The sequence below is a fragment of the Dromiciops gliroides genome, chromosome 2 (genome assembly GCF_019393635.1).
Source record: "Dromiciops gliroides isolate mDroGli1 chromosome 2, mDroGli1.pri, whole genome shotgun sequence".
NCBI classification, from domain to species: Eukaryota; Metazoa; Chordata; class Mammalia; order Microbiotheria; family Microbiotheriidae; genus Dromiciops; species Dromiciops gliroides.
Window position 1 is genome coordinate 190792904 of NC_057862.1, and position 70070 is coordinate 190862973.

Below are 70070 nucleotides of genomic sequence, written 5' to 3' on the forward strand. Positions count from 1 at the left end.
TTTCTAATTGTTTCTTGGATATCTTTCTTGGGGAACACGGATGAAGGATTGGTCTGGTAATTGGGATAAATAGGGTAGAAAGATAAATTATGAAGGGAAGGGGTATGGAAATACTAGAAAGATTGCACCCATTTTGTTCTTGGACATGTCCCCCTTCTTGGGGGACAGGGAGGAAGGATTGGTTTCACACATGGATAAAACAAGTGACTGCCCACAGCAACCATCATGCTATGATTTGAGGGGTAAAAATAGCCAAGATTCTCACCATTAACATCACCCCTTTATTGGCTGAGACAAGGCATGGACAGGGATTCCTTCCTGTTGTAATACTTGTGGTAAATACTTGGAGAAGGGAAAGAAAATTTGCTTCCCAACCCAGAGAAAGGACACCCTGCCTGGAGGGCAATTGGCAATAGCTGCCCCAGGAAAAGCAGGACTATAGCGAAGAGGTCTCTTCCTGCCCCCTCCCCCAGGGGCTCAGGGTACAGTAAGGAGGTGGCAAGAGCTTATCTTCTGATCAGGAACATTCCAGCCATCTCACAATTGAGTCATCTTTCTACTGGACTCGATCTAGAACAGAGCACTGAGCTTCAGAAGATAATAACAGTCTTTAATGGAGTCAAAAGGAAACAAATAATAAATAATCTGAAATGATACAGGACAGATAGTGACCTCTGCTCTTCCACCCCATCCCTGACCCACCCCTCTTCTAACCACAAATGATTTTGCCCACACAAGCCATTCCTCAGAAGCAGTTTCCTCTGATGGAGATTGGGGGGATGAGATGGGGAGAATACTAATCTCAGGACTGGAGGCCCGTGTGGATGAAGAGGGGTTGGGGGGGGGGGTGGAGTGAATGAGACAATTCAAGATGAGATAATCCTAAAATGTTATAGTTAGTTAACCCCAGGACAATGGGGGAGGGGGAGGGAAGGAAAGATAGTCTGAGTACTATACAATCTCTAGACATTGGGATTCTGTTCCTCTCTCCCCCTTGCTGATACCCCTTGAACTGTTTTCTGGACCCCAAAGAACAAAGGTGCCAGGGAAAGACAGGGTACTCCTTCTGAGCCACCCTATCTCAGTAGGTAGAAGGGTACCTGATCCTCCTATCCTGGGAAGAACCCTTAGTCTGAAACAGTTCCAGGCCAGGAAGAACTCAGGACAGTTTAAGGATGTGGATTCTGGATTCACCAAGCAGGGAAGATTTATCCAGAGCCCAGAGGAACCCTGGAATTATGGGTTCGATCTTCATATCGATAGAGTTGGAAAGAGTAACTCTGGATTTTCCTTGGGAATTGACAACAATAGAGATGAACTCATTTGGATAAGGGGCAAAACCAAATAAATGCACTTAGATCAACGCCAGGATGATTAATAAACCGTCACTAAGGCTGGCTCTTCCCACTCGTCCCAAGATCTGTCCGGGTCAGAAATGTTCTTTTTCCCAGTCCTGACCAGCGCTGTCTGACTCCTAGGGGGTTGCCCTAAAAATGCACCCCACCACCCTGTCCCCTGACCTTTGTCCTGGAGAGCTGAATATTAGAAACCATAAATGGGGCTTAAAGAACAGGTGTCAAAGTATCATAGCCAGGCCCCAGCCCAACCCCACTTCCCTCTAGCTAGTATGCACTGTGGACTCCCTTTATGTTAAAGGAACATGAGTAGGTGTCTAAAGGAGGCCACAGGTTTTGAGGCATATTCCCTAGTTGGAGCCCTGCCTTCATCCCAGAATGGAAGGGGAGATCTTTAGACTTCAGAAACGGCTATCTAGCTGGGAAGAGGCCTGAGTTGGGGGAGTTGCCTCCTCTGAAGGTTCCTCCACTGCACTGGGAGTCTCCAGCTTCTTGTCATGGGCATCTTGGGGGAAACTGAGGCAGTTCTTCACTGCTTCCTTTACTTTAGCCTCGAGGCCCTTCATCTGCTCCTCATATTCAGACAACGCCTCTTGCTGGAACTGGAAGGACAACATAGAGCAGAGAGCAGATCAAAGAGAGGGAGCGGTCAGCTGCTCCTTCTTTGCAGTTGCCTGACTTTCCATCTCCCCCTCCCCTTAGGCTCTAATAATGGAAAAAGGCAAGTTTCAGCCTGTTATGGCCTCCCACAGGACCAAAGGATGCTACATCAACTGGCAGTGGCCTTTGGAAACCGGGGGCCTATGGGAAGAAGGGAATTCTTCCTACTGGCCTCTTGATCTAGAACAGAATCAGTAGATAATAGAAATCTTTAATGGAGTCAAAAATAAAACAAATAATAGAGAAGATTTCAGTGAATAGATGCAGAGGAAAGGAAGTAGAACCAAGAGTAAAATGTACACAATCACCAAAAAAAAAAAAGTATCAGGAAAACCACACCAAAGGAATTATCAGTATAATGATCAGTCTTGACTTCAGAGGACTAATGATGAAATGGGGGGCTACAGGTGCAGAATGAGGGCTATCCTCTCAGATAAAACCACTCTGTTAATTCGGTTTGCTTATCTGTACTCCCTTGTTCTAAGAGAGGGTTACTACTGGGGGAGAGGGAGGGAGGTGGGAGATTATCCCAATGTAAAATAATTGTTTTAAAGTTTACTCATGGCTAAAACAGGTTGGTGTGAAACTGTGAGGCTACCCCACTGTCTCCTGCCTGATCTGATCCCCAAAGCCCAGAGCCCCAGACCCTTGTCCCTGGACGCCCTAAGACAAGGCTATCCCAGGACACCTGAGCTAAGACTGCCCAAGTTAAAGCCTGCAGGGAAGGGGGCAGAGGTAGAGCCTTCACCTTCTTCTCCTTCTCCCGGATCTGCTCCAGGCAGGCTGCCTGCTTTTCTTCCAGCCTCTCCTGGTGTCTCTCCAGGGTCTCTGTCATCTAGGCAGAAAGGACACCCAAGAGGAGATCTAAGGGTGTATCAATAGGATCCACTTGGGTCTCCTTCTCCTCCTAATTCCCTGGTCTCAGGGAAGCTTCTCCTACTTTCCAAACTGCTTTATATGGTGCTCCTCATCCACCCACCCCACCCAGGAGAGCATTCCAGAAAACGGACTGGTTGCCACAACCTCTTCAGCCCAAGCCAATAGAATAACCGGGCCCCCAGAACAAGGGCAAACTCTGAGTATATCTCCCCACCAGATCTCAAAGGGACCTGGAGAAAGGGGAAGGGAGGGGTGGATCTAAAGGACTCCCAGACCTGGTCCCTCTCTCCATCCTTCCAGCTAGGAGAGGAGGGAAGCTTGTGCCCACCTGGGGTGGAGGTGGGACAGGGTTTTACTGGAGACTAGCATACTAACCTGTTTGATGATGTGAACCACTTCCTGTATGTGTGAGTTGTTAATCTCTCTTTTCAGCCTAGGAGAGGGGATAGGTGGGAGAAGTGAACAGAAAGTCCCCATGGGGGAAGGAGGATATACTCAGGTGAGTTTGAGCTTTCTTGGGGGAAAAAAACATCCACAAGACCAACAGGATGGGCAGAGAGAAGACAGAGGGAGCCGGTGTTGGTACCAGAGGAGGGCAGGCCTGTGTGCGGGAGAGAGGAGCCCCGGCATCCCCCCCTCACCTCTCCTGGGCCATCTTGTCACTGGTGATCTTGTTCATGGCCTGAATCCGCTCTAGCCTCTTGGCTTCAAGCTTTTTCTTCATCTCTTTGGTGTTGCTGCCAGAGGAGAGAAGTTGTGGGTGGTAGAGTTAATCTGGGGCCTGATGACCTTGACAGGCAACATGGCCTGGCTGATAAAGTGTTGGACTTGGAGTCGGGATGGCCTTTGTTCAGGTCCCACTCCAGACACTTACTAGCCATGTGACCCTGGGCAAGTCACATCACCACCCTGTTCCTCAGTTTCCTCATTTGTAAAATGAGGGAATCGGACTGGATCTCTAAGGTCTCTAAATCTATGAGCCAAAAGGGGCCTATTTGGCTTCTTAGAGAGAAGGATAGGCCCACAGTGTCTCCACTTTAAGCTTCCCTCCATACCTTTCTGCAGACTCCTTGAGAGCCTTTAGTTCAGCTGCTTGTCTCTCCTGGGCCAGCTCCATCACCTTTGCAATTTGCTAATGTTGGGGAGAAGGAGGAGAGGGAAGAGCTTAGAGTAGAGACATTTTCACTTACCCTTCCTTAACCACCTACTGGGGAAGGATCATCTCAGACAAAGGATTTATTGGAGATCCTCTTATGCCAAGGAAAGAGCACTGGATTTGGAATTAGAGGGTGGGGTTTGAATCCCCACTCTGATACCATCTATATGACCTTGGATAAGTCACTTCATTTCTGTCAGCCTCATTTTCCTCATGAGTAAAATGAGAATTTGAGTTAGAGCAGGGGGTCTTAACCTTCCCTTTGTCAGGAAATCCTTTGACAATCTAGAGAAACCCCTTCTTAGAATAAGATTTCCAAAGGGCAGCTAGGTGGCACAGTGGATAAAGCACCAGTCCTGGATTCAGGAGGACCTGAGTTCAAATCCGACCTCAGACACTTGACACTTACTAGCTGTGTGACCTGGGTGGGGTAAGTCACTTAAACCTAATTGCAAAAGAAGAGAAGATTTATTTATTTTTTTTTAGTGAGGCAATTGGGGTTAAGTGACTTGCCCAGGGTCACACAGCTAGTAAGTGTTAAGTGGCTGAGGCTGGATTTGAACTCAGGTCCTCCCGACTCCAGGGCCGGTGCTCTATCCACTGCGCCACCTAGCTGCCCCAAAAGAAAAGATTTTAAAATATATAAATAAACTACAAAGGAAGTCAATTCTATTGAAATACAGTTGTCAAAATATTAACAAATTTTAAAAGTCCAGGCTAGGAACCAGAGACTAGCCGAGCTCTGAAGTCGCCTCCGTGTCCAAATATATGCTCTTATGTTGGGGGCTGACATCTGTATGTTACTCCCACCTGACTTGGGTGGGCACAGAGGATCTGTACCCTGGCACATTGGCCGGGCGGGTGCTGTGCCTCAAGTAACCTCCTGTGAGAGGACCTTGGGTGCCAGGCTTCGGTTTCCCAGGACTCCCGGGCACGTACCTCGAGGCCATGCTGCTCCTTGCGTTTCATGATGTTTTCATACTGCTCCTCCCCTTGCTGGTACAGTTCTGTCTCCAGCTTCTCCTTCAGCTCTCGAACACGCCCATCCGTGCTTTCTGGCCCCTCCACTGACCCCTGCCCGCCTCCACAGGTCTCGTCCCAAGGCAAGTTTCTACAATGTTCAAAGGAATGCAGGGCAATGAGAACCCCTTTCTGGACTTTCCAAGCTCCCATTCAGGGCCCTAAGACCCTAAGGAAGTTCTGCCTACAACAGGGGAGATAGAGATGTGTGCCACTGAATCCCTCTATCACCCTCTTCCTCCTTACAGTCCCAGCATAGAAACACTCAGTGTCCCCAAACTAAATGATGATCACGTCTGTGCTCGTTTCCCTTCTGGGTCATGGGGGTGATGACACTGCAACCCAAGGGTCCAAGGAAGAGGGGATCCCTAGCCTCCTCTACCTGGATACAGGGATGTAAGAAGTGGGGCCAAGGAGCCATGGAGCAGGTACGAGGTCCACTCTGACTATTACCTCTTCTTCCGGGATCCTTTTGTAACAGACAACTTCCTGCATCCACCCTGGGGGATCAGTTCAGCCTGGAGGCTGGCATACTTTTGCAAGACTTCCTCCCAGCGCCGGGCACCCCGCCTCTCCAGTTCCCGAAGTTCCTTTTCCTGTCGCTTCTGAAGCTTTAGGAACCCTTTTAACTGCTGCAGCTCCTCTAGGCTGACTGTCTGAGGTTCTGTGGAACCCAAATGGAATAGGTGGAGATATAGGAGGAGAGACATATAATTTGTTACAGCATGTAAGGGAAGGGACGGTTTTTTTGTTCCTCAGTGGAAAGCCCTTCTGCTTAACATTTTAAGAAGGAAGGAAGGAAAAAAGAGAAGGCAGGAAAAAGAAGGAAAGAAGGAAGGAAGGAAAAAAGAGAGGGAGGAAGGAAAGAAAAAGAGAGGAAGAAAAGAAGAGAGGAAGGAAAGAAGGAAGGAAGGAAAGAAGGAAGGAATGAAAAAAGAGGAAGGAAAGAAGGAAGAAAGGAAAGAAGGAAGGAAAGAGGGAGGGAAAAAAGAAAAGAAGGAAGAAAAGAAAGAAAGGAGAAAGGGAAGAATCAATGGGGTTAAGAAATAAGCACTGATTAAGCACCTACTCTGTGCCAGGCACTAAGCACTACCCAGACTAGGCACTTTACAATTATCTTATTTTGTCCTCACAACCACCTTGGAAGGAAGGTGCTATCATTATTCCCATTTTACAGTTGAAGAAACTGAAGCAAACAGAAATTAAGTCTCTTGCCCAGGATCACACAGCCTGACATCTGAGAACAGATTTTAACTCTGGTCTCCTTGACTCCAGGCCCAATACTCCATCCACTGCACCACCCAACTTCCCCAAAGACTTGAATGAAGGTATAAATGGCATGATTAACAGATATGCAGATGACTCAATTTTCTCATCTGTAAATGGGGATAATAATATCTGCCATTCCTATCTTACAAGTATAGAAACATATTAAGAATCTCTTTCTAAAAAAAATATTAAAAAGAATCTTTTTTAGTTGAACTGAAATATTAAGAAATAAATATCTCTGCAGTCTGTAAAAAACAGATATGCAGATGATACAAAGCTGAGAGGAAGAGCTAACCTATTGGATAGGAGAGTCAGGATTCAAGTAATCTGAACAGATTAGAATTTTGGGCTGAAGATGAAATTCAGTAGGGATAAATGTAAGATCTGACACTTTGGATTTTTAAAAAATCTCATAAGTACAAAATGAAAGGAAATTATGGCTAGGAAGCAATTTGTTTGAAAAAGATCTGGGGTTTTTAGTAGGCCACAAGCTCAACATGAATCAACAGTGTGTGTTATGACAGCCAAGAACGTTGCTATTACCTTAGGCTGTATTGAGAGGCAAAGATCCAAGAATAAGGAGATGTTGGTACCTCTCCCCTAGTCCTCTACCTTAGTCAGACCATACAAAAATAATATATTCACTTCTTCATGTTGTATTTCAGGTAGGACCTTGATAGGCTGAAGAGCATCTCTAGAAGGTTTTTCATGTTGGTAAAAAGCCTCAAGACTATTTATTTAAGGATCAGTTGGTGGAACTGGGGAGGTTCATTCTCAAGAAAGGACTTGGGAAAGGAGAAGAGAGAAAGGGAGGGGATAGAAGAGGCAGAGACCTTCGAATATTTGAGAAATGTCCCATGAAAGACAGATTAGTCTTCCTGGACCCAGAGATCTGAACTAGGAGCAATGGGTGGAGGGTATGAAGAGACAGGTAGAGGGATGATGTAAATTGAAAACCTCCTAAAAATTGGAGCAATCACTGATTTCTTTAATATTAAAGATGCACCATCATTGCTTTCATGGACATAATCTTGGATTTGTGTTCAGTTTTCTTGCTGAGCCAGACTTGTTTACACTATTAGAATTCGGGGGGGGGGTGTTTTATTTTGTTTTTAAGCCTTTCTTTTTCAAAGGGACTGAATGAGGCTATCCAGGGCATTCTTTTGGAATTATCTAACTTGTGTGTCTTTTCACTGAAGAAGCGGTGGATCCATTGGAGGTGCTCATCTGGCAGATTAAGATTTAATGGGTCATCAGGGCAGCTAGGTGGCGCAGTGGATAGAGCACCAGCCCTGGAGTCAGGAGGACCTGAGTTCAAATCTGGCCTCAGACACTTAACACTTACTAGCTGTGTGATCCTGGGCAAGTCACTTAACCCCAATTGCCTCACTTAAAAAAAAAAAAAAAAGATTTAATGGGTCTCCATACTTCATGGCAACTTTTAATTAGTGGTTTTTTTTCTCTCAAAAGTCTTTTAAAACTAAAGCATTTTAAGGTTGGTTTATGGTGATATTTTCGATAGGGATTAGGAACTTTTTTTTTGAGGAACATGTATAATTTAGGATCTAATCTCCTTCCTGAAAACCTGATTTATTTAATACAGTCCTAGTTGAAATAGGTTATCTATTTCACCTGAAGATCAGGGCTTAATAAATAAAACTTAAATTTAAAAAACAAAACAAAACAATTGGAACAATCAAAAAGTAGAATGGGTTGCCTAGGAGGCAGAGGAAACAACTAGAACTGGGCATAAAGAGTCAATTGTTAAATGTTCAGTGTAGGCATTTACACCTCAGAAATTGCCAGGTGATACAAATGAGGACTCAATTTCTTGTTTTGTTAATTGTGTAGCCTGAAGAAACTGATGGAGAAAATATTCATAATGAAGATTAAACTCAAAAGTATCATATACATTTTCTTTTTTTTCTTTTTTTGGAGAACAATTAACCATTTAAAGCATTAAACATTTACCAGCACACCACTGATTCACACATACACACATCTTCAAGCAAAAACTAGATGACCATGTGTCAGAAACAACCCTGTAGAGGTAAATCAGGTTTGGGTTAGACTAGATGGCATTGGGACCCATTCCTACTGGGAGTTAGTGTGATACAGAAATGTGGGTTCATTCTAGAAAGTCAAAGTTGTGCCACAGAAATCCTTCGAAACCCCTATATATCAGATTGCTTTCTGTCTTGGGGAGGGGGGAGGGAATGGAGGGAGGGAGAAAAATTTGGCACTCAAAATCTTATGAAAACAAATGTTGAAAACTATCTTTACATGTCACTGGAAAATAATAAAATACTTTTAGGATTTAAAAGTAAATTTAAAAAAATAAATCCTTTGAAACCAAGCATTCCCAGTAAAATTGATCCTATTGACCTATTATAAGCTGAGTGAGACAGGAATCAGGCAGAAAGAGGAGGTAGATTTTCACTGGGAGAGGAAGAGAGCAGAAATCAGCAGGTTAAAAACAAACACACCCATGTGGGAAGAGACAGATGGCCAAGTTTAGAAAGGTGTCTGTTTCAGAGGGAAGGTGGTGCCCTGGATTTGCATTCAGATGACCTGAGCCCTGCCTTGGACACTTACCAGACATCAGACCTCAGACACAACCTTGACCTCTGTGGGACTCAGTTTTCTAATCCATGAAATGTTTGGTCTGAACTAAACAATCTCTAAGGTCCCTTGCAGCTCCATCATTCTATGGATTGGCCCACTCAAGGTTGGAGTTAAGAGGGAGCAAGTTGCTGAGGACTCAGCTGGGGAACTAGGTTATAGGATCCCAGAGTATCAGAGTTGGCTGGAACCTTAATGGCCACCCGGTCTATCCCATTTTTTGAAAGGAATTTCCCTATCACCTTCCAACTATAAGATACCTGATAGTCAGGTTGTCAGGATAGATTATTGTAAGGAGGGAGTTGGTCCCTCCTCCCCCACCCCACTCCACCAGGGCCCCCATTATAGCTGAAGTAGCCACAGAAAGCAGAGTAGATAACAGAGGTAATGGCATGTTAATGTATAATAATAGAGCCTTTTCGTCTCCACTGAATTGATTTCTTCTGTTTAGGGACTTGAAACCACATAGATTACTTCCAAAATGATACCTTTCCCCTTGTCAATAAAAATCCTTATCTAAATTCTGTATGGCTCAGATGTGGTAAGGGAAAGAGGTGGGATGCTGGGAGCTATGGCTAACTCTTGTTGGTAGTGTTGGTATAGGCATCCTTAGACCCCTAACAAGTTGCGTTTGGAACTTCACATGGTAGGGCTCACCCCTCAAAGGTGAGGGGACTGGGTTACTTAGGGGTAAATCGATAATATGATTTGTCAAACAAAGCAGTATTTGCATGTCATTTATTATTCTTACTAGAATTCTTTCCGATTTCTCACAGAGCCCTGGCCTGAACCCACCCTTTCCTTGCTGGGGCTATCCCATTCTCCTCATCCAAAGACATTAGCTTCCCTCTTTGGGAAAAAACTAGAATCACTAGGAACAAAGGGAAGGAGGGGAAGCAGACCTTAGGATGTCTCCTAAATCACAGGCTTGACTCAGATAGATTTTTAAATTATATATTTAGAGCTAGGAAGAAGCTCAGAGGCTATTTAATCCACCACCCCCGCCATTTTACATGTGAAGAAACTGAGGCCCACAGAGATTAATGACTTTCTCAGGCTCACACAAGGTAGTAAAGCATCAGCGGTGTGACTTAAACCAGGCCCTTTCACTCCAGAGATAATGCTCTTACCTCTACACCAAGCTGCCCCCTGACCCCAAGCCCTAGCCTGGAATCTCTCTTTGGATGTAGGAGGCCTGGCTTACCTGCTGCCTCTTTCATTGCTTCTTCCTTGAACCAGTTCACAGCTGCTGCAAAAAGGAATCATGACTTGGAAATTGTCCTGACTCCCCTTTTGGGGAGAAGGTTTGGATGGGGGACTTCCTCAGGCCAGCCTTTTCCCCCTTCAGGGCCTGTGCATCTAACCCGACACTTTGCTGGGCTGGGGACCCAGATCCCAGAGGTTCCTCTTAGTAACACTGGGGATACAAGTATTATAGACCCTCTCAGGTCACCTAAATGCCCATGACTGAGGCATACTGACCCCACAGGCTCCCACTTGTTCAAGGTAGAGACGGACAAGTATTCCCCACCCCACCCCCTGCCCTGCCCTCAGAAACCATCCAAATCCCACTGAACAAGAAGAAGGGTGTGTGGAGAGATGACCATTGAACAAGCATTTATTAAATGTCTAATTCAGGAAATCTTTTTTTTTTTTTAGTGAGGCAATTGGGGTTAAGTGACTTGCCCAGGGTCACACAGCTAGTAAGTGTTAAGTGTCTGAGGCCAGATTTGAACTCAGGTCCTCCTGACTCCAGGACCGGTGCTCTATCCACTGTGCCACCTAGCTGCTCCTTAATTCAGGAAATCTTAACCTTGTTATGTCATGGACCTTTGGGGGCAGTCCAGTGGGGTCTATAGGGATCCTAGAATCATGTCTTCAAATGCATAAGACAAAACAGATGGGATTACAAAGAAACCCAATTATGATGAAATCCAGTTATCAAAATATGTTTTAAAAAATCAAGTTCTGGGGGCAGCTAGGTGGTGCAGTGGATTAAGCACCGACTCTGGATCCAGGAGGACCTGAGTTCAAATCCGGCATCAGACACTTGATACTTACTGGCCATGTGACCCTGGGCAAGTCACTTAACCCTCATTGCCACACACACCCCTAAAAAATTCAAGTTCACAGACCCTAAATTAAGAATCCCTGGTCTACCATGATGGAAAATGCTCTCCATGGGCAGAAAAGAATTGATGGAATCTGAATGCATACTATTTGCACTTTTTGGATTTGTTTTTTCATGCCTTTTCCCTTTCATTGTTTCTTCTTTTACAACACAACTAATGTGGAAATGTTTGACATGATTGTGCTGTACAACCTATATCAGACTGCTGTCTTGAGGAGGGGAGAGGAGAGGGAGAGAGGGAGAAAAAGTTGGAACTCAAAATCTTTCAAAAAATGAATGTTGAAAATTGTCTTTATACATAATTGGAAAAAAATTAAATACTATTAAATTTTCTAAAATATCTGCAGGAACAGCTAGGTGGCACAGTGGATAAAGCACTGGCCCTGGATTCAGGAGGACTTGAGTTCAAATCCAGCCTCAGACAGTTGACACTAGCTGTGTGACCCTGAGCAAGTCACTTAACCCTCATTGCCACACACCCCCAAAATTTAAGTTCACAGACCCTAAGTCTAGCAAAATAATAATAATAATAATATCTGCTCTAATGTGAGCACAGCACTGTGCTAAGCACTCAGGAAGATGACATATATAGATAAGCCATGGTTCCTGACTAAAAAGTTTAGTAGGGGGTAAGGAACAAATATAAATAACTATGGTATGTAGTATTGCATTCTGGGTTACACAAATGCAAAAAAAAATGCTACATGATATCTAAGTGGAAAAGGGGTTCTAGGCCCCTGGGAATCAGGAAAGGCTTCATGGAGGAGGTAGCATTTGAGCTGGACTTTAAAGGATGAATAGGAATCCATCAGGCAAGAGAAGGCAATGAGCAAGGAAGGGCATTCTAAGAATAGGAAACACTGTGAACTACATCTTGGAGGTAGGAAGGCACAAGGTGCATTTGGGGGATAAGTGAGAAGTCCAGTTTGGCTGAAGGATACAGTACCCAGGATGAAGTAATATGAGATAAGGGGGACTGAAAAACACCCCTGGTCTGAAATGACTCAAATCCTCCCCACCCAGGCCTTAGTACCTGCAGGACTATTGGAAGATGGGGCCATGGAAGAGCCTGCTGAGGTGAGGGCCCCATTGGCCTGGCCCACAGCGGAGTTCCTGAGCGGCAAAGGCCTCTGTTAATAGAGAGAGGAGAGGTCAGGATGATTAACACGGTCCTGGGCACACTGATGTCCCCTTTCCTCAGAAGTATGCAGCTGCTTCTTCAGGAGTTCTCTATTATTGGGAGGGAGAGAAAGGGAAGGCCTCCACCAAGGGATGCCCCCCCCACCCCCGTGCAAGAGAACTCCTTTAGGGATTGACCCCTTCCCTAGGGCGGAGCCAAGATGGTGGAGGAAAGGTAGAAAGGGCTCGGAGCTCCAGACACAATCACTTCACAAAACTCCAAATTGTGGCCTAAGACCCCTTCCCCAGCTAAAATGTCCTTGTTCCTCCATCCCCCCCATCACAGGACACCTAATGCCCTTTGGCCTCTTCCTCACCTCAGGTTGGTCATCCCCTGCGTCCTTCAGCTTCACTGACTTCTTGTCTTGTGCATTGAAGAATTTGATGGGGTTGGCAAGAGCCACAGTCAGATCTATGGCCCAAGGGAGACATTATGGGTCTGCTGCAGAGGCAGGATAGTGACCATGCCCTCCCTTCTTTACTCTCCCTCCCTCATTAGGCTGCCTCCCTATGCTGCCCCAAGAGGGCTGAGAGTGATCATCAATCCCTTCCCTTGTTGGAGGAAGCTGGAACATAGGACATGCTGGAGAGGGGAGAAAAGGGGAGGGATGCTCTCTCTTCCTGCAAGGAGGAAGCCAGCCTCCTGTCTACTTTCATGCCTATAGTCTCCCTACCTCTCCCCACCCACCAAGGTCCTGGGACTTAGGGGCTCCTACCTGCCCAAGTGTCAGGCACGTAATCTTTCATCTCCAGGAAAACAAAGAGCGCCGGCATGGTGAGGGGCATGTTGCTCTCGCTCCTAAGGCACAGGTGATGGTATCCTGCCACAGCACATGTGGGCCCTCAGCCAAATGGTCTCTCACCCACCCTATCCACCCTGGGTTTTGTCCCCTGGCTGAAGCATCAGGCTCTTGCTCATAACATGGTAGGATTAATACAATGGCTGGTGAGTCATAGGTGCTTAATAAATGTTTGTTGATTGATGGATTGGCCTAGGCAACCAGGATAGACTGTTTAAGAGAAGCAGAATACCATCGTGGAAAGAGCCCTACTACTAGAATCAGAGAACCTGCCTAGTTGTTGGTGCGATATTAGGACAAATCACTTAACCTCTCTGTGCCTCAGTTTTCTCCTCTGTAAAATTAGGCTGTTGGACTAGATGACCCATAAGGTCCATTTTAGCTCTAGACCCATGATTCTTGGCAAGTGAGACATTCAGATATAGTGTGGTTTAGATTCTAAAGGTTCTGGATTAATCTTTTTTATGGATCGTGGATCTCTTTGTTAATTTGGTGAAGCCTACAGACTCCTCAAAATAATGCTTTTAAATAATTGAAGTAAATGTTAAAATTCAGTTAGAGACTGTTGAAAATAGAGATTTGTCTTTTCCTCATATGAAATAATGAATCCCCTGAAATCATCCAGGTCTGTAGACCTTGCCTTAGGATCTATTGGAATGCAATCTATTCCAATTGCATCTATTGGAAAGAGTTGTGGACCTGATAAACCAAGACCCCAAAGAACCCAAAGGTCTATCCCCAGACCTACGATTTACTCCGGGCAAGTAATTTAGCCTTCTTTTCCTCATCTGCAAAACTCTATCTCCATTCCCTCCTTCCTGTGGTTGTCGTAAGGGGCTTGGTAAGCATTAAAGAAGTGAGATGAATGTGGAATGTTATTCACTATTATTACTGAGAACCAGCAGGGCATAGGGGATAAAGGGCCAGCCTCAGAACCAGGCTGGATTCAAGCCGATACATTCTGGTCCTATGACCTCAGCCAAGGTTTCTCAGCAGCAGAGGCGACTGCGTAACGCTACGAGCTGCAAAAAAGGTGCCCATCAGCATCAGGGGAGGGGGTTTCCTCAGGTGAGAGTTCACTACACCAATCAAATCCCACATCTCGTCTCTATCCTTTTCCTTCTTACTGTTACTCCAGATTAGACGAAGCCTTTGCTGTCCCTTTCATTTCTTCTCTAAGCACTGGGGATGCTGGTTAATCTACAATCAGTTTCCTGGACAAACGTACACCTGTTGTCCAGTCCTGGCTTGCATTCTCCCAGCCCAGCTTTCCCTCAGTCTCCCCTTTAGGGAAGCGCTGGTCAGGGGGCCCCCTCCATCCAAAGCACAAATGCTCCCTTCAGCCTCCTAGTTTATGTGAGAGCTCAATCTAAGGAATCCTCCATTCTTCCTCCCACATATACCCCACCTGCCCCCACATCATCAGTTTTCCTGGCCTTTCCCTCTTCTCCAAAGACTCCCAGAGAGCAATGTCCTTACCTGACTGTAGGGCATGGACTGGGATAATTCGGTGCCCGATGAATTTGCCTCCTTCCTCCAGTACTGCTACTCTCAGAGACGCCAGTTCTGGCATCATGATCTGGGGAGAGGAGAACCAGTTTTGGGTAAGGGGAAGCAGCTCTAGGAGGCCGAGTTCTCCATCTTCCTCAGTTCCAAGGTCCTAGAGTCCTTGGGGTGGAAAGTGGGATGGGGGTGGGGGTGGGGAGGAGGCAATAGTGCTAGTCAAGGAGGTCAGTGCCTGATGCTCGATGCCTGATGCCTGATTCTTCTAACTGGAATGTATTACCAGACCTGGCCAAATATATACTAAAGGAAGATACCCAACTGGATGCTGATTCCTAAAGCCTTTTAATCCCTGATTATCCAGTCTGGGCTCAACAATACTTCCAGATTTCATTGGTGCTGCCTCATCTCATAGGGCTGATCTTATGGGAAAAGGCAAGGCCCCCTAGGTCCTGGGAAATATCAGAGTTATAACTAGGCTGAGATGAGCAGAGCTTTGCCCCAGGGCACCAAAATTTAACAATCTCTTAATAGCACTTTGTCTCCAGCAGAATTGAAACCAATTTATAGCAACTAGTTAGCAAGAATAATTAATTAAAATTAAAAGCTACCAGATGGTCGACTTCCTCCCCCGGTGGCTGTACCCTAGGTGAGCTCCTCCCTAGGCTAGCCTCACCCTATTCCATGCCTCAAACTCAAGTTTTGGCCTACAGAAGACAGGGTCTCTGCCCTTACTTACCCTGCCCTGCTCCTGTCATGAGGATTGTCCTGGGATCTCTCACCAAACAGAGTTTCTCTCTTTCTATCTCTTTCAACTGAATTTCTCTAAAAATTTTGACTTGAGAGCAAATTTTTTAAAACTTGTTCCAGGTACCAAAATGACTAGTTATGTCTTTAGTTCTGTCTACTGACAAAAGAGGTTCTGGTTGGTGTGCCATGGGGCAGAAAACCCAGAGTGAGTCTAGCAGCCCCAACTGGGATCTTCCGCAATGATCTCCATGATCCTACAATCCTATAACAGCCAAGTGTGGCTTCCCAGGTGTCCCCATGTTACCAAAAAAGCATTGCATTCCATGCACCAGCATGGCAACCCACAACACACACACACACACACACACACACACACACACACACGCCGACTGGGCTAACTTGGTTTTTCGAGGCCAAAAAAGAGAGGAAAGGTGGGTAGGGAGTGGGGAAGGGGTAGAGAAGGAAGGAAATAGCACTATTCCTCTAGGCATCCCTTCATCTCATTCATTTTTTCATCCTTGTGGATAGAATTGTGGATCCTGTGGAGAGGTTTGTGACCTCGACGCCCAAACACTTTCCTGTCCGATTCCCCACCCTGTCCCCCACCCATCCCACCTTCTCAAAGACAAAGGGGTCCTCTTTCCAGACAGGATTTATGGAGTTGGCATTGGGTGTTAGTTTGGTGCGGTAGCGTCTCTTGGGGTCTCCAGGCAAGCCGAAAACCTCCACCTCCACGTAAGTTCGGACACTTCGTTCTGACAGAAACTGCCCAGAGATCACCTATTGACCAGGGATAGAGGAAGGAGGGGCAGAGAAATGTTACGAGGGGCTCCAGCCTCAGGTTTCCTCTTCAGTGCCTCTTCGGAGGGGAATTGATAGTTCCCTTCCACTAAGGCTTCCTATAAACACTATGAGGAAATTTGGGGGGATGCGAAGGCTCCCTCCATTCTGTTCCGGCCATGTGGCAGAGGCAATGTTGTTTGGTTGTTAGGATTAAAATCTGCGACTCTGAAAACCATCTCCTCTCTGTCGGATGAACTCGGAGATGAGCTGCCTCAGTTTCCCCGGGGTCAGTGTAGTTTAGCATCTTTACTAGTACAGGGCACCTGCTACCCCCACACAGCCCCTACTTATTTCATCCGCTCCCCCTTCCCTCCATCCCAGCCTCCAGCCCTCCCCCTCTGTTTCCATGGGGATTAAGAGGCAGCCTCCAGTGTTGAGGAGGAGGTAGTTTCCAAGGTAACCTGCTACTGCAGGAAGCTGCTTGAAGCTGCTTGAGTTGAAGTTTTCTGGGATCTCAGCAGAGGGGGAGGAGGGAAAGAAGGAGAACCACCTCCCCCCCAACTCCCCTAGACTCATAACCTAAGTCGTTAGTCCAACCCACTCTCTGGAGTCAAAGCTCCCCCACCAGGCCCTGACTCCTCCCAAGGGTCTTGCCGTGATGGAGAGAGTGGTGGCCACCACCACATCGATTCGGTCCACAGAGAAGGGGTCGAACTGCTTGTCTGGCCGGCGCATGAACTCGTGCTTGAGCAGGTAGCCACTCTGCCCGTTGAACTCAAACAGCGCCATGTTCTGCTGCATGGGCATATCTAAGGGCATAGGAGGACAGATAGCTAAGTACACCCCAACCATCAAGCACTGGTAAGACAGCAGGGACAGTGACAAGGACAGTGGGCAAGCAAGACCTTTGGTTTCTAGTTCCATTTCTAAATTGTTAATCAGGTCCTTGACCTGTCTCTCCCTATTCATCTCAGTGTGCTTTTGTCCTTCCTTCCTAAGAAGGGAGGAGGGAACGATGGGGAACACGGTGACATACGTCAGGAAGGCCTCTAGCCATCATTCTTGGAGTTACTTCCCTATTCTTTCTCCTTAAAAGAAGGGCCACAGGGGCAGCTAGGTGGCTCCATGGATAAAGCACTGGCCCTGGATTCAGGAGGACCTGAGTTCAAATCCCGCCTCAGATATTTGACACTTACTAGCTGTGTAACCCTGGGCAAGTCATTTAACCTTCATTGCCCCACCAAAAAAAAAGAAGAAAAAAAAAGAAGGGCCACAGACACCAGACCCAAGAGGGGGCAAGGACAGTTTTGGGTATGGGAGTCAGACTTTGCTAGGGTTGAGGCAGAAAAAGAAGAATAACAAGACAGGTAGGAGGTGAGGAGGCAGACCCAAATGCAGCCTCAAACTCGCGCACACACGAACCAAGATATGTAATTATAGACACATACTCAGTCAAGCTGAAACATACACACACATACCATCACCACCCAAAAACCCCCACATATGTAGACAATCACTACAAACAGGATTGGGTCATAGGTACAGGCTACTGCTGGGGGTGGGGAAGGGAGGAGGAGTATGGTGGTGGTTGCTGGGTAAAGAACTGCCCCAGATGAGCAGCTGGGATTTGTACTCGCCCATGGTCTGGAAATTGAGGGCAACCATCTGGCATCCTGCATTCCAGAACATCTGGGGAGAGTAGTTGGACGAGTCCATTCTGGTGCCCTTGGGGTAGATCCGACTCATCTGACGCTTATTGTAGCTGTCCTGTGTATAGGATCCTACCTGGCAGTCAGTGACCCCTCCTAGCACCCCGGCCCTCCTCTCCCACAGAGACCTTCTCCCAGGTGGTCCAATGATACCCTCCCCTGTAAAAAAACATCCGGGTGTCCCACCCATCTGTGATTTCAAGGATACTCCACAAACTGCACGGGGGATTTGGTGAGCAGGTCATAGGCCTTCAGCTCCGTGAAGGAAGAGATGACATAACTCCGATTCTTCTCTGGGGTGGGAAAGAAATTGATTACAGGTTCCTTCAGCTCCTCCCCACCCAAAACCTGATGTGTACACCAGGGGCCCTCTGGCTGGCATGGGGCTGCCCCATTCTGTCCCTGGAGGCAGTGTGGTAGAAGGTGACGGATTTGTAGCTAGAGAGCTGGGGTCTGAATCCTAATTCAGTCACTTCTTAGCTGCATCGAGTCAGGCCCCACTTCCTCCCTCTTTAAAATCAGAGGATTGGAAGAGATAGCCTCTAGGGTCTCCTTCTAGTTAAAATATTATGAAAATGGAAGGTAGATAAAGCACCGGCCCTGGATTCAGGAGGACCTGAGTTCAAATCCGACCTCAGACACTTGCCACTTAACTAGCTGTGTGACCCTGGGCAAGTCACTTAACCCTCATTGCCCTGCAAGAAAGAAAGAAAGAAAGGAAGGAAGAAAGAAAGAACAAAAAGAAAGAAAGGAAGAAAGAAAGAACAAAAAGAAAGAAAGAAAGAAAGAAAGAAAGAAAGAAAGAAAGAAAGAAAGAAAGAAAGAAAGAAAGAAAGAAAGAAAGAAAGAAAGAAAGAAAGAAAATGGAGGGAAGTGGCAACACAAGCCCATTTTTAAATCAGGAGGGAATAGTGAAAGGGATACACGTTTATTAAGCACCTACTATATGCCAAAACACTGTGCTAAGCATTTTACAAATATTATCACATTTGATCCTCAAACAAGCCTAGAAGGTAGGTGCTGTTATGATCTCCATTTTACGGGTAACGAAATTGAGGCATACAAAAGTTAAGTGACTTGACAAGGATCATACAGCTAGTAAGTGTCTCTGAGGTTAGATGAATTCAGGTTGTCCCGACTCCAGACTCAGTGCTCTATCCATTGCACCAACTAACTGCCCCTAATGCTAACAAATGCTTTCTTTTAGCTCTCATCCAGCTGCTAGGCCATGTAGTAGATAGAGTGCTGAACTTGGAATCTCCATTAATTTTTCTTTCTCTCTCTCTCTCTCTCTCTCTCTCTCTCTCTCTCTTTCTTTCTTTCTTTCTTTCTTTGCAGGGCAATGAGGGTTAAGTGACTTGCCCAGGGTCACACAGCTAGTAAGTGTCAAGTGTCTGAGGCTGGATTTGAACTCAGGTCCTCCTGAATTCAGGGCCAGTGTTTTATCCACTGCACCACTTAGCTGCCCCCTGAACTTGGAATCAAGATGTGAAGTCAAATCATGTCAACAAGCATTTATTAGGAACCTACTATGTGTTAGGCATTGTGCTAAGGGCTAGAAGACTTGTGTTTGAATCCTATCTCAAATGTTTACTAGCAGTGTGACTCTGGGCAGGTCACTTAATGGCTTTAAGCCTCAGTTTCCTCATCTGTAAATGGAGGTAACACCAGCCTCCCAGGAGTATTATGAGGATCAAATGAGAAAACATTTACAAAGTGCTTTAATACGGCGGGTTTTATTATTGTTGTTATCACTATCCTAAGAGTCTATGACCTTTTGGGAAGGCATATGTTTATATATGTGTAAGTATACACAGGAAGGATGGGTATGCATGCATGCAGATGAGCCCATACAAGTTGCCTTGGTTCCTCTTTCCTCTCAGGAATCACAGCACCTCATAAAGTTAGCAGAAGACCTGGAGGTTTGGCCTGGCATCATTCCATCAACCCATCAATTCCTAAAGGAGTCCTGCTCTTGTTTATAGCCTTGCTGTGGCTCCCATGTCCCCAGCAGATCATATAGAAGCCCCTAGTCAAGGCCTAGAAGGGGGTGATTTTGTTTTACAAATAGGGCCTGTTCTGATGCTGGGAAGCTGCAGAGGCCATCTATATTAGTACAAGGGTTCTCTGAGTGGGGGAGGCAGAGGGCTCGGAATTATTGTCAATCAGTTAAGTTTCTTGCCAAAGTTCATAGTCTGAGCATTCATAGATAATACTGGGCATGACCATTGAGTGAAGGAATGCTCCCAAGCATGGTGTCTCCCACCGACACAGTGCTACTCCCTGTGGTTTTCTTCTCACTCTAACTGCTCCTCTGCTCTTCTATCCCAGGAACCTCTCCCTCCCCAGCCGCCTTATTGTACACATCTCACCCTCTCAAAGCCCCTCTCTCCCCCAGCCCTTCCCTGCATCCCCAGCCCTATCCCACTGTCTCTCACGGGAGGAGAACTCAAAGGAGATGAATTTTGTGGGCTGGATGTAGTTGACCAGACTGGACATCTCTTCGTATGCTGTCACCTCCAGGCCAGCTGTGCCCTGGTAGAAAGATAAGGATTGGAGGAAGATACAGTTGGGGGTGGGAAGTAAGCTAAGAAGGGGGCAGGGAGGGCCCACAGGAAGCAAAGATCCAGGCTTATGGAAGTCAATTGTCCTGAAACCCCCATCTCACCCCTCCAGATTCTACTGCCTGGAAGTTGAAAGCACAGGGGGCCCTGGGGGCCAGTTCCTGTGAAGGAACTAGAAGAAGAGCTAATAACTTCTGGGTGAGTTGGGGAGATGGGAGTGCCTTTCTGCTACCTTCTCTTTCCTACCTCATCCGACTGCATCTTCTTTATTTCCTCTTCATCCAGGTTACCTGATTCTTCCTCTTCTTCTTCTTCCTCCTCCTCCACCTCAGTTTCTTCCTCACCAACCCACACTGTTATAAGAATATCTTACATTTGCACAGGACTTGGAGATTTGCAAAGAGCTATACCTACACGATCTCATTTGACCCTCCTTGACAACCTGAGGGAGTGGCTATGGTCAGGCCCATTTTACAGATGAAGAAACAAGACTTCAAGGAGGCAAAATGACTTGCCCAGGGTCACAAAGCTAGCACGCTCTCAAGGCAGGACTTACTAAGTCTTCAAACTGAGATCTTCTAGATTCCAAATCTAGTGCTCCCTTTACTAATACATTACTAATACAATATCTTCCCAACATAACTTCATCTGTATCTTCTTCGGAGAAACTCACCCCCAAGGCTGTCTTGATTAACAACAATCCCATTTGCGAATAGGCCCCCATTTGCCAAGGTCAGAGACCACTCCCTCCTGTCACAGAATCCCTCTTCATCACCCTTTTTTACTTCACATCCTCCTATCCCAGCCCCACTGATCTAGTTCACCCCTTTAAGACTTCTCACCTGTGTCCTCACCCATGGCTGGACTGGGCTGGTTGGAGCCCTCTGTCTCTGCACACATTTCCTTCTTGGGTGGAACAGGAGCTGGAGACTGATTCTTCTTATTCTTGATTAGGATCTTGCCCACAAGGTCCTGGGGACTGGGGAGGGGGACCCCTGGCTTCAACTGAGGGATTTGGAGGGGAGACTGTCAGAGCTAAGTGTCACCTATCCTCCCCTGATGACACCTAGGAATGAATGCTGGACCTGGAGTCAGGCAGATTTGACTTGAAATCCAGCCTCACACATATAGTAGCTGTATGATTTTGGGCAAATCACTTATTCTCTCTCTGCCTCAGTTTCCTCATTTATAAAAAGAGGATAATAATAGCACCTACCTCCCTGGGTTGTTAGGAGGATAAAATGAGATAGTATTTGCAAACCTTAAAGCTACATAAATGCTATTTAACCTAAACAAGCTAATCTCCCCTGAGGCATATAGAATAGGATCCAAACCTCAAAGCTCCGGAGACCTTGAAATCAACCATGATTTAGTCTCACAATTGCTTTCCTTCCCTACTATAATCAGTTGATCAACAAGCATTTATTAAGTGCCAGGTACTCTGATATGACACAAATACAGAGAATGAAACAGTCTCTATTCTCAAGGACTACATGCTTACAGGGAACTTGTCCAGGGTCTCAGTGAGCAGCATGTCCCCAAATATGGTCCGGCAGTACTCTGCCATCTTGGCCTGTTGTCGGGGTCTGCAAAGAATAGATTGTAAAGTAAAAATGAAAGGAATCAGGCGATGGCTCAACAGATTATGGTCTAGGAATGTAATGGTATACCATTATGCTGTAAGAAATGATGATAGGGGTGGTTTCTGAAAAACCTGGGAACACTTTTATGAACTGATTCAGAGTGAAGTGAGCAAAACCAGAACAATTTCTACAATAAGATTTTTTTATAATAAACATTTTTATTTAAAGTCTTTGATTTTAAAATTCCATCCCTCCTTCCCTCCCTCTCCTCCCCCCTCCCTGAAGCAAGAAAGCAATCAGATATAGGTTATACATGTGCAATTATATAAAACATTACCTACAATAATATTTGAAAGACAAACAATTGCAAATAGTTTAAGAACTCTAATCAATGCAATGACCAACCCTTTGTTCAAAGGACAAAGTATGTTGCCCACCTCCTAACAAAAATTTGCCACCCACCATGAGAGGTGGCAGACCCAAGGGGAAGAATGAAGCATACGTTTTTAGACATGGCCAATGTGAGAAATGGTTTTTGCTTGACTATGCATATTTGTTCCAAGGTCTTTGTTTTTCTTTTTCTTTTGCAAGAAAGAAGGTAGGAGGGAGAGGAAATAAATGCTTTTTAATTCTTAAAAAAAATTGTTAAGGTTTTAAAAAATCAGCAAAAAAAAAAAAGTGAGGAGAACAGTAATTGGCCTGTGGACCTCAGAGGGAGACCTCATCCCATCTCCTACTCAATCTCATGGAGAAGATGTAGCCCACACCCGCCCCAACCATCTTGCCTGCCTCTCCCCTCCCATTAAAATGGGATCACCAGGACAGGCTGATCCAAAGGGCTTCAGGTAGACCTAGATGACAGGGACTAGGGACTTATAGGAGCTTATCTAGTCTTGAGGAAACCGAAGAGCACTCCAAGGAGTCTGGAGATAGCAGTGGGAGGTCAGAGATGGAGGTGAGAGGTTGGGGATACAGGGAAGATACTCACGAGTCTACATGGTTTTCAAAGGACAAGATGACAGGATAGAGTGAGGTCTTGAAGGCACTCTCAGCAATGGCTTCCACTGCATCCTGGAGGAGGGCAATGTGTGGGGATTGGAGCTCCAGGGATACCCTTCACACTGGGATGCCCTTTCTCCTCCTACTCCATAATCTACTCCCACCCATCTTCTACCAGGCTTACTTTTTTTTTTTTTTAGTGAGGCAATTGGGGTTAAGTGACTTGCCCAGGGTCACACAGCTAGTAAGTGTTAAGTGTCTGAGGCCGGATTTGAACTCAGGTACTCCTGATTCCAGGGCCAGTGCTCTATCCACTGTACCACCCAGCTGCCCCCTGGCTTACTTTTTTTTTTAAAACTCTAGATTTCAGTTCTTCTCTGAGCCTTCCCAGCTCTTAGTCATAGTGATTTAGCCCCTGCTCGGATGTCCCTTTCTCCTTCTCCTTCCCAATCATCCCACCTTGAATAAAATGTCTGTGGTCATGGTGAAACCATGGGTGATGATAGGCTCTTCCTCAGGAGGCTTCCCCTTCCAGCAGTCAAGCTCCACACAGCGGCAGCCGGAGAGCAAGACCTGTCTGTACATCTCTGAGGACGAGGGTCCTGAGAACTGGCCAGCTGAACAAGCAGATGGGGTGGGATCACTCAGGGTTAAGGCCAGACAGGCTCCTTTCTCATAAGATCATAGGATTGTAGGTTTTTTTTTAAAGGCAAAAGTCCATCAAGTCATTTTATAGATGAGGAAACTGAGGCTCAGAGAGGTGTTACATAGCTCCTAAGTGTCTGAGTCTCTCCTCGTGCTCTGGACTGTCAGAGTCACTTTAATTTTATCATAATATATTTAATATCTCTTTTTTTCTTTTTTTTGATTTTTTTTTTTGGTGAGGCAATTGGGGTTAAGTGACTTGCCTAGGGTCACACAGCTAGTGAGTGTTAAGTGTCTGAGGCTGGATTTGAACTCAGGTCCTCCCGACTCCAGGGTCAGTGCTCCATCCACTGTGCCACCTAGCTGCTCCTAATATCTCTTTTAAAGAAGACAGAATCTTATTGTCTGAGATGAGCTCTGAACCGAGGTCCATCCTGACTCTAAGTTCAGGCCCTATCTACCATACCATGACCACCCCTGCTTCATGGTAATGCATCCTAGCCTCAGGCAGCATCCTCAGCCCTCAAAGTTAGAATGTGGGGAAGAGGACAGGAAATGTTCATAAGGGATAAGATTCTCAATCAAAGGTCAAAGATGGAGGTAAAGAGCCCAAGGTAGGCAGATAAATGGACTCCCTTGAGGCAGAGACATAACTAGCAAATTTTGCGCCCTGAAACAAGCACTCCTCATTTGAGATAGGTGAGTGTGTAGATGTATGGGAGGGTGGGGGTTGTTCTTCACTGCTGAATGTAGCACCCCAGGGCAAAGCCCATTTACCTTGCCTTAGTGTTAGGAGAGCTATCAAAGTACCCTTACTCTCTGAGGTAGGGAGCCTCACCTGTCAGGTAGGTGTTGTGGGAGGAGTTGATGAAGTAGTGATTCAGAGGCTGGTTCATGTCTTGGTGCAGCAACAGCTTATCTTGGGCCACTATACTGTTCTCAGGACCACATAGGAACCATACCATCCCCTCTGGGGACAGCTGACCTGAGGAAGAGGGAGATGCCATTATGTGGGGGAAGGTGAAGGAGAAGGAGGCAGGGAGACAGGATGCTAGGGTTTGTTCCTCACTGCTAGATAAAAAAGGATGAGTTAGGGAGAAAAGGGAGAAAGTCTGGCTATAGCTAAAAAAGAATGACTGGAAAAGTGACTGGAGCCACAAGTTGGGAGGAAAATAGAGTTGGAAACCTAGAAAGGTGGGGAATTCAGGGTGAAAAAAAAAAGGACCCAAGGTAAAAAACAAGTTGTAGGGAAGGGTTGGGAGCCTCACCCCTCTGGATGTTGATGCCACTGGGCTCATACTTTTCAATGAGGCATTGTACTTGGTCTGGTCGGGCTGGTGGAAAGAGTAGGGAGTTGAGTCGGGCATCCCGCTGTTTTTGGTTAATGAACTTGGTCAGATGTTCCTTAGTCATGTAAGGCTTTGCTTTGGCATGGCTGCAGTCCAAGTGGAGAAGGAAAATCTTAGATTCATAATCTCCAGGGATTTGGGGGGTGATTCTAATAAGCCCCTGGTCAGGTGCCCTGATATCTACTATAGAAGGCCAGAGCCTGCTGATCCTGCCTCTAATAGCCCAATCCCCTGAGCCCAGCCCAGCCTAACCCTTCTCCCATAAGCCATGTGCTAGACTGGTGCCCAGGAAACTCACTGAGAGGTGAAGATCTCATCAATTTCAGGTCGAGGACATAGATTCATGAGAAAACTCCTATAGACGGGCTCAGGGAAATCTTCAGGGTTGATGGAGTCATTCTAGGGTTGGGAAGAGGAGGGGACAAATAGGCTATCAACAAACTTTCTACCAATTCTTTCCCTTCAGAAACCACCCTCCCCAAAGAGTTATAAAACTGTGTATCCTTTGACCCAGCAACACCAGTATTAGGTCTGTTTCCCAAGGTGATCAGGTGAAAAGGAAAAGACCTTCTATGTTCCAAAATATTTCTAGCAGCTCTCTTTGTGATGGTAAAGAACTGGAAATTGAGAGGATGCCCATCAACTGGGGACTGGCTAAACAAGTCCTGGTATATGATTGTAATGGAATACTACTGGGCTGTAAAAACTGATGAGCTGGTTGATTTTAGAAAAATATGGAAAGATTTACAGGAGATAATGAAAAGTAAAGTGAGCATAACCAAGAGAATGTTGTATATAGTAATAGCAATATTGTTGGAAGAAAAATTGTGAATGACTAAATTATTCAGAGTATTATAAACACTCATATTGGCTACAAAGGACCTATGAAAAATGATACTACCCACCTGCAGAGGAAGAACTGATAAACAGAAGTGTATATAGTGTGATTTTACATGTATATGTATATGGGTATGGGTATATGTATATGTATATGGGTATGGGTATATATGTGTATGTATATATGTATATATATGTATATATGTATATGTATGTATATATATATATATATATATATATATATAACATCTCTGTGTCTAATGTTGGTCTTCTCTAGGCAATCAGAGAAGCCTCAGCTTGAAATTCCCTCCATCATTTGTAAACCAGCCAAGGAGGCAGGCTGCAACTGAGGAGTGAGCCAGGGAAGGGGAATCAGGTATTAGTGTTGCCCTACTGGGCAAGGCCAGGGCTTTCATTTTTTTTTTTTTTTTGGTTTTGTGAGGCTGTTGGGGTTAAGTGACTTGCCCAGGGTCACACAGCTAGTAAGTGTCTGAGGTCGGATTTGAACTCAGGTCCTCCTGAGTGCTCTATCCACTGTGCCACCTAGCTGCCCCCAGGGCTTTCATTTACAGCAGGGAATATTTCCATCAGCAGCCTGGAAGCTTGGATCTGCTCAGCAAGGCTGCTTCAAGTCAGGAGTGATACTTAAGAGGCACATTTGAGATTCACAGTGCCCAGGCCAACTGGAAGGGGTCAAACTCATGCCTAGAGGTATCCAAACCCTGCAAGATGAGTTTTCTAGCTGTGGAGACTAAAGCCCGTGCAGGCTAAGTGACTTAGGATCAGAGCATTTTAAGAGTTGGAAAGGAACCTTGAAAATCAATTAATCTCACCTTCCCATTTTTGAAAGAATTCAAGTTGAAGCTCAGAGATGTTGCAACTTTCCCAAAGCCATACAGGTAGTAAGTGACAAAACCAAGACTGGAACGAAGGATTTTCTGGAGCTAGTTAGAACCTGCTCTGGGAAGCTGGCTGCAAAACGTTCAGTGTGAGTATTTACAACTCAGAAAATCGGCAAATGCTACAAATCAGGGTTTGAGTCATTGTTTTGTTGATTGTCTGGACTTAAAAAAGTGATGGAGGGGGGCAGCTAGGTGGCGCAGTGGATAGAGCACTGGCCCTGGAGTCAGGAGTACCTGAGTTCAAATCCGGCCTCAGACACTTAACACTTACTAGCTGTGTGACCCTGGGCAAGTCCCTTAACCCCAATTGCCTCACTAAAAAAAAAAAAAAAAGTGGAGGAAATAGTAATAATGTGGAATAAACTTAAGAATTTGTCATGTGTACATTTTTTTCCAGGAGAGCCAGTTTTTAAATGTTCACCAGCACATCCCCAATTAGAACTCATCTTTCTGACTCCAAATCCAGTTTTCTTTCCCCTGACCCTCTTTACCAGTCATATAGCGATTAGAGTTAAAATGAGCCCAAGAACCCAGGTTTTCTGACACCACATTATGTCTTATTATGTCTAGGGGCCTTCTCTATTAAGGATCTCCTCAGTATTGGCTGCAATATTAAGATCCCCTTATAGTGCTTAATGTGAAGAGAATACTAGTGGGTTTTCAACATCAGTTCTACATAGAATTGTAGAATATGGGAGCTTTGAGAGGCAGCATGGCAGAGTAGATAGAGAGCCACTCTCTGGGTCAGGGGTATCTGGGTTCAAATCCTGCTTGTGACATCCTGGTAGGGGAGAAGTCATTTAATCTCATCTAGAACACTCTCAGCTCCCTAAAATCATTCAATGAGCACTTATTAAATATCTCCTATATGGGGGCAGCTAGATGGCACAGTGGATAAGCAAGCACCAGTCCTGGATTCAGGAGTACCTGAGTTCAAATCTGGCCTCAGACACTTACTAGCTGTGTGACCCTGGACAAGTCACTTAACCCCAATCGCCTCACCAAAAATAAATAAATAAATAAATATCTCCTATATGCCAGGCTCCAGGGATACCAGTACAAAGAATGGATGTTGCAGAGTAATTGCAGATCTGTACTGGTGAAGGGAGTTCGCGCATCAAGTGTTCTCCATGTCAGTGAAATCACAGGTTGAGTCCAAAACATGGGAAAAAAATGTTTAAATGTCAGGGCTGGAAGAAGCCTGAGATTGTCTAGACTGGTAATTCTCAAAGTTTTTTGTCTCTTTACCTACTTAAAAGAAAACTTTTGTTTATGTGGGTTATATCTATTGATATTAGCCTGTTAGAAATTAAAATGTCTTTGTTGTTGTTCAGATGTGTCCTGCTCTCTATGACCCCTTTTAAGGGTTTCTTGGCAAAGATACCAAAGTGGTTTGCCATTTCCTTCTCCAGCTCATTTTACAGATGAGGAAATTGAGGAAAACAGGGTCATACAGCTAATAAGTGTCTGAGGGCAGATTTGAACTCAGGTCTTCCGGATTCCAGACCTGCACTTGATCCATGGCCACTGCACCACATAGCTGATCAAACTTCGTGACCCCATGGACCATAGCTGTCCATGGGATTTTCTTGGCAAAGATACTGGAAGGGTTTTACATTTCCTTCTCCAGTGAAGAAAGCAAAGGATTAAGGCAAACAGAGGTTAAGTGACTTGCTCAGGATCACACATCTAGGAAGTGTCTGAGACTAGATTTGAACTCAGGTCTTCCTGACTCCCTATGTACTGAACCACCAGCAGCTTTAAAAATGTCTTAGTATCCTGAAAATAATTTGGCCTTGTGAACTCCTTGAAAGTGTCTTGAGGACCCCCAGAGGTCCCTGACCACATTTGAGGACCACACTTTGGTCTGGACCCAAGCTATCAAATAGAAAGTGCTCATGTGTCTCACAACACTCCCCCGTGAAGCCTGAACCAAATTAAAATGTGATTCCTATCTCGTCTAGGTGTATTGACATACTAACAAATAAGGAAATTTGTCAACACCTGTGGTTTTCTGAGTCAATTTGTGGTCCTTATGTGTGGCTTAGTGCCCTCCCCCACCTGTTTCTCTTTGACATCAGTAATCCGGACCATCTCTTCTTATCATACAGATAAGTAAGGACTGCCAAACCACACTTAGCTTTGATCCCTAGATCCTTCTCTACCTCCTCCACGACTTGAAAACACAACTCAAAGCATGTTCCTAAATGATGGGAGGACCAGGAGGCTCATCTTTTTTTTTTTTTTTTTTTTTTTTGGTGAGGCAATTGGGGTTAAGTGACTTGCCCAGGGTCACACAGCTAGTAAGTGTTAAGTGTCTGAGGCCGGATTTTAACTCAGGTACTTCTGACTCCAGGGCCGATGCTCTATCCACTGTGCCACCTAGCTGCCCCTGAGGCTCATCTTTGTATAAAAGGAAACATGGATAGGAAGGATAGAGTATTGAACTGGAGTCAGGAAGCTCTGCATGCTTTCAGCCTCAGTTTCCTCATCTGTAAATGGGGATAATAGCACCTACTTCACAGGGTTGTCTGGAGGATCAAATAAAATAACATTTGGAAAGTGCATTGCAAACTTTAAAGCACCATCTTTTAAAATTATCGGCACCGCTATTGTTTATAAGAAATGAGAACTGAGAATTGGTAGAGAAAAATGAGGATGTTCTCAGTAGCTTTACATAAAGAAAGTTGGCTCCCTCCAGTGCTCCTCCATAGGTTCTCAATTTGAGGAGTCCACTGCCAATGCAGCCACTGCTGGGTGAGGGCAAGAGATGAGGAGGGGGGTGGGGTAAAAGAGAATGGGATGGGGAGGGAAGTTCATACTCACTTTGCCCTTGGCGAGGTGACAGGCACTGAGGGCTGCCTCTACTCGTTTCCGGTCAGCAGGAAACATCTGAAAAAAACTGAAGGGGGAAGAGGCAGGGGAACGGTGTAAATGAGGGAAAGGGTCAGCAGCAGGAGGAGAGTGGAGGTAGAGGAAGAAGGAGGAGGGACGGCTGAGGTGCCAGACCAAGAGGGTAATGGGAATTTCTTGCACTCACTTCTTTACAGGGATCTTTCCTTCTGGATTGAGCTGCATCTTGAGCTTGACTAGGCTAGGGTGAGAGGAGATCAAGCTGTGAGGTCTCGATTTCTCATTCCTCTTTTCTCCTTTCCTTCCCCCAACACACACACACACACACACACACACACACACACACACACACACAGACTTAGCAGCAAAAGTCTGCTGGGGAAGAAGGTGGGAGTGATTATAGACAATAGGGAGAGGAGATAGAATCACTCACATCTTATCCAGGAACCTGCTCCGGGGAGCATTGGCTGTCAATGGGTTCTTCGCCAAGGCCAGAATGTCTTCAGCCCAGTCCTATGAGCAGATGAGAGAACAGGGTCCAGGACCCATCATAATACCACAGGGATGTTTCTTCCTCTTCCCTTTCCTCTGAAGTGAGGTGAAGAGCTCTCTCTGGGATTACCTGAGAGATAGCAGGTTCCCCTCCCCTCCTATGAGCTATGATACTATATCCTCAGACCTTCCCTCACCACTTCTTTTTTTTTTCTTTTTCCTTCCTTCCTCCCTCCTTACTTTCTCTCTTCAGATGAAAGCTTCTCTCTTTTCATCTAAAATCCTATCTACTGGCTCTTTCCCTGCCACCCATAAATACTCCCATATCTCTCTCTCTCTTCTCCTTCCTTCCTTCCTTCCTTTTTAGGCAATCAGGGTTAAGTGACTTGCCCAAGTTCACACAGCTAGTAAGTGTCTGAGGCTGGATTTGAACTCAGGTCTTCCTGATTCCAGGACTGGAGTTCTATCCATTGTGCCACCTAGCTGCCTCTCCTTGTCACTTCTTGAAATTTTCCTCCCGACCTCTACTTCACCCACATACACAACACCCACACCCACACCCACCCACCCACCCATACACACACCCATACACACACACACACACACCTTGCTGACATTCTCTTTGTAGGAGACAAAGTTATGGAAGGTCAGGTCCACCATGTCTGGGCCAGACACCACAGTCAGAGTCTTCAGCAGGAAGTTGTTGTCAGGGAAGTCCAAGTTGAAAACCTCTCGAAGTTTCTGGGTCTGCAATAGCCCCATTTGGTGGTGGGGGGGGTTGAGGTGAAGGGGTAGTAGGGAGGGGGCAAACAAGGAAACTGTCCCCACCCCCCCCACACACACACCCTAAAAAAATGCCATTCTCTCAGTTCCTCTTCTCTCAAGCATTTCATTCACAGGAGACATCATGCCCAGTTCAGGGGAGGCCCCAACCAACACACCCCTCCAGTCCTTCCTGGGAACCATTTCCCTGCTCCCTCCCTCCCATCCTATCATTATCAAAAGGGAGAGCTGAGGCACTCAGAGTGGGAGAGTCTTGCTCAGGGTGTCAGGCTACCTTTGAGAGTCCTGTTTCCCAGTCCCCAGGGACCAAGCTCTCTGCTGCTCCCCTTCCCCCAAGGTTCCCTACTAACCTCCCCTGCCCAGCCCAAGTAAGGGTTCCTATAATGTAAGTGAAGCCCGATTTAGGCAGCAACCAGGGGATTCTGGTCAAGTCTGGGGAGCTCCAGAGGCAGGGCGGCCTGCAGAGATGGGCTCTAGACAAAACTAGCCATCTCTTTTTCCTCCTTGACTTTCTCTCCAAGCCCCTTGTCTTTTTTATGAGAGGGAGAGAAGACAATATCTCTCCAAAGGCTTGAGGAAAGGCCAAGGTCCCAAGGATGGTATAGGTGGCCCCAGAGAACATATCCCCTTTGGCTCCTGGCTCTAGTTCTGGCCACCTAGCCCTGGGAAATCCCCTTCTTGTTCAGCATTCAGGTATCCCAGCCCCAACCTGCTCCAGGGTGTGCACCCCACCCACCCCTTGTTCTATGCTCTTGGGTCAGTTTCCTGTCTGTACCTTAGCTTTGGGCCTTTCCCTTGCTCCTCTCCTGCCCCAGCAGCACCCACACAACCCTATTTACCTTGGGCATCTTAGCAAACTTTCCAAACCGAGTGTCCCGAATGCTGGTGATGTCCAGGAACTCCATCTCCTGGGATAATCGGGGTTTAAGAAGAGAATAGAGATAGAAAGGCGTGAGATGGAGTTAAGATGAGAGAGTGGGGCAACCATAGGCTATCAGAGCCCCTAAAAATGATCTGTCCAAATGCACCTTCTAGATAGGGCAAGTCTGACTATAAATGTTCAAATCCCTCTTTCTGAGAAAAAGATGGTATAGTTAGAGTGGACCATAAAAGTGGACACTTTTCCTCTTCTTTTTAATTTTTTTTTTTAATTTGCAGGGCAATGAGGGTTAAGTGACTTGCCCAGAGTCATACAGCTAGTAAGTGTCAAGAGTCTGAGGCCAGATTTGAACTCAGGTCCTCCTGAATCCAGGGCAGGTGCTTTATCCACTGTGGCCACCTAGCTGCCCCCTCCCATTTCCTCTTGATGGGTCCTGCCTTGCCCTGCTTCCTGCTTTAACCTCTGTCTCAGGGTTTAGAAGATTTGGGATTGGATCCAAACTCAGTCATTAAATAGCTGTGTTACCTTCGGCAAATCATTTCCCTCCCTGGACCTCCGCTTCCTCTTCTGTAAAATGAGGGGTTCATACTAGAAGGTTTTCATTGCCTCTTCCAACTCTAAAATCTTACTGTTTGACCTGTGTGTGGACCTAAGGAAGGACAACTGTCCCTTGGATCTCTGCACTCTGTCCTGGCTTCTCTTCCTCCCTTCAGTCTTCCTGGGGGAGCCTGGCTTAGACCTTCAGGTTTTTCCAACATTTTCTTTGTCAGATCACCCAAAACCCTGTCCTTCCCTCCCCAAGGATGCTGGGGTCCAGGCAGTAGCAGCCATTAGACCAGAGATGTGCTGTCTCAGGAAGTGTGTGTGTATGGAGTGGCTGGGTGGTTGGGGACAGGGGCGGTGCTGCAGTTTTCCAGCTGTTCTTTGAGAGGAAGTGAAACCCGGACTCCGTGTTCAGAGGGAAGCAGAGCTGATCATCTGGGCCTCGTCTCTGGGCCTAGACTCCAACTCTGCCCAGAACTAGACCTTCTGCAGTTTAGCTCCCTCTGGGATTTCTGCATGTGCCTCTTTGAACTATCCCAGGGACCATCTTCTCTTTCCTGGTAGAATAAGCTTGAGGTTGTAGGCAAAGGCAGGGGGAAAGGGGTTAAGGGATGCCCTCACCTTACTTTGATAGGTCCAGTACAAGTAATAGCCATTGGGATCCACTCGAAGGATGACTGGGGATGCCACTGAAGTCTCCTGTAGAGAAAGGAGCTCGGTTCTGTGATCCAGTGCCCATCTTTCTCCCTCCCCCTCCTTCTCCCCTTCTATCTTCCTTAGGCCAAGCTGAGTTGTTGCAAGGCACCAGGAGGTTTGTTCTTGGCTCCAGCTCTCTCATAAAAAGGTAGTCTTTCTCCTCGCCAAGGTAAACCCCTCTCCGTGCACCCTTGATCCCATCCTGTCTTCTCTAACAGAATCAATCCTACTTTCTCTCTTCAGATGAGAGCTTCTCTCTTCTCATCTAATTCCCCTATCTACTGGCTCTTTCCATAAACACTTCCTCATCTCTCTCATCCTTAAAAAATCTCACTTGATCTGACCATAGCCTCTAACTCCGGTACTGTATCTCCCCTCCTTTTCTCAGCTAAACTCATTGAGAAAGCCGTCTACCCCCGCACCTCTAATTTCTGTCTTCTAACTCACTTCTAATCTGTCTGCAGTTTGGCTTTGGACCTCATCATTCACCCGAGACTGTTCTCTCCCAAGTTACTAATGATCTCTTAATCGCCATACCTCGTGGCCTTTTCTCAAAAGATCCTCCATCATCAATCTCTCTGAAGCCCTTGACACTGCTGATAACCCCTTTCTGTTAGACACTGTCTCCTAAGCATTACCCAGGTACCCACAGCAACTTCACAAGCAAAATTCCTTTCCACCTCCGTCAGCATCCCCAAACCCTGCCCCCAGATCAGTTCTTGTCTGTGGCAGGTGCCCCTCAGCAGATGGGCTCTGCTTTCCAGGGTAGTAATTAATGAGTAATTGTCCTCCCCCGTGCCCTTTTCTTTTTGGGTGGAAAAGAAAATGTTGCAAAGGATAAGCAGGCAAAAAAAAAAAAAAAAGAAAAAGGATAAGCAGGCATGAAGAGATTGTGAACTGCACTGTAGAAATCACATTTCCTATCTTTCCCAAAACATACATCCCTCGCCTGAACTTCCCTATTTTGGTCAAGGATACAGTCATACTTCTAGTCTCCCAGGTTAGCAACCCCCTCACTGTCATTCTTGAAACCTCATTCACCACCACCACCATCACTCCATGCCTCATCAGTCACCACATCTAATACAATAGTCTTCTAATCGGTCTCCTTGCCTCCAGAACACTGAGGACATATATACGTGTATAGAACACTTCTAAGTTTGCAAAAAAAAAAAAAAATCACAGCAGTGTAGGGCCGGTTTTACGATCATTACTACTCCCATTTTACAGATATGAAAGTGAAGCCCTACCCCTGTTAAGTAACTTTTCTAGAATCATATATCTAGCAGGTGCTATGGAGCTTGGACAGACATGTATGACAAGGCCATACACTGCATTCTGAGCCATGGAGTCAACTTGATTTTTGTCTTGCCAGTGACTCGGGAAGAGAGAGTAAGGCTGATAATTTTGTGTAACTCTGCCTCACTCAAATCCAATTCATTCACAAATCAAATCATCACCCATGATGTCATTGGTCCTCTTAGAAAAGGAAGATCAAATGTCCAGCACAACAAGAGCTAGTAGGACTTGAAGGGGGAATTTGAACTGAGATTTTCCTGACTCCAAGTCCAGCATTTCATTTGCTATATACCATCCTGCAGTTTGCTAAGTCCCGTTCCTTCTTCAAGGTCCAGTTCTAGCCCCACCTCCTTCCTGACGCATTTGTTGGCCATCCCAGCCTTTCTTCTTCTGAAGTCTTCTAGCACCCTGTGAAAGACCATGTCATCCCCCTATTCGATAAACTCCAATGCCTTCCTATATTATCTCCAGGCTCAAATGTAAAAATCGGCTTTTATAACCCCTCATAATCTGACTCCTTCCTACTATCACATTAATAAGTAATTATTAAATTGGGATCCAGGTTTTTCTCCTTGTATTTCCTCATTTAGACCCAGCTGTCATTAAAGTCAATCTCTGAAGGACTTGATTGATTGATGAGATTCCTTCTCTTCAGTCTTGGATGGGACTAGGAGACCTCATTTTCATTTAGAGTATAAATAGAATCCAATCTGGGCAAGTTCTTACCCTGGGGAAAGGAGCTCCTGTCCTTGTACCCCTCCATGAGAGTTTAGGGTGACCCAACTCACAAAGGAGAAAACTAACTAGAGAGGTCCAGAGGGAGATGGATTCCCCTGTCCAGATCGCTGGAGGCAGGTGAGTCTCATGATCAAGCCATGTTCTCAGAAGGAGACCACTTGTCAGGGGCATTCCCTTTCAGAAAGTTATTTAAGGCTCTCCAGGTCTCCAATGAGGGATCTTTGGTAACCAAGAGAAACCACTGACCATCAATTTATTGATTGCTGGCTAGACTAATGAACAAATTGATTATTAATTACTCAGAAATTCTGTCTCTTGGGGTCTTTCATTCATCTCATTACCTTTACAGCCTTCTTGAGCCTCACTCTCCTCTACCCACTCTATGATCCTGTGTAACTGGCTTTCTTTGCTGTCCCTCCCACGAATGAAGCTCCATCTCCTCGGGGCATTTTCAGTGACTGTCTCCCATGCCTGGGATCTACTTCTTTCTCATCTCTACCCCCAGCTTCCCCGACTTTCTTTACTTTCTATAAGCAGCTTTTTCTGACTCCCCAGTACCTTCCCTCAGAGATGTTCTCCACTGTATCCTGTCTATATCTTGGAGGCAAATGGTTGTGTTGTCTCCTGTTACCTAGCTCTCCAGGAGAGCTTTTATCTTTCTTTGTATGACCAGAATTTAACACATTACCTGGCACACAGTGGGCCCTTAATAAATGCTTCTTGACTTTACTTGACTTTATATGCTGTAACCTATTTTTTTTGCAGGGCAATGGGGGTTAAGTGACTTGCCCAGGGTCATACAGCCAGTAAGTGTTAAGTCTCTGAGGCCGGATTTGAACTCAGGTACTCCTGACTCCAGGGCTGGTGCTTTATCCACGGTGCCACCTAGCTCTCCCTTGTTCAATTATTTTTTCAGCTTCCCCAATTGCCTCTCACACACAAAAAAAGTAATTAAATAAGCTATGAATGAACTCCCAAAGGAAAGGAAAAAAACAGGCTCAGATGGATTTACAAACAACTTCTATGAATCACTCCAAAAACAGTATGTGAATTGTTTCAAAAATAGAAAAAACCCACAGTATCCTTCCAAATTTTCTATGAAAAATATGGTCCTAATACCTAATCTAGGAGAGTTAAAACAGAGAATGAACATTATATAGACCAATATTACTAATGAATATTTTTTATTTTACTTTTTGCAGGGCAATGAGGGTTAGTGACTTGCCCAAGGTCACACAGCTAGTGTCAAGTGTCTGAGGCTGGATTTGAACTCAGGTCCTCCTGAATCCAGGGCCAGTGATTTATCCACTGTGCCACCTAGCTGCCCTGTCACAAATGAATATTGATGTAAAAACATGGAATAAAATATTAACAAAATGGCTACAATCAGTAAATGATCTTTTCACAAGATAATTCACTGTGACTATGTTGGAATTCAGGGTTGGTTCAACATTAAGAAAACAATGGACATAATAGACTGTATTAATAACAAAAACAGTAAATATGGAAAACCTTTCTTTGATATGTTTTTTTAAACTATGGAAAGCAAAAAAAAACTAGCTTTACCTGTAATGGAAAAATAATAGAGACCTATCCAATAAGATCTAGGTTAAAGCAAGGATGTCCATTGTTATCATTATTATTTAATAAAGTTCTGAATATCCATGGCAATAAGAAAGAAAAAGAAATTGATGGAATAAGCATGGCAAAGAGGAAACAAATCATTACTATTTGCATGGGAAAAAATGAGATAATATTTGTAAAATGCTTTGCAAACCTTAAAGCATGATGCAAATGCTAGTTATTGTTGTTGTTGCCTGTGTCACTCATTTGGCACTTACTATACCTTGCATCTTTTAGTTATCTTTTTATGAACATCCTGTCTTACCAATTACACTGTAAGCTACTTAAGGGAATCATATAATCATAGATTATGAGCTCAGAAGACATCTAATTCCATCCCTCTTGTTTTACACATAAGGAAACTGAGGCCAAGAAAAGGCTAAGTGACTTGCCCAAGATCCACAAGTACAGTTATTCCTTCCACATGGCCACTTTCCCCATAAAGGTTTCACTATATTTAGGGTTGACATAAGAAATTAAATGGAAATTTTAGGGAGTTTTGCAGAAGCTGAAGAAAAAGAGACTATGACTATGACACAGAGACTATGACCAAATAAGGTACTGTAAACACCCCATAAAAAAGGAAAAAAAATTCAGACTTCTTCTCTGGTATGAAGAGGGCTAAAAATTTTTACACAGATTTTTCAGATCATGGGGGCCCCTTGCCCCTAACCACTAAGGGGTAAAAGGGATAACCTTAGTAAGTGGCAGGACCAGAACTTTGAACCCAGGCCCCTTGACTCCAAATCCAACACTCTTTTCCACTGCACCAATAGTCTCCAAAGAAAGGCACTGTGTCTTAATGCCTTATTTACACCTGTTGACTAGCATGGTGACCTGAATAAAGTAGGTACTTGATCAATGTTTCTTTGTTGAATTCACAAGTCAAGGACCATTAGCTGCTTTGGCCACTAGAGGGGAGAGGGGGGCGCTGGGGAAGGAGTCACTGAGGTACTGACTTGATTCAGAAGTCCCTTGTCCTCAGCCTGGTTACATACTTTTTTTGTTTTGTTTTGTTTTTGCAGGGCAATAAGGATTAAGTGACTTTCCCAGGGTCACACAGCTAGTAAGTGATTCAGGTCCTCCTGAATCCAGGGCTGGTGCTTTATCCCTGGTTATAAACTTTCCCAGAAGACTAAGAGATTACTTCACCTTTCACTTTGGTCCTGCTTCTCTTCTTTGGCCTGATTCCTGGAAACTCCTGCCACCTCCTCCTTACTTAGTGGTGCTTCCCGCCACCACCCCCCCCCCACCACTCCCTCCCTTATTCACATATCTCAGGGGCCAAGGCCTGTTAATAAGGGGACTAAACTCTAACTGGAGAGGCCCAGTGGCCCAGCCTTCTTGCCTGATGGGTGTGCAGTCTTTTTGGCTGGGGACAGACAACTTGGTGCAACGGAAAAGAACACTAGACTAGGGTTTCAGGACCTGAGTTCGAATCCTGTTTCTGCCACTAACTATTCATGTGACTTTGGCAGGTCCCAACCTCTCTAAGTTTCAGTTTCCTCGTGTTTAAAATGCAGGAGTTGAATTAGATGAAAGTGTAGGTTCTCTTCAATTCTAATTCTACCAGTCTCTGATATGGAAAATGTGGGGTCAAAGGTCCCTTCTGGCCACTTTGATCCTGGGAGCCAACTGAGTCCTCTCAGCAGGAAGAATGTCTCTTCCTAAGAGCGACTGGTCCCTATTCCAATGGCTAGGAAAGCCAGCCTAGCTGGGCCTCCTCTCCCTTCCCCCTGGGACTCAGGGGGTGCTGGGAGTTTGGTGCATAGCTTTGATTTCCAGAGAGTCAGGAAGAACCTCCCTCGGAGAGATTTCCTGGGTCCACCCTGGCACCGTTGTTCATGTCTGAACCTTCCACACCCTTCCAGCCCCACCAGGCCCTAATGCCACTCTCATGTCTCTCCTTCCTCCCACTGCTTCCTCAGAGGTTGGTTCCTGGTTTTCTTTTAAGTGGCCCCGAGGGAAGAAGTTTTAGGGTGTTGGGGAGAGGGCAAATCCTAGGGAGACACAGCCGGGTTAAGGGATATGAAGAATCAGGGATAGGTTGGAGAGGCATGAGGAGACCAAGGCATGACCTCAACTGGCATGACCTATATACAGGGAATGAAGCATATTTTCCTTCTTGCAGGGCTGATGGGACAGGATTAAGATAGACTGAGCCCTGAAGCAAAGACAAGCATGATCAGATAGTTCTGTCACCCCTTTACTAGCTGGGACAGCACAGAGGGCTCTGGGTGCTCCCTGGGGGTCTTACATGATCTTGCCCTATCTGCTCCCTTCCTCTACCAACCTGCAGCCTGAGGGACCAGAGCAAGGACAAAGGTCTCTGGGCCCCTGCTCACTGGGCCCATAGTCCTCTACCCTGGCAGAGGAAGAGGTAGAGGGCCAGAATCTCAGGCTAAGGACCACTGAACTGGAGGGACAGAAAGGGAATCCTGAACTCTTGTTCAGCACACTGGGATTCCATTACAGCTCTGCCCCTACCTCCCTGCCTGCCTCTTGATCCCAGCCGTCTATAGATATGCAGCAAATAGAGCCCTGAGCCTGAAGTCAGGAAGACCTGAATTTAACCTCAGACATTTACTAGCTGTGTGACCCTGGGCAAGTCACTTAACCTCTCTCTGCCTCAGTTTCCTGAACTATAAAATGGAGATGATATAATAGCACCTACCCCCAAGGTTATTATAAGGATCAAATGAGATCTTAGAACAGTGCCTGGCACAAAGTAGACACCATACACATGTCTGTTCCCTTCCCCGTCCTCCTCCCTGCTCCTCCTGCCCCGATTCAACCCCAATCACTCTTCCGGTTGGCAGTTGGAAGAGATAGATGGGTAAATATTGTGAGATCACTAACAGAGACTGATCTCGACTCTCAAACACATGTTTAGGTAAACACATCCAGCCATGCCATTAGACTATAAGCTCCTTGTGGGTAGGAATATTGAATCTGTCTTTTGTATCTCCTGTCTCTAACACGGTGCCTGGCACGTAGTTAGCACTTACCAAGTGCTAGATAATTGATTCAGATCCCCTCTGAACCACACCCACCCATGAGCACAACCACACAAAGATACAGACATATTTCCAGATACGTGTGCTCACAATGTGGATACAGCTACAACTACCCAGTGACAAACAGATGACCAGTGCAGATGAGGGGAAAACCCATTTACACCTGCAGACCCACCCCACACTTTGCCTTGGATGAAGGCCTCGGCCCCAAAGCCCAGCCCAGGGTGGGAAAAGCCATTCTACCTGTTCTCCCACTACTGTGCCCAGATACTCTCCCCTCATAGCCGGACCTCAGTAGGTTGCTGAGAATGAGCCCCACTATGGGCTTCCTCCCAGGGTTCAGGGCCCCCCTCCCCCCATGCCCCACTCACATCATCCCATTTGATGAAGCGCTCTCCTCGGCTTAGATAGCTCTTCACCTCAGGGGGCAACAGGACTGGGTTGAGCAGAGACATTCTGCCAGGGTGCAACGGGGGATGGATGAGGAAGAGGAGGGCAGTGTCGGGGCCAGCGGGTGGGTGGGAAGCAGAGCAGAATGAAGCCTGTCTCACATGGTGCTCTCCACCCCAAGCAGCCTGGTCCGGAAGTCAGCGCCCTCTTATAAGATCCAAGAAGTTTGGGGGCAGCCGCCAGGCATCTATCTGCATTGCAAATCAGTGGCTGCCCAAGCACCTGTGCCCATTGAGAGGCTGTATGAGGAACGCAGTCTGGCCTAGGAAGACTTTACCAAAGGCTAGTGGGGAGGCCATAATTTTCTTCTCCCTCACCCCCTCACCCCAACCCCCAGCACTTCCTGCCTCGGGACTTCCTTCTCCTACTTCTCTATCGCCCTAAAGCAACAGAGTCAGATTAGGGGTGCCAGGTTCAAGATGCTTTGCTCTGGTAGCTAGGGAGGCTCCCCAAAGGGGATCAGTGGAGAGAGGAAGGAGTCGGGGACAAAAGAGGGACAGAAAATGGGGTCACTGGGTTAAAAGCCCAGGAGGGTTCCCAGGAAATATCATAGGATCCTATGCTATTTAGAGTTGGTAGGGCCCTCAGATGCCATCTTGTCCAACCCTCTTATTTTACAGATAAGGAAACTGAGGCCTAGGATGGTAAGGTAGCTTGTCCAAGGTCACTCCAAATAGTAAGTGGCTTAGATGGGATTTGAACCAATGCCCCGTGATTCCCAATCCGGACCTGAGTGACACAAGTAGGGATATTAGAGAAATAGTCAGAGGGGATTGTAGGGGGAGGGGGGAAGAGGGAAGAGCCAGCTGGAGAGAACCAGATTTAGGGTTATAGCTGGAGACACTGAGTGTTTTGAATAAGCAAAATTTGCTAGGTGACCTAGCCACTCTTTCTCAGTGCTTCCTCCCCATGAAAATCAGATGTAAGTGAGGTAATCATTACCTCTCGAACAGACCCCTCTGTCTCCTCCTTCAGAGTTTCCTTGTCTTGGCCCCTAATGAACTGTCCTCCTTGCTCTCTGCCCCCCAGCCTCCCATTAAGTTACCCAGTTTCACCCACAAAGGCTGTGCTCCTAGGATCTCTCTCTCTCTCATCTGTCTGCCGATGATCCTGGATGAGGGCCTTCCCAACTGACCTGAGGACCATCCACAGGATGGGGGCCCCTTCCCGAAGCAGCCCCACCTCCATCCCACACCAACTCCTTGATGGATGGGGGACACTAATTGTGCCTCTTCTAAGGAGCAGAGCAGGGACCGGGCCTTAGCCCACTTCCTCTTGCCTAACTGGCTCCTCTTATCTTCCTCCATAACGGCCCAGTAGGGGAAGCAAGGAGCGGCACCCACTAGTTTCCTTCCCCTATGAGGGGCCTGTGTGGCTGCCCCAGACCCTACCTTGGGGCCCCTTATACCTTATGAGCAGTCCTAGTCTGCATGACAACAAAAACCCTGGACCCCAAGAGACACAGACCCTTCCATCATCTCCCATTCTCTTGGACCATTCAATGCTAGCAAAGAAGTGGGCATGGATCAGCCAGCCAGAAGGGCAGTTGCTTCTGTCTTTGTCCACAGGGAAGTCCACACAATGCACTGGGTATGGAGGGGGGAGGTCGGCCATTACATTTTTTAAAATTCTGTAATCAAAGCAACCCAGAGACCAGAGGACTGCGAACTGAAGATCATCACTCATCCTAAAGAGCAACACCCAGCTCCCCCATGCCCTCCCTGTCTCCTAACTCCATTCTCACTTATCCTCCCAAGTTCCCTTTCCTTCCTTTTGGCCTTCTTCCCCTCTCTTTGCTCCTGTCTGACCCCCCCACCGTGCAAACACCCTTCAGTGAACCCAGGCCCCAGGGAGTTCCTCTACACTCCCAGGGATCAGGTTCCTCTCTTGACCCTTTTGAATGAACTTTGCAAGGGAAATCCCAACCCCTTCACCTGAAGCCCTGTGCACCTGCCAACGACATAACACAGCCAGCCACCTGAATATCCCCCTCCTATTCCAATGTGGGCCCTCCTCTGCCTTTCTCTCCACTCTAAGGATGAGGTTCTTTCCCCCTTTCCCACCCACCTAAAAGCCCAGATTTCTTATCTCATTTCACAGGTTGAAAAATTGAAGCCGGGAAGAAAGATTTCTTTATCTGTGGCTCATTAACACCAGAACCAAAAATGAGCCTGAGTCCCAATTCCCAGTTTTATGCTTAGATATTTGCTCTGCTTCAAGACTGCCCTTGGAGCAAAGGCCCAGTCCTAAATACAGTGGAATAAAGTCCCATCTCTTTCCCCAAGCATCAGAGCTGCTTGGCAGTGGGGTTCCTAGAACCCCAACATGTCAAAGGCCAGTCTGGGACTCTGAACCTGTCCCCCACCCACCTACCCCCAGCCTTGAACCCCATAGGACACAAAGAGTTAGGAGAAATTCGGGAAGCAAAGGATTTGGGAAAAGACAACACCAACATGCTTAGAGAGAAATCTCTGCAATGTAATTCAATGGTAGGATTCAAATCTGTAGTCTCGAAGAGGCCAGCTCAGATATCAGGTGACCTTATTACAGAATCATAGAGCTTAAAGAAGTCATCTGGTCACAGAATAGAAGATTTAAAGCTGGAAGGAACATCAGAGGTCATCTGGAACTTTTTACAGATAAGGCAATTGAGGCCCAAGGAGGCTAAGTGATTGTCCCAAGGCCTCACAGGTAATAAAGGACAAAACTGGGAATCAGAATCAGGTCCCCTCACTCCAAAACCAAACCCCCTTCCACATAGTCCATCACCTTCATTTTATAAATGAGAAAATTGGGGTCCAAACACAATTTCTTTTTTTATTATTTACAAATTCTTTTGTCTACCTTCTTTATTCTTTCTAAACTTTTTTAATCATAAAAGTATTTTATTGTTTTCCATTTACATGTTGAGATAGTTTTCAACATTTGTTTTCTTTTTTTTTAATTTTTAAAAATTAAAAAAAAAATTTTTGCAGGGCAATGAGGGTTAAATGACTTGCCCAGGGTCACACAGCTAGTAAGTGTCAAGTATCTGAAGTCAGATTTGAATTTAGGTCCTCCTGAATCCAGGGCTGATGCTTTATCCACTGCGCAACCTAGCTGCCCCCCAACATTTGTCTTTATGAGTTCTAGTTCCAAAATTTTCTCCCTCCCTCTCCTCCCTCCCCTCCTCCCCAAGACAGCAAGCAATCTGATATACATTACATATGTACAATCACATTAAACATATTTCTGCATTAGTCATGTTGCAAACACAATTTTTTTGGTGGCAGAACCAAAACTAGGACTCAGGGCCCCTGATTCTCCAGTCTAGACCTCATTAAACTTGACCAGTTTTTTCCTGGATGTAGTTGTTTGTACCTGGTTGTTTGCATGTTATTTCCTCCTATTAGTTTGTGAAAGCAAACTTGAAAGCAGGAACTGTTTGGGTTTTGCCTTGCTTTGTATTCCCAGGGCTTAGCACATTGTCTGATATATATTAGGTGCTTAATAAATGCTTATTGACTGACTAGAAGGGCATGTATCTCTCTATCCCATTTTTCTAATCCTCTGATCTAAGGCATCAAAGGGTAATGGAATGAGCCTTGGCTATGGAATCATCGTTCTAGGGTTATAAATCTTGAGCTGAAAGAGACCTTGGAAATCATCTGGTCTAACTCCCTCATTTTATAGCTGAGAAAACTGAGGCCCAGATAAGTCAAGTGATTCACCAAAGTTCACATAGCTAGTAACTGACAGGACAGGATTTGAACTCAGATCCTCCAACTCCAGGGCCAACAATCTTCTGTACCACCAGGGTTCAAATTCCTGCTCCACCACCTTGCCAGCTGTGTGACCTTGGGAAAGTCACTTCTCCATAGGCCTCAGTTTCCTCTTCTGTAAAATAAGGGGAATGACTGCTAAGGTCTCTTCCCACTCTAAATCTATTATTCTATGAGTCTATCATTCCCTTTAGCATAAGAATACCTGTCATTCCCACCATACATGCCAGCCCCAACTCTCAACACCCCCCCACCTGAAGAAGATTTGATTCCCCAAAACCTGTAGGCTTAAGATCCCCTTCTCCACTTTCCACCCCAGTCAGCCCTGGTCCCCAGGGGATGAGTCGTGTCCGCTTTGTGGCAATTCCACATTCTACTGATGCTCTGAGCTAGAATGTGACAGGCCCTCCCAGGAGCAGCTCCCTCCCTCCCTCGCTCAGATTCACTCTACGGCTGGGGCCAAGACACAGTCACCCCCGCCTTGGCTTGCCAATCACAGCCCCCGCAGATGACAAATGAAAGGGTGAGTTTGCCCCCTGCTGGGTATTCTAGGCAGCAACACCCCAGCTCCTCTTAGCTCAGCTCCCAACACTTTGCTTCCTGCCCATTGAACCAGGGTCCACCAGAGCATCACCTATGTGCCTGGCTCCAGAGGAGAGCTGCCTCCAAATGAGGAGATGCTCTGGGCACAGATAATGTAAAATATAATGAGTACAATGTTATCTGTGCATCTGTATAAGGATCTCTGAGAAAGATAGTCTGACCTTGGGCTGTGGGGACTGAGAAAATAAGAAATCTTATATATGTCTTTATTCACACCACACAACACACACACCACACACACACACACACAGAGTATTACTCAAGATAGAGTGGGCAGCTAGATGGTGCAGTAAGATAGAGAGCACCACGCCTTGGAGTCAGGAGGAACAGAGTTCAAACTCCAGTCTCAGACACCTACTAACTGTATGACCCTAGGCAAGACACTTAACCCCAATTGCCTCTCCCCCAAAACCCTAACTATAAGTGAGGAGCCTGGGGATAAGAATGAGAGGACAAAGGACAAGAGGTAGGGTCTCACTCAAGGTCAATTTCTCCCTCACCAACTCTCTGGATAAGACTACATGACCTTTGCCTCATTCAATGTCCTCTGTGGTCTGAGAAGTTTGAATTCAAACTTCAGACTCACAGAACCCAACTCATTCACCTAAACAAGGAAGGATTAGGGCTACTTCATGACCTGCTGGTGTCATTTATTGATGAACCAATGGGGCTACAAGAACTCTGAACCAACGGTCTGAATGTGTTTGGGTTTGGAATTTGGCTATTATAGAGTGTGTCTCAGTTACTGATCTCTTTTGACTTCAGTCTGTCATACAAGGTCTCCAATAAGATATACATTAAGATCCTGTCAAATCTCTCATAAATTCTCTCTCTCTCTCTCTCTCTCTCTCCTCTCCTCTCTCTCTCTCTCTCTCTTCTTCTCTCTCTTTCTCTCTCTCTCTCACTCTCACTCTCTCACTCTCGCTTCTTCTTTCTCACTCTCTCCTCTCCTTTCTCTCTTTTCTCTCCTTCCTGTCTCTCTCTTCTCTCTCTCCTCTCTCCTCTCTTCTCTGTCTCTCTCCTCTCTCTCTTCTCTCTTTCTTCTCTCCTCTTTTTTCTTTCTGTCTCTCTCTCTTCCTTGCTCCCCCCTCTTTCTTTTCCCACCAGCCCCCTCCCCATCACTCAAGGCCATATTATAACTTATGACAACAGATAAAAAATTGAGGCCAAGGGCTGTCTTCTGACCTCCTTCTTATCTCACTATCTCTTGACATCATCCCCTGCCATTTCCTCACTTCAGTCTGATGAAGAGGTGGTCTTCTTCTCACCAAGGCCAAGCTCTTTACATGCCACCTCGATTCCATCTCTTCCTCTTTTCTCCCTTTCTATTAGCCTTCTAATGTGAGGGGAAATCACGGTGGAGTGGGAAGAGCACCAGACCTAGAGTCAGAGTTTTTGTTCAGTTGTATCTCTTTGTGATCCTATTTGTGGTGATACCGGTATGGTTTGCCATTTTTCAGCTCATTTTACAGATGAGTAAACTGAGGCCAACAAGATTAAGTGAGTTGCCCAGGATTACACAGCTAGTAAGTGACTGAGGCTGGATTTGAACTCAGGAAGATGAGTCTTCCTGACTCCAGACTTGGTACTCTTTTATCTCCTTCATAATTTAGTTCAAACTCCATTTTCTCCATGAAGCCTTTCCTGGTTCCCCAGGGCTGGCTGTTAGGGCACTCTCTTCCAAAATAACCCTGTATTCATGTTTCATATATTCAGAATATACACGTGTACATATATTCATATGTGTATATATACATATGTGTGTATCCACATATACACATATTGGCTCTCAAATTAGATTGTAGACTTATTGAGGGCAGAAGACTACTTTCAATTTTGTCTGTCTTCCAGTGCTTAGGCAGTGCCCTAGCACATTAAATGCTTGTTGATTGATTGGTTGGTTGATTCAAGAACCCAAAGTGAAACAAGTTCTTATCCAGTTCTTCTGCAATTGAACAAACATTTATTAAGTGCCTATTATGTGTCCAAAGTGTTAAGGAGTAATCCTTGCCCTCAAGAATCTTACATTCCACAAAGGGAGGTGAGAAGTAACTGAATGCATTTGTTGTTGTTCAGTCACTTGGCACTTGTTGTGATTCCCATTTAGGGTTTTCTTGACAAAGATGCTGGAATGGGTTTGCCTTCCTTCTCCCAGCTATTTTACAGATGAAGAAACTGAGCAAAAAGGACATGATTTTCCCAGGGTCACACCAGCTAGTAAGTGTCTGAGGCTGGATTTGAACTTGTCTTCCTGCCTCTAGGTCTGTCCATTCTATCCACTGTGCACCTAGCTGTTAAATACAAGATACATAAGAAAATAATGCAAAGTAACTTTAGGGGGGAGAGAACATTAACAACTGGGAGGGGAGGGTTGAGATCAGGAAAGGCCTCATGGAGGAGGATATCACCTGAGCTGTTCCTTGAAGTAAGCTAGAAATTCCAAGAAGTGGAGGAAGAAGTACAACAGGTTGGGGTAGGGGGTGGGGGCCTTCCTGTGCTAAAATACCAAGGAAATGTCTACAGGGAACAACCAGTAGACCAATTTGACTGAAACAGAGTGTGAGTGAAAGGGAGTTATCAGGAAATAAAGCTGGAAATGTAAGTGGGAGCTAAATTATGAAGGGACTTAAAAGCCAAGCTGAGGGTTTTGCATTTTATCTTAGAGGTAATAGGGAGCCATTTGAAGATTGTGAGGTAGGAGAGGAGATATGGTCAGATTTTTGTTTTAGGAATATCACTTTGGCAGGTGAATTGGAAGGTTAGAAACTGGATATGGAGCTATCTTTAATATATGAAGGTCACTCATTATCAACATGTATCCTCCCAGTTCTTTCCAGTAGTTTGCATAGAGCCTCCCATGATTAATGTCATGACCTTGGGTTCATTCAAACAAGTGCTTTATAATCAATTGAGCCTACCAGCCATGGACATCCTTTCCACAACTGCCTTGTGAAAAAGATAGGAGACTAACATTTCTCTATCCTTTGAGCCAACTATCCCACTGCTAGGCATAAACTTCAAGGAAGTCAAAGACAGAGAAAGAAAGAAGAAAAAAACCCAGGGTCAAATATAACAGAATATTCATAGCAACTTTCTTTGTGGAAGTGAAGAAGCAAAGTGGATGACCCTCATTTGGGGATGGCTGAAAAAGGCAGTGGGATATTACTCTGTGGTACAAAGTAACACGTGAGAAATTCAGAGATACATAAGGAAGATTGGAATGAACTGATGAAGAATGAAACAAACAAAACCAAGAGAAGGATATACATTAAAAATACAACAATGTAAACAAAAGGATTGCTAAAAGGAATTCTGAGTAATGAAAAAATGGAATATATCTCCTGGCTCACAGCAAAGAGATTGAGGATTACTAGGTCAGAGTATTGTCAAATGTGGTCTCCATAGAAGATGTTTTTACTTCATTGTTTTTCATTGTCCCAAAGGATGGTTCAATCTGGAAGTGGTGTGGGATAGTCTATGATATAAAGGCACAAGGCATCGTTGTTTTTTTTAAAGAAAAAAAATGTGAAGATTAGCAATAAGAACTCCATATCCTGACATCCACTTCCTCCCTATACCCCCTGATCACATTCAGATCCGAGTTTACCAGGGTTCTAACCGCAACTATGTCAACAGAAGGGAAGACAGGGGCTGGGTCACCCAGACTATAAGGTTAAATAATACCCAGCCATTCCTTTGGTATATTGCCATCTGCTGTCCTACCCCTTTCCACATATAATAACACCCTCTGGACTTCCAGAGACTTTGTCACATTCCAATGGGAAGTTAATCTTCTCTACTTTGGAACTCTTTCCTGGGGCCTAAGCTATTCTGATTGGTGGGTGGGTGGGTGAGTGAGTGACATGAATAAATAAGAGAGTAAGCGAATGAAAACTCACTAAATCCCATTTATATCTAGCCATCCTCTGACCATACTTCACATTACCATCCAGACATCCACCTGGACATCTTACCATCTACCTTGCTTGCTGTGAGGGCATGGTTCCCTTCTCCACTCCCCAACCCCTCCTTTCTACCTCTTGCTCTGGGGACAATAATGAACTCAAACTATTGGTACTGGATAGGGTGCCAGACAGTCAATAAGCATTTAAAATTTGGTTTTATTGATGGTTTCTGCTTCTTAGATTACCATGGTATCTCATGTGTCCACAAATATTTATTAAGCACCTACTATGTGCCAAGCAATGTGATAGGTGCTGGGAATACAAAAAGAAGCAAAAGATAGTTCCTGCCCTCAACACTCTCACAATCTTATGGGGGTGATAACAATATATGTGTGTGTGTGTGTGTGTGTGTGTGTGTGTATACACAAAGAAGTTATAAATAGGAAAAATAGAGAGGGAAGGCTCTAGAACTAAAACCCGTGAAAAGTACCAGAAGATCATAAAGGGGGGGGGGGGGGAAGGAATTGGCCTAGGTTGTGAAGGATTTTTGTAGTTTATCCTGGTGGCAATAGGGAGCCGTTGGGATGTGACAATCAACAGTCCTAAGGTACCACTCATCAGGCCTGTACCTTCCCAAACCAAACTCCCGTGTCTAACCATCACTGTCCTTACTAGCTGGCTCCTCTCTAGTAGATATAAACTCCTCTGAGGTCAAAGAGCAAAGATCCCTTTTTATATTTGCCCTTGAGGTCAAAGGTCACTTTTGTATTATTTCCCCTAATGAAATGCCTGGGACAGAGTAGGTGCTTAAACTTAAAGCATTTTCATGTTTTTAATTCATAGGAACATAGATTTAGAGCTAGAAGGAACCTTAGAGATCATCTAGCCCAATCTCTCAGTTTACAGAGAAGGGTACAGTCTCAGAACAGGCTATGTGAAAGTCCACCTAAACTCCCACCTTCTACAGGAAGACTTTCCCAAAACCTATCTTAATTTCCTGTCACTTTTCTCCTACCTATCTGCATATAGCTATATGTGTGTGTATGTATGTATGTGTGTATATAGGTATGTATGTAAACAATACATACATACATGCATATGCATGTGTGTATATATTATGTATTTTATATATACATTGTGTATACAGAGAGAGAGAGAGAAAGTCTCCCTCATTAGATTGTAAGTTCTTGAGGTCAGGGACTATCTTTTGCCCTCTTTGGGTATCCCTAGTGCTTAGCACAGTGCCTGGCACATAGTAGGAACTTTTTTGGGGAGGGTACAGGGCAATAAGAGTTAAGTGACTTGCCAGTGCTCCATACAGCTAGTTAGTGTCCAATGTCTGAGGCCAGATTTGAACTCAGGTCCTCCTGAATCCAGGGCTGGTGCTTTATCCACTGTACCACCTAGCTGCCCCCTCATAGTAGGAACTTAATGTTTATTGATTGATTGATCCAAGAAGCACATTAGCTATTTTTTTTTCGTGAGGCAATTGGGGTTAAGTGACTTGCCCAGGGTCACACAGCTAGTAAGTGTCAAGTGTCTGAGGCTGGATTTGAACTCAGGTCCTCATGAATCCAGGACCGATGCTTTAACCACTGTGCCCCGGAAGCACACTAGCTATTAGGTATCTGAGGCAGGACTTGAACCCAGATCTTTCTGACACAAAATCCATTATTCTATTACACCAGGCTGCTAGGAAAAAGGGAGGAGGTCAAGCAATTTCTCTCAGGAAAGACTCAGAAAGAAGACACCTTCCTCACCGTCCCAAGTCTCACTTGAAACATGAAGTTTTCCCTATATAACACCACCCTGGCCCTAAGCACCATTCTTCCCATTTGAGTCCTGAGAATTTGTAGGTGAGAATAATGGAGGAGGTGAAAGACCTGGGTTCTATTCCTAGCTGTGTGGTATGGTGGAAAGTCGTCTGTGTAGGGGACCAAAAATTTGGGGTTCTAGTCCCAGTTACCATTTACTAGCTATTTCATCTTGGGCAAAGATATGTAATTTCATTTTCAGAATGGTAATGATAACACAGCCCTACTCACTTACAGGACTTTTGTGAGTTTCAAATGAAATAGCACGTGATAGTTTTTGCAATACAAAGTGTAAGATGATAATGGCTTCTTTGGTTTTCCAATTCATAAAGTAAATCTAGTTTTCAAAGGTTGGGGGAGAGAGCTTTTATTTAGTAGCACATTTAGTAAAACACATCAACATGTCATTTCATTTGAGGAATGCCATTATTATCCCCATTTTACAGATGAGGAAACCGAAGCTGAGATTTTCCCAGGGCCATGCAGGTAACAAGGGTCTGAGGAAGGATTTGAATTTAGGTCTACTGGGCTCCAATTCCAGTGTTCTAGGACACCTAGATAAACTAGAGAGAAATTAGGCTGCCTTTAAAGTTATTCCTATGTAAAAACAAAGTCCTTTCCCCAAACTTCTCTATTTCTATTGAAGACACCACCATTCTCCTAGTCTCCCTAGTCTCTCCTATCTCTCCCTCATTCTTCATAGTCCACATATGCAATAAAATTGTTAATCTTGCCATGGCTCCCTTGATATCTTTTATCCAGTCCCTTCTCTCATTCACACAAACTCCCACCTTAGTTCATGCCTTATCACCTCTTGCCTAGTTTATTACAACAGCCTCCTCATTGGCTTCCCCAAATCAAGTCTCTCCCCATTCCAGTTTTCTTTCACACTCTTGCTTAAATAATCATCCTTAAAACAGGTCTGGAAATATCACTCTCTTACTCAATAAACTACAAGGTCCCCCTTATTGCCTCTAGGATACAATACAAAACTCCTCTATTTAACTTTCAAAGTCCTTCAAAATTGTACCCCAACCTATCCTTTTACCCTCGCTATATATTATCCCTCCATCCTCTTCCATCCAGCCAAACTGGTCTTTTCTCTGTTCCTCTTACACCATACACCATCTCCCATCTTCATGCCTTTGCAATGGCCATGACTAGAATGTGTACTTTCCTCACCTCTCCCCGATAAAACCCCTCTCTTCTTTCAAGACCCAGCTCCAGAATTACTTTCGACATGAAACCTTTCCTCATTGTTCCTGCTAGTGACCCCCTTCCCTTACTACCATGCACTGATTTGTGTTTATTCTCTTTAGATGTTTTATATATGGAAATATGTGTATAAACACATGCATATATACACATATATGTATATATGTAGATTGATGATAGATGTTAGATAGATAGTTATCTCCCCTGTTAAAATTATCCTTTTAGGGGACAGCTAGGTTGCACAGTAGATAAAGCACTGGGCCTGGATTCTGGACCTGAGTTCAAATCCGGCCTCAGGCACTTGACATTTACTAGCTGTGTGACCTTGGGCAAGTCACTTAACCCTCATTGCCCCGCCCCCTCCAATTATCTCCTTTAGAATGGGGATTGTTTCATTTTTTGTATTTGTATCCCCAGTGCCTAGGTCACTGCCTGGCACATGGTAGTGCACAGGCTAAAGTCTTTTCCAACTATAAATCTAAATTGCCTAATATTTGTTGACTGAGTTCCTCCTGCCTGAGTCACTTGTTCCCTGGGTGGTCTTATTCACTTTTAGGCCACTAGGAGATCATTTAGTGTTCTATAATAGCATCACAATAAATGATCACCTAATGGTCCAAGGCACTTGGGAGGCCTGGCTTGATTATATACAAAAGCATTTTGTCTTTTTAGGGTAAAAGGCACTAAGTAAATCTAGGGAGTAAACAGAGCATAAGAGACAAATGAAAGGAACTGAGATCATTTAGTCTAGAGATGAGAAGGATGAGAGGAGAGCAAAATGGGAACTTTCAGAGTTCTTATGATAAGTTTTTATGGGCAAGAATTTAGGAAGAATAAAACTTAAAAAAAAAAATCTCCACTGCAAAAAGAGAACCTGAACTTGCATAAGAAGATTGGCAAACTCTACATAAAGAACTTTCCAGAGCAGTTGTCAGTGATTGGAACGGAGACTGAAAGAGATAGTAAGTACCTAGAATCTTTTAAAATGGCACATGCCCATATCCAGTTAATTAAAATCTGTGAGGAAGATAGGAGAAAAAGGAAAAGATAACTTCTAAGAATAAGAATTCCTTTTTTAAAAATTTATTTTATTTTTTCAATTAACAAGAAATTATTTTCTCTATACCACATTACTCCTCCAAGGAACCAAAAGAAAAAGAAAATGAAAACCTTCCTAGCAAACATGTATAGACAAACAAAACAAATTTCCACATTGACCCTGTCCAAAAAGGTAGGTCTCATTCTGCATCTTGAATCCGTCATCTTCTCGGTCAGAAAATGGATAGCATACTTCATCTTCAGTCCTATGGAATTTTGTCATTACATTGATCAAAGTCCTTCAAAGTTGTTTTTGTTTATGACGTTGTTATTGTAAAACATGTTCTAGTTCTAATCTCTTTACTCTGCATCAGTTCATACAGGTCTTCCCAGTTTTCTCTGACACCATCCATTTTGTCATTTCTCATGACAATACTATTCCATTACACTCACACAGTAATTTAGTCATTCCCTAATCAATAGGCAATCTTTTTGGTTCAAGAGTAAGAATTATAAAGCTATAACTTTATTTTTTTAAGTGTTTCTTTTCTTTTGCTTTATTTTGTGCGGGGCAATGAGGGTTAAGTGACTTGCCCAGGGTCACACAGCTAGTAAGAGGTGTGTCTCCAATTTCTTTTTCTTTTTTTTTTTTTTTTGTGGGGCAATGAGGGTTAAGTGACTTGCCCAGGGTCACACAGCTAGTAAGTGCCAAGTGTCTGAGGCCTTGGATTTGAACTCGGGTCCTCCTGAATCCAGGGCCAGTGCTTTATCCACTGCGCCACCTAGCTGCCAAGTTATAGAACTTTAAATAGGCCATTGTGTTACTTGCAATTCCAAACCCTCCTGCCTCCAACCTGTCCAGCCTTGGATAAGGACAGGGATTGGTTGGTTGCTGCAACATAGCACAAACTATGTAAACCTTGAGGCCCTTGGGGTTTCTCAGAATGGAAAAAGAAAAGTCACTCCTTGAAATAGCATCCTTCAGGCATCAGTCAGGAAGAGAACCTGGAAGGTCAGGAAGCTGCTTTGGCTGGTGGATACTGTTCTTAGTACTATTTACCCAGTAAAGATGCCTTTAGTGGAAAAGTGGAAGGGAAATGAATCACACATCAATTTTCTAGGGGGGAGGGAGAGAAATTATAGGATCATAGATACAGAGCCAGAAGAAGACTCAGTGGTTATCTATCAACTCCTCCAGGTGGGCACACACACACATACATGCACATACACAATTTTACAATTGAGGAAAGCGAAGCTCAAGGAGGCTTAGTGCTTTGCCCAAGGTTTCAAACAGGTAAGACATAGCAGTGTCCAGCATTAGAACCAATATATTGTTTCCAGGTTGGTAATTTGTTTTACATATATGATCTCACTTGATCCTCACACTTAGCTCTATGAAGTACATGACTTGAAAAGAGGAACTTTAAAAAACCTTTGCTGTCTCCAGAATCTATCACCTACAGTAGTAGGTACTTATATGCTTCTTGAATTGAATTGAAATATTGTTCCTATTTTACAGATAAGGAAACTGAGTATCAGAAAAGTTAAATTACTTCCAGCCACAAAACTGGTAAGGATAAGAGGCGTGAAGCCGGGGCACTCCTGACACCATGCCCAGATCTCTTTCCATCACACCAAACAGCCTCTATGAAGTGTGGTTTACCACCAAGGTTTCTCCAGCTGAGGGTCCTTAGGAATGGCTGAGGGACCGAAGCCACAGAATCCTGGGAAGAATCAGGGTTCATAAACACATTCGGCCGGTGACTCACACATAAGCAAATAGATGGGCTGCGTTCTCGGACAATGGCGCAATCCCAGAGCCCCCACAGTACACTCTCATAATCGTTTGGCTCCACGCAGGCAGAGACCACACAAGCTCTCAAGAACACCGGCAACTAGGATTCAAGAGGGAGAGGGCAAGAACTTCTGGGGGAACAATGGAGGGCAACAGATCAGAGAAGAAAGATAAAAGGGGGAAGGCGAAAATTAGAGGGAGGCTTAGGATGGCCTTCCTCCGTGGACCTAGGCTTCAGGGAAGGAAGAGGAGGCTTGCTCCTAGTGAAATCCAGTGCCCTCTTGACCCTCCCCCAAACCTGGACCGGAGCCTACTTCACTGGGAAACCGGAGCTCTAAGAGGACCACTCTGGCAGAAAGGAGAAGCCAGACAGAAGCCACGCTGACTCCGTCCCGGTGGGGAAGGGAAGCAGAGGAAGGGAATGGGAGTAAGGAAGCGCAGGCGGCAGTGGGACTCTCAAAGGAGCGCTATATAACAGCCCTTTGGGACCAGATCATACCTAACTCGTCAAGTAAACCGTAACAAGTGGAAACCTGGCACCTTTCCAAGCAGCAGAACAGAGGAGGACAAGCGGCAAAGGTGGCATCTCAGCCTGGAGGACTCCGAAGTCCCCAACGCCCCAGCTGAATCAGGGTGAGATCCCCAAAGGGATCACCAGCCTTCGACATCACAAGCAAGTTTGCCGTTCTCTCTCTCTCTCTCTCTCTCTCTCTCTCTCTCTCTCTCTCTCTCTCTCTCTCTCTCTCTCTCTCTCTCTCTCTCTCTCTCTCTCTCTCTCTCTCTCTCTCTCTCTCTCTCTCTCCCCTCCCCCCCCTCCCTCTCTCCCTCCCTCTCTCTCTTCTCTCTCTCTTTGCATGTGCGCTGCACCAAAGCCTGAGCTCCAGAAGTTTACAGCCTAAGGTTGAAGATTGTGGTGGGGACGGAAACTGGACGTTCTGACAACACGGAACACATGGAACCAACACATGCATTAAATAAATAAGTGCCGTGTGCACGCTGCGGAGTGGGCTCCAGGAGAAGAGTCTAGAGTTGGGGGAAAGAGCCGGGCTTCCACGTGCCTTCAAAGGAGGGGACTGGGTTACCTAGAAACGCTGTAAACCTCACTTTACAAGGAGGGAAACTGAGGCACAGGAGCCCGAGCTCGGTTCCCTTTCCTCCCACAATTCTGGATCCTTCCCCTTTTAGGTCCTTGGACTCCGCCGAGTCCCGCCGGGACAGGCTGGGGAGAGAATATGCGGGTAAACTACGAGAGGGTCTTTCGGATGAGTGGGTCAGCCCGCCCCAAACCACCCACCCCTTGGGTCTAACCAATTCAGCACTCCGCCCAGTACAGCGACGCTCCCCTTTTAAAGAAGCGCTCCGAGCTCCCTTTCCACTCCGCTCCCCCTCCCCTCCCACCCCGCGCCGCCGCCCCTGACGCACGCCAGCACCGCCCCCAAGGCATCGCCCTTTTAAGAGTCCCTCTCGCTCAGCTTCCCTAACGGGTCGTCCGAAGAAGAAGAAGCCGGTAGAGCTGGCGGGACTTAGCTTCGCTCTTTAAAAAAAAACCAGAAACAAAAAAACAATAACCCACCTTTCCCGACCCGAGCTGCCGGACCACCGGCGTGGCCCTTTTAAGAAGCAAGCCCCCAGTGACTCCGGCGCCCCCTCCCCCCCATCCCGGAGGAGTCCGGCCCGGAAAGAAGCTCGAGCAGAGTCGCGCTCGCCGGAGACAGACGGGCGGACGGACTGACGGACGGTCTGTAGGTCGGTGAGCCGGAGCGGCGGCGTGCGGAGCGCAGGGCACAGGCTGTCTGGCGGCCGAGGGGGCTGGCTGCGGGAGGCGGCGGCGGCGGATGGGGACCTTGAGCGGGCCGGTGGCTACGGAGGCGGCGGCGGCAGGGGCAGGGGCTGGAGAGCTGACGGGACAGCGGCAGCGGCGGCGGCGCTGGCGGCGGTGACGAACTCAGGCCCCGGCAGCAGCGACGAGGTGGCGGGGGCTGGCGGCGGCGGCCGGAGCAAGCAGCCCGAGGGGTCGTGAGGGTGCCAGGCCGCCCCCCAGCCCAGCCCAGCCCCACGCCTCCGAGTCCCCTCCAGCCCTCCGGGGCCCCCAGCAGCCGGGGCCGTGGAGCACCGGGGCAAAGGCCGGGGTCCCCCCATGAAGGAGCGCGACTCGGCCCCGGCCGAGCGGGGCAAGCCGGCCACCTACACCGGGGACAAGAAGGCGAAGATGGCGGCCAAGACCAACAAGAAGTGGGTCCGGCTCGCCACCGTTTTCGCCTACGTGCTGTCCGTGTCCCTGGCCGCCATCGTGCTCGCCGTCTACTATAGCCTCATCTGGCAGCCCGTGGGGGCCGGCACCTCCGGGGGTCCCGGCGGCCCGCCCCCCGGCCCCTCCAACGCCACGGTCTCGGCCACAGCCGCGGCGCCGGCCGGGACCCCGGGGGGAGCGGCGGGGGGCCCCAACGCCACGGCCTCACCGAGGACCGAGGCGCCGCAACCCGCGCCCCCGCTGCAAAGCTCCCGGACCACGGCCCGGCCTCCCGGCCGGTCCGGAGAGCAGCGGCAGGAGCTAGAGGAGGAAGCGCCGGCGGCGGCACCCGGGAGTCGCTGAAGCCGCTCTGGATAGGGGTGGTGGGGGGCGGCTAAGAATCCTTCCCTGGCCTTCCCCAACCCCAGGGGGACAGGACTTTGCAGCCGCCGGTGCGGGGCTGGGAAAGTCGGCTCGGGGTATGGACCCCCAGCCGCGGCAGCCAGCGGCCCCGGGTCCTATGGGTCGGCAGTCCCCGGGCCCGATCTGCTGCGGAGAGAGGGACCAAGATTCGCCGCTGGCTTTCCGTTCCGTCCTCAGAGGACCGTGATGCACCAGGGCCCGAGCCGGGAGGATAATTGGGGTGGGGGGGTGGGGAGATTTCCCAGCTCCGAACCCTCCTTGGCTGTCTCTTGAGTATCCTTAAGGGGTGTCCCGGGCTTTCCCATCCCCCCCACCCCAGACTCAGGGGTTGGAGGGAGCTATAGGGGCTCCTTTTAATAAGCTGAAGCCCTCATAAAAGTAGGGAGCACAAGTAGTGGAGCTCAGGTGTCAACCTAGTTGCAATGGCCACAGATGCATTTAATTTATAGATTCGTGTATATAATTGTCGACATATGCACTTAGAAGCTATAATTACATAGAGCTATATATATCCACCCACACCCTGGATAGCTACCGATTGGTGTGTCAAGCAAGGGCTATGGCCCCCAAAATGCTGGCCCCCAAGTGCAGCTAGTCAGGAGGGCACCTTTAATCATGAAATTGGTTTGTTCATCGCCTCCTTCCTCCATCCATACGTGAAGATAGATTGATTTGTGACATCCTTAAACCAATAACATTTGTCGTTGGATTAGTTTTTAGACTTGTTGACAGTGAAAAACCTCAGGAGGAACGGGAAGCACTTTTTTGGGAGAGTGGGAAATGCAATGACACCCCCACCCTCCCAAGAGGCTTCCTGTTGCATCTCCAGTTATCTGGACAAGAGCCAGGATAGAAGGAAGGGAAAAAGCAAGGCCTCTCTATGCTTTATTCTTAACCTTCCCATCACAGGGGTCGGTTGGGGAAAAGTGAGCGAACAGAGTGGCTGGCAAGAGTGTTTTTGCCTTTTTGCTGCCCTTCAAGGTCTTGGCATTACTCCAGTAATCACACTCTTATCAAGCTTAGACTTTCCTCCCTCTTGATGCTGTAGTGAAAGCCTAACCCTCTCTTTGGGACTAAATCTGTTCTGGTGAAATAAGAGCCTTGTCACCAGTGCTCTGGTTTAGGAGCCTTACCACAGAATCAGAAGGGTTGCTGAGGCGGGCTTTGTCCTTGTAGTTGTGTTTGGGCACAAATAGCTTTTGGTAGCCAGCAAACAGAAAAATCATTTGAAAGGTAAATTGATGTGTTTTTCTCTCTACTGATAAAGTCTCTATTATGCAGCATATACTTTTTATTGTGGGGTTAAGAAACAAAAGGAAAATGACTTAGAAGGAGCAGGAGTCATTCTTTCTATTGGGATTCCGTTTCCCTCTGCCATTAGCTAGCTATAGCCAAGCACTTGCAGTACAGCAACAGGAGAGCAACCCCCTCAGTATTTCCTTTTTGGGAAAATATGGCACTTTAAGAAAAAAAAAAAGCAAAAAAAAATTACTTTTCCACCTGTGTGTCCTGAAATGGTTCATCTCTGCTGTTTTCTGGCCTAGTCTTTAGCCAGCTGCACTTCAAGTTTACCAGACAGCAGCTATGCTTTAAGCCATTGTCCTGTGTGGGCCAAGATAATAGCACCAGAGCTGTCATAGCCTAAGGACAGGCCAGCAGCCCTCCTAGGAGTATTACTAGAGGAGGATTTCTTAGCTGCTGGCTATGGTCATTACACAGTCTATGGGGCCTTTTTTTTTTTTTTCCAGTAGGGAGAATGGTGGGGAAAAAATATGAAATAATCACCTTTATTACTTCAATAATAGCCTGCAATTTCTATTTACTGTGTGAATTTTTAGTCCTCCATTTTAATAATCTGGAAGTTTATCTGTCGTCTCAAGACCTTTTGAACAAGAGACCATCTGGGACTCCCCAGCATTCCAGGACTGTCTTAATCCACCTTGGGATCCAAGAATCTAGCAAGACCATTCTAATGTCCAACTGCTACCCCACTAACTCTAAAGCCTTCACTGGAAATGGGACATTAGCTCCAGCTCTAGGTGTGAACGTGCTCAGAGACCTTATTTATAATTCAGCCATTTAAGATATACCTGTACTCAAAAGTCCTGTATATTTTTTAAAAGTTTTATTTTTCAGGTGAACAAAAATACATTCTCAGAACTCTGCCTAAACCTGTGTAAGAATGTTATTAAATTTACTTTGTCGGTTAACTTGGAGAGAAAAAGGTGGGCACCAGGAGAAGGGTGTCTTCAGATGCAATAAGCAGATACAGATAAGTTTTGAAAGGATTTTTTGGAGGAGGGGGAGTAATCTGAGGGCTATTGTTAGACTGGTTAATAAAGGGAGGAATAATTTCACTTTAGACCTGATGTAGTCTTAAGACCTTAGTAATCAGTTGCATGTTCCCAACAAGCAAAAGCTGCTTCTGCTGTCCTGACTCAGCCAAAGTGCCCAGCCTTCACTGGAAGCCCTCATAACTGCTCCACTTTAACGATGAGGTTGAGAGACGACAGAATGCTTGACAAGCTGGCAGTTGAAGTAAGGCTTGATTTCTTCTGATATCATTATTGCCTTCCTCCCTTTGAAGCCCTATTTCTCATGTTTATCTCAAGAGGTTCCAATGGTATGCACTTAGAAACCTGTGGACTCTGCAGGACAGTTCTAGCCATAGGTCATGGTAAGGTACCACTTCATGGCTTTAGCTTCAAAGGGGGAGGGGAGGAAAGGAAACATTCCCACAAGGGAAGGGGAGGGCCAACTTCAGAAACCTTAAAAGGCAGTTTTTGAAAGGCAGGATAAGAAGGTACAAACATAAGGGATTAGGCATGCAGCAAAGTATAGGGGAAGCAATTCAAATCAACCCATTGTTAGCAAAATCCTGCCCAGTACAAATGTGGAGCTAGGAGCCAATGTTAGAAAGGCCCCCTGAGGCCAGTGCTTCACAAGAGCTGCTGGGGGGCAGCTGCTGGGCTTTTACATCACCTTGTAGTCTGCAGGGAGGCTTGGAAAAGGTCCGCCCTGCTTTTATTCCCCTCTTCAACCCACACAATAGCATTTTGTTAGAGGGCTGAGTAAGGCAGAGCAAAGGAGGAGTGAAAGAGTTACATGGTTCTTTCAGTCGGCCCCTTCTCTCTCGAGATGGTTACATGTTGCTTCTACAGCTGTACACAGCTTCACACATTGTGGCATATGACAGCAGTCTGTACTGTGCGATATGCAGGCCCCTGCTGTCTAATTAGAAGGGAACTGTTCCACCAAGACAGGGTCCAATTGGCTGGGGATCGTTGAATGGAAATAGCATATTTTCAGGGGTTGGAATCCTAGTTGCAGAAATGCCCATTAACTCCCAAGCCAGCAGGGAGAGGTTTAAGCCAAGAAGTTGGCTTTCTCTTTGAGTCTATTTTGTACCTGAAGTACTGGGACCATTTGTGTGTGTGTGTGTGTGTGTGTGTGTGTGTGTGTGTGTGTGTGTGTGTGTGTGTGTGTGTGTGTGTGAGAGAGAGAGAGAGAGAGAGAGAGAGAGAGATGCTTTTATTCTTAGGTATTCAGAAAACCTTTTTTTTTTTTCCTTTTTTAAGTGAGATTTTGGTCAGATTTCTCTGAGCTGCTAAAACAGTGAGTTTCTGTTTTGAAATTGTTTTCTCTATTAATATTGAGGTAGAGAAAAATATTTCTCCGAAGGGTTTACAGAGTGCTACTGCAGCATAATCTTTTTCCTAAAAGTCCTAAATAGTATACCTATTGTGAAGCTATTACTCTGGAAGCTTTCCCACCTAGGTGGTGGTTGTTGTTTTTTCCTGTTTCCACAGCAAATTCTCAAATAGTGGCCACTTCACTTAAGTGTTTATTTCATTCACCATATTTTGAAATCTCAAGGAGAAATAGGGGAAGTAACTTGTTTCCTCTAGAGAAACTGAAAGGATGAACTACTGAAGCTACTTAGAATTAATTTCTTCCCTTCCCCATCACACCCCACCCCACTCCAAGTATAGAAGTATTTCTGAATTTGCTATTCCATGACAAAAGAATCACAGCCATACCTATCATATTGGGTGCTACAACAGCTCTGTTAGATTTGGCAAAATGTAACTGGTTTTGTGGGTGTGAATAACACATCCTGTGATTTGTGAGAATAAGTTATTGAGGGCATATTGATTTCCTTTTCTAAGCCTAGAGCTTCCTAAATTATTTTAACATCTAGAGCGTGCAGGTGTACCTGACATTCTTCTGAACTAGAGGGGCCAGGACACTTCAAATAGGCCTCTAGTTTTGCTCAAGAAGCAAATGTGAACGCCTATATATTGTTACGTCGTAGAAATACAAAATTACTACGAATATTAAATGAAACTTGCCACAGTATTAAAAGGGACAGATTTAATAAGTGCTTATTTACTTGTTTTCTACTTGACTGTAATAACATTATTTTTAATATTCCTTCTAATTCTAAAATTCTACCACTGTTCTCTTCATATCTATATCTATATCTATATATCTATATCTATATCTCTTTATAAAGCTGGATCCACTGCCCTCTCTGCCCAGGCCTCTGCTTGTTGGTATATTAAAAATACCTGCTCCCTCTGCAGTTTTTCAGTTACATCTGTTTCATTTGCTGACACAGCCCCTGGTTTGCTGTTGCCACTAGTGCAATGCTTTTGTTCCTACCAGTAGGTAAAAAATAGGGTTCTCTTTGGTCACATGCCCCTATTCCTAATAGTCACCTCCACTCCAAGTACAGAAACAGCTATATCTCATATTGGACATAATGGTACAAGTGGGAACAGCTAAGTCATCACTAAGGAGTTATCAGCAGCAGGAGTCCAAAACCACAATTTCACTCTATATCCCATGATGATACTGACCTTCCTGGTAACTAGAGGGACATTCTGCTGACTGTACTTAGTTTTTGTATCTTCTGTGACCCCTGCTTGCATTCATACTTTCCTGAGAGTTCAATAGCAAACAGAACTCACTCTTCTTAGTGGGAAGGAAGCTTCCCACTAAACCAATACCAATTCCACCCCCCCACACACACACACATACACACTCACATATCCCTCACAAAAGCATCTGTGACGCATGATCAGTTCTTTCAAATAGCTGGCTATAAACTGGTCTACATATGGCGTCTGTAGCTAAGTCTTGTTAGGAAGACTTCCTTGAACTCTGTTTCATGGATGGGTATATTGCTAAGTCCTAGGTAAAAGAATGGCTAATTTACACGAGGGGTAGAAGACCTTCTTCATTCAGTCTTCACAAACCCTCTGAATCAATTCAAGTAAAGAGATGATGTTGGTTCGTGCAACTTCCATATCTAATTTACTTCTCTCTCTGCAGTATCAATAGTTCCAGCTTTTAGATGAGTACAGAAGGCAGAGCTGCCCACTAAAGAAAAGGTCCTGCCTCAACTTGTCCTTGGTAAATGAGTTCTATACCTGGCATGTTCACTTAACTCTTTTGCTGTTGGCTTAGGTAATTCAATTCAGCAAACATTTATTAAGTGCCTATTATCTATAAGATGATGTTGGGATACAAAGACAAATAATAATATAGTGAAAAGAACACTGGACTAGCTCTCCCACTGAGCATCTTAATGACTCTGGACAAATCAATTCATTTTTCTGAATCTCAGTTTCTGTATTTGTAAAATGGGGATAATGTATATGATTCTAATTTTGAAGGATTAAATGAGCTAATGTGTGTGAAAGCACTTCGTAAATGAAGTGCTATACAAATGAAAGTATTATTGGAAGGGGCGGGGCAATGTAACAAAAGAACCCTGGGAATTTAGGCACTAATCCTTGCTCTGTCAATGACTATATAAGCTAAGTTAAGGTACGTTTTACTTCTTTCTTTCTTTCTTTCTTTCTTTCTTTCTTTCTTTCTTTCTTTCTTTCTTTCTTTCTTTGTGCGGGGCAATGAGGGTTAAGTGACTTGCCCAGGGTCACACAGCTAGTAAGTGTCAAGTGTCTGAGGTCAGATTTGAACTCAGGTCCTCCTGAATCCAGGGTTGGTGCTTTATCCACTGCACCACCTATCTGCCCCTCTTCTTTCTCTCTTTTTCAGAAGCTGTGAGATGTGAACATGCTTTTAGCCTTTGGGAACAAAGATGCCTTATAAATACAAAGTGATAATTTTCCAACATAGCATTTATCTCTGGGGCAGAAGATATACTCAAGGAGACTGAATGGTAAAGAAGAGGGAAGTATTAGTATAAAGAATAGAAAGCTACCTGGCCTAACCTTTTCCTCTTTCAATGTAGGTCAGGGATTGCTTTAAGGGGGAAGCTCTTTGGTTTTGACACAGCAAATTTCCAGTGACAAACAACTTCCCATCCTTATGTAACAGGAAGAGAGCAACTGTCATAGTGTGGTAGGGGGTTAGGGTTGAAGAGAAGGGAGAATGGAAAAGTCTTCCAAGAATAAAGGAGAGGGAAAATGCCAGTGATGTTCCCCGTTTCTTTGACAGTTGTAAAAGACTTGATCTTATTGGGGAGGAGACTTTGGAACTAGCTTCCCCTTTTGTCTCCTCTAAAAGGCTTGATGTGTCTTGCTTCACCCCCTGGCCTGCAGCCTGCTGTTCCCCAAGCTAATCCATAAAAGGAGCAGCGGATGCCACATACCATTCCTCCTGGTGCCAGGCCTGGCATCAAGTGGATGGATAATAAGTGGCCTTGATGTCTTAGCTCCTGCAGACTTGTCTAGGAGAAGGGAGCACTAGCTCCTGTGTAGGGCTGCCACAGCCTTGAGTTCTCCCACTCCTGGAGGGTACTTTGATGCCCTGTGTGAATGCTTCCCACCCTAAACCCTGATAACCTTTGTGGCTCCGGAAGTGGTGCTGAACTAAGGGGAATGCACAGAGATATCAATGACTCAGCTCGACGCAGAAGGGAAATCGGGTCGTTATTATCTCTTATCCCTCCCTCCCCCAACCCATAACTACAAGAATTCAAGAAAGGCCTGAACTTGTAAGAGTCTTCCTGATTGTCTCCTTATTCCTGCTTGTGTTGTTATATTTCAACCCTTTTCCCACTCCCTGAGGACAGTTTTAAGATTGAATAGCAGACTGACCTTCTGAAATTCAAGCTTAAAAAGACAAAAACAAAAACCCAAACCAACCACAAGCTTTCCTGTAACTCCTGCCACAAAGGCTTCCCCTTCTATACCTCCATGGCGCCTCTCAGGAGTCTACAGGAAAATGTCGCCATAGTGCTCCCATGGTTGACAAAGTTTGAACTTGGGGGAGGAGAGTTCAGAGGCAAATTCCAAAAACAGAGTTGGCTACTGGGGAGAATATTAAAGAAACAAGGACTGTGGTTTGGGAGCAGCTCAGCAGCAGCTGACAAGAATGTTAGCGATGTAAACAGAGGAAGAGACAGTGCAGGGATAAGGGCCCAAGCCGAAGCCTTAAATAGAAACTAGAGTGCGAAGTCAAATGGAGAAATGGCCCCCAAATCCTTAGGACAGAAGCTATGGATAAGAGGAATCAAGACACCCTAAGAAAAACAAGGTTGTTCTTCGGAGAAGAGCTTTTTATCATCACCAGATAGCCCTGGAGAGCCGGATTCTACCTTGTCATTCCTGTGACCATGTAGTACTTCTTTTTTTTAAAGTGAGGCAATTGGGGTTAAGTGACTTGCCCAGGGTCACACAGCTAGTAAGTGTTAAGTGTCTGAGGCCGGATTTGAACTCAGGTACTCCTAACTCCAGGGCCGGTGCTCTATCCACTGCGCCACCTAGCTGCCCCCCATGTAGTACTTCTTAATTAAAAAAAAAAAAAAGTTTGGAGCTAAGCTATATTGGGCCCCAACTGGATAGTGAAAATGTCAGGATTGTATAAAAATGCTTCTCTTTAAAATTTCATAGTATGCCTTTCCCTTGAGCTAAAATGGGCCCCAGAACAACCCTGTCCTCAGACCCTCTCTCTGCTCTGTTTTCGATTCTTGATCCAATCCAGCTCACTGCTTTAACAGCTCCAGACATAGTCCCAGATTGCCTCCCATATTTTCACAAGGATTGCCCCTTTCACAGTCTGTTGTCCTTCGAAAATCACAGACCAGAAGACTGTGAAGGCCAGGCTAAGATTTCTGAGAGACTTAATCAAGAATATAGTATTCCTCTAGGTTTATGGAAATAAACTCATATCTTTTGGGGGTAAAGTAGTGAAGATTGCCCCGGGTTGGAGGTCTTTAGGTTAGCAGAGTCAGAAGCTGGCAGGGCATGGAAGAAGAGGATTCAAGATGGGTGCAATCCAGCTACCCATCACCTATTCTGGTGTGTGTATATGTGGAGGGGGCATTTTATTTTTTTCGGGGGGGGGGGGAATGAGGATTAAATGACTTGCCCTGGGTCACACAGCTAGTAAGTGTCAAGTGTTTGAAGTCATATTTGAACTCGGGTCCTCCTGAATCCAGGGCCAGTGCTTTATCCACGGTGCCACCTAGCTGCCCTGGGGGGTGTATATTTTTAGAGAAGTATGGCTTTTATTATTTTTTGGGGGGAGATGGCCTAACCTTGGGTAGAACATAGTGGGAGAACAGTAGGGGTTAGCTACACTAACCATTTTATACCATATCCCAGAAAATAGTTCACATTTGGTCAGGAATGCTTCATTTTATTTGTGCTAGATTACAATTTCCCTTCAACTGAGATACTGGATGTTCCTTCCATAGCTACTCACCATTCTCTTGAGCTTCTGATGTGGGTTAAAATCTGAATCTGTGGCATTGTTTCTCCTGACATCTTTTTGGGAAATACTCTGCAAAGTTGATATTGCTGCCTGCCATCAAGTGAAATGTCACCTCTTCACTGCCCTCTTACTCTGGGTCCCTCCAGCTCAGAACCCACTAACAAAACTTAAATCATTGCTCACAGTTTCTTATTCTACATCCCTCACCCCATAGTATCACACATGCAGACACAACCACGCAAATTTCTCAATGAAGAAGACACCACATCTGGATAGTCAGCCGCTTCCTGGGGGCAGGTGTCGTTAGAAGTCATCAGAATTCAAGGCCAGGCTCCCTCCTAAATCAATGTTTTCCTTTGGGGAGAGGAATCCCAATGCTTTATACCAACTAACGGGAATTCTATATGTCCAGCAAGTGTTCCCAACTAGGAACTGGGTTTTCTATCTTATCCTAGATTCCAAAAATATGTCCCTCAGGGGCCTGACTTCCCCATGAACAGAAATCTCAAGCCTTGAAATGATTTTCTTACTCTACCCTCACACCAATCCCAGAGTTCTAATGGTGGGTTTTTTCCATCTTTTCCTCACTCCCTACTGTAAGGCCCCAGCACAGTCACACTCAGACCTTTTAAAGGCAACATTTCGTTTCAGGAGGCTTATTCTTCCACACCCTGAAAGCAGAAACCATGATCCTAGAAGGGAGAAAGTCCAAGGGCCCCCAAGCATACTGTAGCATATCCAGCAACACAAGGATCATGAGTTTCCTTCTATCCCTCACACTCCACCTCTTCAATCATGCACCAGAAAGACTCCACATCTTCTGAACTGTCCAAGGTTCATTTTTCTGGCAAAGGGATAAACCTCTCCTGGCAGGTTAAAAGCATAGCTAAGATAGAAAAGTCAGAGGTGGACAGCAGTGGGCAAGGCTGAGGAGGGGAAAGTTGGCAAAAGGAAATACATGATGAAATCTAGAGCCTAAATGATGAGATTCATGAGAGAAGGATAATGCTAAGTACTCAAGGGAGTTAACCATAGATAGCGATGCCCAAAGGAGTTCCTGCTTTTCTCTCTTCACTCTGAAAAACAGAAGGAGTGGTACAATAGTTAACTCTAGGAATCCTCATTCCCACTCTAACCCCCAACTTTGTAGAATGTCCTCCAGTTAAGATGCCAATTAAAATCTTGCTGTCCCTCCCAGATTATGCCAGCTGACTGGGTTCTTTCCCTTCATGCTGCTAGCAAAATCATCTTGTTCCATTAGCTGAGTCACCTTTCACTCCCTGAAACAGCTTTGGGAGCAGATGATAAAATGCTGGCAATTGAAGTAATGGTGAGGTAGCACCTAAAAGAGTTGGGGTACAGTGCAAGGGAGTTGGAAAGAGCATAGGACTTGACCATCAGTGTCTGCCATCAAAACTGTATCAGGAGGGGCAGCTAGGTGGTGCAGTGGATAGAGCACCAGCTCTGGAGTCAGGAGGACCTGAGTTTAAATTCAGCCTCAGACACTTGACACTTACTAGCTGTGTGGCCCTAAGCAAGTCACTTAACCCTCATTGCCCCACAAAAAAACAAAGAAACAAAAAAGAAAACTACCAGGAGGGCAGAGACCCCTCAAACTGGTGGACTGGAGCTACTCAATAGACCAATCTTAAATATCCTAGACTCTAAGATGTGATAGATAAATGAGATAGGTACTTTCTGGGGTCCTGAACACAAGCAGCTTTAGCTCTCATAGTGTAAAAGGGAATGGCTTGTAGGCTATACTAAATGGGGTTTGGAATATGGTGCCAGCTGTTTCAGAATCCGAGGTGTTGCCATAGGAAGACGACAGATGTATAAGCTTGCATGTAAAAACATGTGCCTACACTATGTACATGTGACATCCAGGGAGGTAGTGATCTCCCTCCCCTCAAATTGTGTTGTTTTTTTTTTTTGTTAGTTTGCCAAGCTGCTTAGCCAGCCTGGCACAGCAAACCAGAAGCCAATAGTTTGTTACCCAGAAGGCTTAGAGTTCTTGATTCAGCACTTCCATTCTTTTCCTTTGTAAGCTCCCTGATATGAGAGAGCAGGGCCACTCACCATCTTCTGAGGCTCATCTCAGTCCTGCTCATCACTCTTCTTGTCACTCTTTCCCTTTGGCTGGTTTTTCTGGATGGACTGTCTAACTGTGCCAAACTGCCCCTGAATTCCAGCCTGTCCTGAATCATCCTCGGTAGGCTCCTGAGACCTCATCTTCTCTTCGGGACTCTCATGGAGACACAACTCTGCCATGTTGTTGTTTAGCTTCTTGTCCTGCTCCAAACTGTCAGGAAAGTAGAATGGGTTGCTCTCCTTGACACTAGGTCCTGTGGTGGGCTTACTGCTCCCACTTGTCTTGAGCACAGGACTGTTGGCATCTCCTGGGGACAAGAAGGGAAGCACAGGTGCCACCTTCCGGCAAGACCTAGACTCTAAACTGGACATTGGGTTGCCAGTGCTGAGCTTGTCTTCTCGTTCTCTCTGGTGCCCATCCAGGCTGGACGGGCCGGTGCTGGGTTCCTGTATACCACACTGGGCACTGTGTTCCACACTCCCTTGCTTCTGTTTGTTCACCTCTTCATTCTGTGACTTCTTTGTGCTGTGAGATCCCTGAAGTAACATACAAGCAAGAAGAGTCAGTGAATTCCAGGTCCCTTCTTTCTCCTTGTTCTAGCTGCATCCCTCAGGCACCCACCTGACTCTCTAACTCCTCTAACTTGGGACAGGATTGTTCTTCTCCCTCTTTCGTATCCCACCTGTCAAGATAGAGCATATGGTAGGCACCACTTCCCCCCCCACCCCCCTGCACCCTGAACCCCCTCCTCCATTGACTGTGTCTCCCAAGGGAGAAACTTAGGCATAAATGTTCCCACAATCAGTTTAGGAAGAAAATGGAGCTAATTCAGAAGTTTTTTTCCTTCTCACTTCTGTGAACCGTCACATCCACCCTGCTAACTCCCCCACCCTCCCCACTTTCTTGAATGCTTCCTTGCTTCTGGATGTACAGCTGCTGTTTATCACCCTACCCACAGTATTCATCCTATGGGGACTTTAGGCATGTCCCTGCCTGTGCTGCCTGGGAAAGGCATGCCAGGCAGTACCTCCAGGGATGTCGCTATTGTAATTACACCACAGCCTCCCAGAGGTACTGGACTCTTGCTGCTGACAGCCTCTCCCAGCATCTCATTAACCTGTGACAAGGGAGGGATCCAGGTAGGAAGTGACCCTGCCTCAGAGGAACAGGAAAACCAGGCACCTGGATCTTGAGCTCTTTGGTGTTCTTTGTCACAGATGGGGACGGGGAAGGAAGGAAGAAAATGTAGTTGGGCAGAAGGATATCAGCCTTAGCTAGGGATACTCACCTGGTACCCAAAGCCTGATTTTGCTCACCCTGGTGCCCATTACCTGCGGGCCCGGCCAGTTAGCCTGTCCTTCCCACGGGCTTTACTGCTCATGGCTGGTACCACCTTGGGTTTACCTAGGTTCCCACTGTGAGCACCACCACCTGCAAGACATGTGGATTAATTTGATTCATCTTAACAAACATTTATTAAGCGCTTACTGTATATGAGGTATTGTCAAGGGCTATGGATACAGATACAAAAGCTATAATTCTGCCATCAAAGAGCTTAAAATCCAGCTAGTTGGGAGAAAATGACATGTACACAAATACACTACAAAGTAGAATCCAATATAGGCAAAGGAAAGGTCCAGACAATATGCTCTAAGTAAACTTTAGAAGGGAGATGTCATTTTGAGTTAGGAGAAATCAAGGAAGGCTTCATGAAAGAAATGGCACACAAGAGCAGGGTCAGGATCCCTGATCCACCAGCCCAGGGCTCTGAAATCTGTGCATCTTGTGTAGGGGGAAACAAAAGACCTTCATTCTGCCACCACCCTTTCTCCCAAATCTTCTGACCCTGCTTACCTCTTTCATCAGAGGGCAAAGGCCGAGACTGGAACTTGCGGTAATTCCTGGGTCCTGTGGGAACAAATGGAACAGGAAATGCTTTTGAAGGCTAGGGATCCCTTGGAAGAATCATCATCATAATTTACATATCTGCAGTGCTTTAAGCTTAACCAAACTTTCCTCACAGCAGCCTTGCAAGCATCAATCCCATTTTGCAGGTGAATTTATTAAGCATCTAGTATGTGCCAGGCACTGTGCTGAAACTCAAGAGAAATTAAGTGACTCATCTACCATCACAGAGCTTGGAAATATAAGACCTGGCATTGGATCCACATCTTTTAACTCTGAGATCAGCTCTCGCCCCCATCATACCAGACAGTTCAGATAAGAAGGTGTCATGGGAAGTCATGCTTCTGGGGCCCAGTGACTGAGAGGAGAAAGCTAAGACCCATAAAGGAGACTTCCTTCAACTAGGAGGGAACTCCCAAACTGCCCACCCCCCATCAGCCCTTACCCATACTTCAAGCTTTTCCACCCAAAATTAAGTAAGAAAATAGCAGAGGAACGTGGGATGTAAAGCAGAGAAGGGCCTACTCACCCT

General features: G+C 45.7%; 3 protein-coding genes across 7 annotated transcripts in view; 1 reads left to right on the forward strand and 2 right to left on the reverse strand.

The window, feature by feature from the left end:
* Positions 1 to 308: 308 nt before the first annotated feature.
* PLCB2 (phospholipase C beta 2) lies at positions 309 to 41118 on the reverse strand. Of its 3 annotated transcripts, none has more exons than XM_043988927.1 (33): positions 41012 to 41118; positions 39991 to 40291; positions 32868 to 32945; positions 31663 to 31728; positions 30647 to 30787; positions 29982 to 30061; positions 29736 to 29789; positions 29522 to 29597; positions 25255 to 25355; positions 24876 to 25042; positions 24446 to 24592; positions 23422 to 23579; positions 22952 to 23034; positions 21882 to 21966; positions 21223 to 21385; positions 20627 to 20733; positions 20255 to 20351; positions 18025 to 18109; positions 17745 to 17869; positions 16762 to 16916; positions 15940 to 16104; positions 14551 to 14650; positions 12988 to 13092; positions 12589 to 12683; positions 12126 to 12222; positions 10166 to 10210; positions 5524 to 5734; positions 4990 to 5161; positions 3950 to 4026; positions 3536 to 3631; positions 3270 to 3327; positions 2764 to 2850; positions 309 to 1957 (listed from the first exon to the last, which is right to left on the reverse strand). In XM_043988927.1, the coding sequence occupies exons 2-33, from the start codon at positions 40072 to 40074 to the stop codon at positions 1757 to 1759; spliced, it is 3561 nt and encodes a 1186-aa protein (XP_043844862.1). In that variant the 5' UTR covers positions 40075 to 40291; positions 41012 to 41118; the 3' UTR covers positions 309 to 1756. The 3 variants fall into 3 exon arrangements, with proteins under 3 accessions (XP_043844862.1, XP_043844861.1, XP_043844860.1); XM_043988926.1 differs by having other exon boundaries at positions 10166 to 10207; positions 31663 to 31731; XM_043988925.1 differs by having other exon boundaries at positions 31663 to 31731.
* Positions 41119 to 55594: 14476 nt separating this feature from the next.
* INAFM2 (InaF motif containing 2) lies at positions 55595 to 60246 on the forward strand. Its single transcript, XM_043987930.1, has one exon. The coding sequence runs from the start codon at positions 56338 to 56340 to the stop codon at positions 56791 to 56793; it is 456 nt and encodes a 151-aa protein (XP_043843865.1). The 5' UTR covers positions 55595 to 56337; the 3' UTR covers positions 56794 to 60246.
* Positions 60247 to 65455: 5209 nt separating this feature from the next.
* Positions 65456 to 70070, reverse strand: part of CCDC9B (coiled-coil domain containing 9B) — a 9733-nt gene continuing 5118 nt past the window's right edge. For all 3 annotated transcript variants that reach the window (XM_043980240.1, XM_043980239.1, XM_043980241.1), the window contains 6 exons: positions 70068 to 70070; positions 69488 to 69541; positions 68965 to 69064; positions 68255 to 68315; positions 67621 to 68169; positions 65456 to 66617 (listed from right to left, as the gene is read on the reverse strand). The exon at positions 70068 to 70070 is cut by the window's right edge and continues 56 nt beyond it. In XM_043980240.1, coding sequence (XP_043836175.1) covers positions 67639 to 68169; positions 68255 to 68315; positions 68965 to 69064; positions 69488 to 69541; positions 70068 to 70070 — 749 coding nt within the window. In that variant the 3' untranslated portion in view covers positions 65456 to 66617; positions 67621 to 67638. The remainder of the gene's footprint in view (positions 66618 to 67620; positions 68170 to 68254; positions 68316 to 68964; positions 69065 to 69487; positions 69542 to 70067) is intronic.

What these genes read in the sequence shown, in the direction of transcription:
- PLCB2 (XM_043988925.1), bottom strand. Translation starts at nt 40,074, where the DNA reads ATGTCTCTGCTCAACCCAGTCCTGTTGCCCCCTGAGGTGAAGAGCTAT. An exon ending in AGTTTGCTAAGATGCCCAAG is followed by an intron (nt 30,788 to 31,662) that starts GTAAATAGGGTT and finishes GGGCTATTGCAG; the next exon opens with ACCCAGAAACTTCGAGAGGT. An exon ending in ATCTTCCAATAGTCCTGCAG is followed by an intron (nt 10,211 to 12,125) that starts GTACTAAGGCCT and finishes TCCTTTTTGCAG; the next exon opens with CAGCTGTGAACTGGTTCAAG.
- INAFM2 (XM_043987930.1), top strand. Translation starts at nt 56,338, where the DNA reads ATGAAGGAGCGCGACTCGGCCCCGGCCGAGCGGGGCAAGCCGGCCACC.